Genomic DNA, 72,089 nt, shown 5'->3' on the forward strand with positions numbered 1-72,089 from the left:
AATAAAATTGAGTGATTGAACATGTTGAACGTATAATCAATCACATCCAGGTTCTCAATCGTCAAGTATCCATCATTTGGAATCTGCAATGCTCTTCCATTTGCATTCAGCTGAGTTTCTTGGTAAATTTTTCCATAAAATTTATCTCCTGCAAGTAAATTGGCGTCCAAGATAATTTTATTCCACCGAATTGGAGACACAATAGCTGCTCTAACAATATTTGCAAGTGCCATGGCAAAGCACTGAAAACCGGCAAAATTGTACACTCTTGCGTCACCTTGATTAAAGGAAGCATGTATAATTTTGGTATTTTTCTTTCCCTGAACTTCGTATGCACTTTGATTTAAATCTTGGGCAACTTCTGCTGGATGAGCAAGTTCTGCTGGCTGAACAACTGACGGTTGTGCAGTTGGAATCACGCGGATGATGTCTTGTGTTTCCAGTCTTGCACCATAGTTGATTATTACATCTTTGTACAAAGGGTTGTTAGCTTTAAGCCATTCGAGTGCAGCAAAAACACGCGCGCGAGATATTTCATAATCACGCGAAATATTCAAATTCTCGAGCGTCTCGGTAACTACCACAATGTCTGCGTCATCACTTGGTCTAGGCAGCATGTCTGCTAATTTTTTGCTAACTTGGAAAATATCGAGAGCGAAAGGAATTGCTTGGCCCTTAAATCCGTACTGACCGAAGCGACCGTCGAATTTAATCACCTTTAGGAATGCCTTTATGCGAGATAAAAGCTTTCTCTCAGGCTCTTTCAGATCCTTAATTACATCTGGAATAACGCCCGGATCCAAATTATTCCAGAAAGCTTTGGACGGAATCTTATTCTTCTTTAGATGTGCCTTGCATCTATTGCAAATCACCAGAACACTTTTGTCTTTGAACTCGTCTGGCCAAGATAATTTTGAATATTTTTGATAATTTCCTACCTGTTTAGGATAACATTGTTTCAAGCAAATCTCACAAGATTCGGTGCTATGTGTGTTAATTTCCTTGGAAAATTCTTCTTCTTGTGCTGAACGTTGATTGTAGGCTTCACGACGACGTCTTAACTCTTCTTCATGTTGCTCGGCAGATTGCGCGGCTCGAGCTTGAGACTGTCTATCTCGTTGTGTTACAAGGCGCGAATTCCGCTCTTCCGCGGACTCAACGGCCAGATTTCGTTGTTGTTTTTCTCGTTTTTTCTCAAGGCGCGAATTCCGCTCTTCCGCGGACTCAACGGCCAGATTTCGTTGTTGTTTTTCTCGTTTTTTCTCAAGGCGCGAATTCCGCTCTTCCGCGGACTCAACGGCCAGATTTTGTTGTTGTCTATCTCGTTGCTTCTCAAGGCGCGAATTCCGCTCTTCCGCGGACTCAACGGCCAGATTTCGTTGTTGTCTATCTTGTTGCTTCTCAAGGCGCGAATTCCGCTCTTCCGCGGACTCAAAAGCTCGAACTTTTTGTTGACGCTCTTTTTGTTTTGATAATCTCTCAAGACGATGTTCCTCCCTTTCAATACTGGCTAGCTTCTGTCGACGTATTCTTTTAGCTTCTCTTTCTTCCTCGGTCTCAAGCGAACGATCTCTTTGGCGCCTCAAGCGAGCTTTTTCTCGTTGACGTTCTTTTTGTTGACGCGTTTTCGACATAATTTATCTAATGACTTGATTAAGTATGACTTGACTAAGTGTTTTGCTAGACCTAGACGATGTTACAATACTAAAAACCTATCACTATTTTCAGAAGTCTACTATCGCATATCGGTATATCCAATCCTCATGACACAGGTGTGTAGCTACCGTTGCTGGCGTGGAGATCTACTCACGAATCACGTGATCAAATCTCCCGTAAACAAACAAATAAACGCGAAGCTGAGTTAAGAAAAACGTGTTTATGTGTATTTTAGCATGCCCAGCGTACCAACCGTGTCACCGTTAACAATGAGTTACCGTGTCCGTTCTCCTTTTTAGTCCGTTGCTACACATAAAAAACGTGGTTTTTTAAAAAGTTTTTTTTAAGTATTTTATTTTCTCCTTTTTAGTCCGTTGCTACACATGAAAAACGTGGTTTTTAAAAAAGTTTTTTATATAGTTTATTTTCTACTTTATCTAATGACTTGATTAAGTATGACTTGACTAAGTGTTTATAAATACACGGACTAAAAATCTTGAGCGACCAGGATTCGAACCTGGGTTGTCGCGGCCACAACGCGAAGTACTAACCACTATACGATCACGGCCAGCGCGCTCACATCGATGGGGGCCGAAGTAACTGTGTCAATAAACCTCCAGTCTTGTTGGTATCTTTAGAAATCATGTCCTCAATTTTATGGTCCTTGGGGCGTAATTAAATTAAGCTAATTACGGTCTCTAATTGCTAGTTTTTATGATTGCATCTGAAATTGTTAGGCGAAAGTAGCATGCATGCCAAATTTCAGATCTATAGAGCAATCAGAAGTGGGCTAATTTTCGATGTCAATTTTAACAACAAACAAACAAATCCACAAACGCGAAGCTGAGTTAAGAAAAACGTGTTAAAAAGCACACAATAAAACCCATACGTTGTAGTTTTACTTCATGTATCAAGTCACAGAGAGACAGACAGACGTAAAAAGCCAATTACAAAGTAATAACGATTATAGAAAACAACTTTGTTAGAACAAAACATGTATAAATTAGTGGCGGAACTAGAAAAAAGGGCCCCATATATATATATATATATATATATATATATATATATATATATATATATATATATATATATATATATATATATATATATATATATATATATATATATATATATATATCTAATATATAAAGCTAAATTCTGTAACGAATATGTTTGTCGCTGGTTATCGATGGATTTAAGTGTTAGAAAATTATCGTGCGCGTTGGTCTAAATTTATGAGTTAAAAAATTACTATTAAAAGTGTTGGGAAATAATTTTCATTTTTTAAATTAGAGTAATAATTGTCGGCATGTTCATTAAACACAAGTTTTAAAAAAATATCATCTTTTACAAAAATTCTAATTATGTCTTTATTTAGTCCTATTGCGCTTACTTCCCTTTGATAAATTAGGCAAAACACAATTACTTCCCTTTACAAAACCATTGCATTAGTTGAAAAGCATTTACTTTTTAATTACTTTGTTTTGGTGTTGGGAAAAAAAATAATTACATAATTAGCGGGGATTGATCAAGTGCAAATGTTGTAGGTATTTTACGGATAAGCTTGGAGTATTATAATTGTTCATTACATTGAAACAGGCGCGTTCGTTTAAGTGAGTGCAAAAACTATGAATAAGTTGGGGTACTATAGTCGTTTATTAAGCTAAAACAGGCGATTCTGCCCCGGGCGTTTATGTTCGCGTTAGTGTTTTCTTTGTGTTTAGGTGGGTTTGCGTTAGTGGTTGCGTTTTGATTTGGTTCGTTTTTGTTCTTTCTTTTTTTCGTTTTTGTTTGTGTTTTTTTCTATGGGTTTGTATTTGTGTTTTTGGTTGGTTTTACGTTTGGATTTGGTTTGTTTTCGTTGTTTTTTTTTTGTGTTGGTATTGGTGTTTGTGGTTGTGGTTGGGTTTGTTGTTAGGTTTTTGTTTTCGTTTGTATTTGTAATTGTGTTAGCGTTATGTTTGCGTTTTGTTGTTTTGGTTTTGGTTGGTTGTGGTTTGGGTGGGCAATGCCGGGTTTATGATGATTACTAAACACACAGGTAATGGTCTTTAACAGAAAGGTTTTTCACAGAAGCCAGAGCAGGGCCTGGCCGGGACGGCTAGTATATATATATATATATATATATATATATATATATATATATATATATATATATATATATATATATATATATATATATATATATATATATATTTATATATATATATATATATATATATATATATATATATATATATATATATTTAAACAAAATACGAGAATACGAACATAGAATACTCATTTCGGGTTTGTTCGAGTTTTAAAACAATATTAAAAACTCTTGGTTTAAAAAAAAAATAAAACAAGTACAACAACGCGTCATTTGTGTAAGTGCTATTGGTCTGTTTAGAAAATCTCTGTTTAATATAGTTCCGTCTTACAATTTGTAACGCCCCTAATGCAGCGAGAGTTATGATTTAAGTAGTACACCTATCCCCCTGTGCAGGACACCCAATAAGCTGACCCCTGGTGCTTAGATAGCCACTGGGGTCTCTCGGGGCGCGCAACTAACATTTTAAACAAATGTTAGGTCTATGAGTACTCAAAAGCTTACAAAATTTTACAGACGTGGGGATGGTTTCAACTACTTTTCCTAAAGCCGAAACACTCAAGGCAGAGAATTCAAATCATACACGTTTACTATCGTATTTGTTTTTAACACAAAAAGAAGTAAACGTACATAAAAACCGAAATAGTACAGTTCTACCAATATAACAAACGAACACTTTACATTATAAAATCACAATGGATTGTCGACCCTTAATCAATGCTATAAAGAAGCAAAAGTAGTCTTAATATCTAGCGGCCTCTCGCCAGATGGACTTTGATTTATTTTCAAAAGAATTTTGCCGACAACTGCGTGTGTTCGATTGTAGGAGAAAGAGGATTCGGGATAGTGTCTATAGAATAAATGTAATCCAACCGCAGCTACAGTATTCTTTAAAAAAAAAAATCAAGTCAAAAATGCAAGAAAATTATTTTTTTAACTATAAAAAAATTGATTATGGTCGGCTGTGGGCCCCTAAACGGCCTGCCCCCCCCCCCCCCCCACCCAGTGGCGGAACTAGAAAAAAGGGCTACCCCGCAAAAAAAAATTCTAGCCCCCCCCTATATAAATATATATATATATATATATATATATATATATATATATATATATATATATATATATATATATATATATATATATATATATATATATATATATATAAACACATAATACAAACATTCGATACTCATTTCGTTTTTCAATTTAAACAAATTACAAGATGTCATGTGTGTGAGTGCATTATGAATTTTTTTTTTTTTAAGATCTAGAATAAGTATTCAAAATGTTTGCTTTAATACTGTCTACCCGCTAGTTTTCAGCCGGTCAAAAGAATGTAAAATATGAAAGCTTTGTATGTGTAATGGTTTCTCGTGTTTTTTGTATTTATATTATTTGTTTCAAATATATTTCCTTTTTATGCTGTCATTCTTTAGTATGCATTTCTTTAAAAAAATAATAATTAAGAGAAGTTGTTGCTTTTTAATTTGTTTAATACAAATATATCAAAAGGAGTTAGGAGCGCCACTATTTATCTAATTTAAAAAAGGGAAATAAGTCATGGAAGTGTTTTGAACGTTTGCCTATCTTTCACACTACAGCTCAGGCATATATTTTTTTACGCAACAGCATGTGTTAGCTACTGTATAACATCACTACTGTAGTAGATCTGTTTATTTACAAAAGCTTTTACCGTAAAGTCAAAAGTGCAAGAAAATTATTTTTTTTTAACTATAAAAACTTTATTATGGTCGGCTATGGGCCCTAAATGGTGTCTGTCGGGTCTGGCGGTACTGTAGTTCCGCCCCTGGTATAAATCATCTCCAGTTCGCACCCCAGATACATGAGACATACGAAATAGCGTCCATTAATTTAAATTATCTCTGGATATATAGGAGGGGGAGGGGTAGTGTGTTCAGCACAATGCCCAGCCTCTGTTACTTTGCCTAACGCTAATCAGTGGAGTGGCGTGGTCTAGCGGCAGAACGCACTCTTGACGCCCTGGATGTCCGGGCTTCTTTACTTTTTATTATATTCATGCAAGAAAACGCTGGCTTGTACGAATATGTTGACCCGAAGATCGTCAGCACTCCAAATGCCAACTTCTTCACCTCACTGTAGCAACCTGCAAGACTATTCCATGCGTCACATTTTAGTGCCTCAACTCGCAGCATATCTTTTAGAGTCGTCCTTTTGTGCAGCGTAACGTGCATGTTTTACTGGACCTCCAATTCTCCTAACTTGCTCGTGATTTCCGTGAACTTACCACTCCACAAATGTTTGGTTGTCAAATCCAGGAACCTCTTCATAACGTTTGAGATCGTAGGGGACTCCGGAAGACCTTTAGAACTGGCCGGTCCGAATTTTCCCTACATCACATCAATCTCTCTGATAACGGGCTATAAACAACAAAAAACAACAACAACAACAACAATTTCTCTAAAATTAGCGTTACTGTTTAAACGTAAGCACTACACATAACAGCCAATTACTAATTAATTAAGAATTTAAAAATTCTCAATGTTTTTGAAAACTTAAGCGAAGCTAGGCAGCATGCCTAGTTCTAATAGAATGGCGAGTGTTTATTGTTTATATTTATTATTATATCGTTCATTACCGAGTATTGAAGAAAAACGTTTTAACAAGTTCTGAAAATAAGATAATTAATAATATGTGTGCATGGAGCCGATGGTTGTCGACCCTGATACATTACATTTTGCCAAAAAATATTTTTTTAAATACGCCTTTGTTTTTTTTTGTTTTTTTTTAATTATCACATAATTTTTAATATCTTTATTCCAGAATGTTTTAGCAACAAAGATAACTTAAATTGATTTATAATTAACATTTTTTGTCACATTTTACAAGTACACGCATTTTAATTTATGCAGCAATATTCAATATAAAACTGAATTGAGAAACTATTATCTGTTACACAGTGGTTATTCTGCTTAAAAGCTGATTATTTTTTTTTAAAATTCTGTTAAATCCAAACAGCCAATGTATACAAATATTCCATTAAATTTATCAACATATATGTATTATTATGATAATTTATAATTTTAACACCAGTAAATACAATGAAGGGTGATGTATTGTAAGAAAGTATTGATTAATCAATCTATCCAGACTGACAACTAGTGATTGTTAATACTATCTCTTAGTTGATTAAAAGCTGTAATAAATCAATCATAAGAGATACTGATAATTGATAAAATAAAAATAATTCTTCAAACATAATCATGGAGAATGTTATGATAAGCATTTAATAATGATGTATAGATTGGTTTATGTATACAAATGATGTCTGATTTTTACATATCCAGTCATTCAACAAAATTACACCCATGCTTTGTTCTTTTACACACACAAAAATGCATAAACTCTCCAGCAAAAAAATACTTAAAACAAAAAACCCAGTTAATCACTCTTCTTTTCGGACTCTGTTTTTTCTTCATCTTCTGTATCACTGTATTCTGTGGGTTGTTACTCTGTTTTTTCTTCATCTTCTGTATCACTGTATTCTGTGGGTTGTTACTCTGTTTTTTCTTCATCTTCTGTATCACTGTATTCTGTGGGTTGTTACTCTGTTTTTTCTTCATCTTCTGTATCACTGTATTCTGTGGGTTGTTACTCTGTTTTTTCTTTATCTTCTGTATCACTATATTCTGTGGGTTGTTACTCTGTTTTTTCTTTATCTTCTGTATCACTGTATTCTGTGGGTTGTTACTCTGTTTTTTCTTCATCTTCTGTATCACTGTATTCTGTGGGTTGTTACTCTGTTTTTTCTTCATCTTCTGTATCACTGTATTCTGTGGGTTGTTACTCTGTTTTTTCTTCATCTTCTGTATCACTGTATTCTGTGGGTTGTTACTCTGTTTTTTCTTCATCTTCTGTATCACTGTATTCTGTGGGTTGTTACACTGTTTTTTCTTCATCTTCTGTATCACTGTATTCTGTGGTTGTTCTCCTGGTTTTGAGAGCTTCCCCACATACACATATTTCTCTTAGAACTGCATTTCCCATTCTCTGATGCTTTCCATCTGTAATGTGTTCAGATCACTGAGATCATCATACTCATTCTTCAAGGCATCTTCTCCAAGGGAGAAAGTGGCTAAGGCTCTGGAGGCATCATGCCCAGCAAATAAACCATAAGGACCACCTGGGCCGTAGAATCTCTTTCCTCGAGTGACATCGAAAGCTTTCATATTTACGGCAATGAGTACTCTCCCATCACCACATTTTCCATCATATTCCCGCAGTTGTTCCAATGTGAAGTCTTGTTTTTTTTTAACGGGGGTAGTTCTGGTTCTGGTGTGGGTGTGGAGTCTGTGGAGCGCCGAATGGAAATAATTTTATAAATCAGAAACCCACAAATTCCTAACAATGCTAAATTTATTGGACTTCCAAACAGTTAGAAAACAATCCTAAGAATGAGTCCGCTTTCAGACTTTTCCTCGCCAGACACACTATCCGCCATTTTGAAATATTGTTCCAAAAAAAAAATACGCCGACCAAGGCCATAAGAAAACACTGTGTTTTCAAACTTCTTGGTATAAATATTACAGCTGGTTGAAACTAGTTACATTTGATTATTGGATTAACATTAAAAATTACTGGTAGTTGTAATTAACATTGTGTGATAAATCACCAAATGTTTTAAAGAACTTTTTTAAATTTATTTTTCTATAATTAAAACTAAAGTCAGTTTACTTGTATTTTGTTTAAAATAATATTAATACTTTTTTCACTTCTTTTTATCTTTTAATTTTATAATTACCTCCCTTGAAAAAAACGTTGTTTGTTATCTCCCCTGACAAAAAAGTCCCAAGAGCGAGTTACTTTCCAACAAACAAAAGACGACAGCAAACCGCTGTGAAATGTGTTACACCTTGGTGCACTCTCGGGACTAACACTAATATGTTTAGTATCATGTGGGAGGGGGGAAGCTGTTTAATGGAATCTAATATGAGGGAGTTGAATGTTTGGGTGATTTTGTGGGAGAATTTAGTAAGGGATAATTAATTGTGGGGGGATTTACTCTGGGAAAAATTAGTGTGGGAGAATTTAGTGTGGGAGAATTTAGTGTGAGAGACTTTAGTGTTCGAGAATTTAGTGTGGGAAAATTAAATGTGGGAGAATTTAGTGCGACGGAATTTAGTTTGGGAGAATTCATTCTGGGAGAATTTAGTGCGGGAGAATTTAGTGTGGACGAATTTATTTACTTACTTACTTAATCCTCATCACTCCCTGTGGGATATAGGCCAGCAACAAATCTCCGCCATTCCACTCTGTCACTTTAGTTCATGCCAGGTCTTGCCAGTAGCCTGCACTTCTTCTTCCATCTCTCTCCTCTTTATTCTTAGTGGTCTTCCTCTCTTTCGCTTTTCAAGCGGGTTCCATGTTGGGGAGTTTTCTTTTGCTCATACGTAGGACATGGCCCAGCCATCTCCTCATTCGAACTTCTGAAACAATGTCGTTTAATCCTGTCCTTCGCCATATTTCTTTGTTCGGGACTTTGTCGTCCCACTTTATTCTGAGGATACGTTGGAGGGATTTTCTTTCAAAGCCGATGAGTCGGCTCTCTCCTTTCTTGTTTAGTTTCCATGACTCTGCAGCATAGAGTGGGGGTGTTAGGTATCAGTAGGGGTGTGTTTGTTTTATGTGGTTTGAGGGGGGATTAGTAGACGCATGGTGTGTGTGTGGGTTGGATAAGGGGACGCATTTTGTGTGTTGTGGGATTAGTGGACGTAATTTGTGTGTGGTTGTTCGGGATTAATTCAGGTGTGGGGATCAGAGTTTCTTCTTAGGCCCCGCCCGCCCCCCCCCCCACCCCTCCCCCCCCCCCACCTTCGCCTGGCGAAGGAAATTCAGTGCGGGAGAATTTAGTGTGGGAGAGAATTTAGTGCGGGAGAATTTAGTGTGCGATAATTTAGTGTGAGATAATTTAGTGTGGAAGAATTAAGTGTAGGATAATTTAGTTTGGGATATTCATTGTGGGATAATTAAGTGCGGCGGAATTTAGTGTGGAAGAATTCATCGTGGGAGAATTTAGTGTGGAAGAGTTAAGTAAGCGATTATTTAGTGTCGAAGAATTTAATTTGGCAGAATTAATATGGGAAAATTTTGTGTGGGCAAAATTATTGTGTTGTAGTGTAAACAAGGCAAATGATTTGCATTGGTGTGTTTACAATTATATCAACTGTTGGTGTGAGGGGGTTTAATGTGGGTTAGTTAGTTGAGTAGGGGTGTTAGGTATCAGTAGGTGTGTGTTTGTTTGGGGGGGGGGGGGGAAGGGGGATTAGTGGACGCATGTTGTGTGTGGTGGGATCAGTGGACGCATGTTGTGTGTGGTAGGATTATTGGACGCATGTTGTGTGTGGTGGGATTAGTGGACGCATTTTGTGTGTGGTGGGATTAGTGGACGCATTTTGTGTGTGGTGGGATTAGTGGACGAATTTTGTGTGTAGGGTGTGATTAGTGGACGCATGTTGTGTGTGTGTGTTCCGGATTAATTAGGTGTGGGGATCAGAGAGGCTCCCCCCCCCACACCTTCGCCTACCATGAACGAAATAGAATTTTTTATAGAAAGTATATACTTTTACCAGTTACCCCCCCCCCCCCACCCCGGGGAAAATTTCTGAAATAAACACAGTGTGATGGACTCTGCTATAATACACAAGAGGAAAAAGACAGTGTTTCTCCCAGACTTTTTTCTCAGGGGGGGGGGGGGGGGCACTTGATATTTTCTGGGGGTGGGGGTCGGACTCTAGTAATAGTACATTTTTACAATATAAATTCCATCTCATTCGGGGGGTGGGAGGTGGGGCGGGGGAGAGGCGGTAGAGAAGCATGGAAGAAACTATGGGAAAAAAAGCGCATTTCTTCTGTCCAGACATCCAGTGTACATTTCTTCAATCTTTCTCGCGGGTCAGAGTTGTTGCCCTTCAGGGTGTGGTCTATAATCAACCTTCGGATCATGTGACTTATTACGTTACTTGTGTAACAGTGCTTTAGCTAGTCCTGTATTTAAGACTAAATAGTAAGGGAAAAAACATGTCTAAAACCCTTTATGTTAACGAGCTTTTACAAGCGCTAAAACGGGGTGGTGGGTGCAGGGGCGGCGCTACCTATAAGGCGAACTAGGCGGTCGCCTAGGGCGCTGTCCATAGGGGGGGGGGGGGCGCAAAAATGTTTCTTCCAGACTTTTTTCTCCGGGGGACTTTTAAAAGTTTTGGTAGTGGGTGGTGGTGGGACGGGACACTGTTAAAAGTATATATTTTCTATATAAGATCCATTTCGTCCGGGGGGAGGGGGGCGGCAGAGATGCCTGAAAGAAACTCTGTTTTTAATTCAGTTTATGTAGAAAAAAATTAAATAAGTCTGTAATTCCAAGTGGCAGTCAACATTCTTTGTTTCGACTGTATATAATTCAGTAATGAGCTCTTTATTAGAAGTCCACATTCTTTATTTCCACTGTACATATTTCAATAATGAGCTCTTTATATTATTACCTATCACGTTTGCTCCCTTTTTGGGTCGGCGCATAACGCAGGCCGTTTAGGTAGGAAGGGGGGGGGGGGGCGAAATCCGACAGAAAATTATATTTTTTGTTTGGACCTTGATAGAATAGTAGTTTTGTAAAAACAAAAAAAAAAAATTCGATTGCACTAGTGATTGTTCTACAGTAAGTAAAACACACTGTTGGGCAGAGAGAAAAAAAAAACTACATAAGGTGTAGTATGAAAAATAGCCAAATCTTTAAACCACTTCCATGACTTATTCTCTCCTTTTTATACAGTCGAATCGGGGTGCCGATAAAACTATTTAAAATAGTTTGTTTACCAAGCGAATTAAAACTAAAAATTCTTCTCTTAAGAATTACTAAAATTAAGCATCCTGACGAATGACTAAGCTATAAAAATGAATTAATTCCAAATTACTAGTATAAATAAAAAAAAAAAACGCGGGAATCCATTACACATATCAGGTTTCATGGATTCATGGTATTTGACCAATTTGCCAAATCTTCTTCTTCGTCCTTAATTCAGAATATGGTGGAGTTTAAGCGTTTACTGGCAATGGTTCGTCCAGTGTAGGGTGGAGGAACAGATTTGACACGCTTGTCTTCTCCCGGCGATAGAGATGAGGATAGTGAGTGATTTGTTTTTGTAGTTTATTTTGATGTAGTGTGGGATAGTTGAGGGTTTATCAGTGTAGATAGAAAGGCTGCGATTATTATTGTGTGGGATTGTGTTTATGGATGGCCCTTTATTCCTAAATAGGCGTAGAGCTTGTATGAATGTAGCGTTGTCGGGTTTAGGGAGTGCCCATCTAAAGGTTCCGTTAATTTTGTCGTCTTCATGAAGTGAGAACTGCAATGTATATGGACCGTGTGTTTTGCTTGTGTTATGCATTGTGATGACGTCAAGGGCTTGTGAGGAGAAGTACCAGGTGTCAGCTCTGCCATAGTTGAGTAGAAGAATTTGATGATTGCTGATGAACTGTCTTATTATATAGCCTCGCAGGTTTGGTTGACCTCTTGAAGTGATGAGTACTTGCATAGTTGGTGTTTCAGCTGGATTGGGGTCTGGGCATTCTTCCTGTGGTAGATCAGGGGTTGTTGTTGTTGACTTGGCTACAGGGGTGGGGCCCAGGATTTCATTGAGCCACCCAAGCCGTAATCAGGATTTGTCGTGGACTTAAATAGCAATTTTTTTTTATTTTTATTTGCCGGTTGGCGTTTAATATTGTTCCTTCCACATGTGGATAGGTTGCATGTTAAAAAATTACAATGTGATACATAGTATAACATTAAAAAGATTTACAATGTCTTAATATTCCTTCTGATTTCTTTGTTCCATGTTTCTTTGATTTCTTTGTTCCGATTTCTTGGTTCCGTTTGTTTCTTTTGATTTCTTGATTTTGTTTCCGGTTTGCTATGACATAAAGTACAGGACAATACAACATGATCGCTTCTCTGTTTTTGACCGTGCTTCTTGTGATTAATACATTCTTGGTTGGGTAGTGGTTGATTCTTAGTTGGTATTTGTAGTTTGAGAATGTCAATGAGAGATGTTCTGTTGTTGAAAGGGCGAGCTTGTGGCTTGTCGTTGATGGTAGAGTTGATCGAATGGTGTAGAACTTGGAGAGGGTGGTTGAGGTAGTGTCCTTGCGTTGAAGTATGGTTTTTCCTAGGTTGGTTGAGAGATCGTTCGAAGTGAGTTGCTTTGAAATATTGTTCATTGTGGTTTTGAAGAAGAGTGAAGTTGTGACGTAGTCGAGTGATTGAGTTGGGCGAAATGGCGTTGAAGAGTGAAGTTTTGCTGATGTTGCTGAGTCGAGGGTTTTGAGCTAGGTGAAGTAGTTGAGGTGGGCGAAGTGAAGCTGTTGACGATTGTTTATTTTAGGTAAGTTGAGTAGTTGGTCTTGAGAGATGGTTAGTTCACTGTATAGAAACACAACTTTAAACAGGATAAACACACTCATCAGAGAACAATGAGAATAGGTGCAGTAGAAAGTATACGGACAGCCGCTTGGCACCAGGCCCAGCCCCACAGCCGTGCTATTGACAGCCCCGTGGTAACAATTCCATGCTTGCTACTGCAAAGTGCCGACTTTTTCGAAATCTTTGAATGGGGCATGTTATTTTATTTAGAATGCATTTCCCTATCAGTCAGTAATCATTAATTTGACCTGCGTGACGTAGTTTTTTTTTACTTATTAGCTTCCTACGGTCGAGCTGGATACAGGACGGTGGGATACGAGTTTACCCTGTGTTGGGTGTGGTGGAAGATAAGCCTGGTGAGAACCAAAGGACAGAAGTGACCGATACACGGTAATCAAACCGATACCCAAGGACAGTTAGACAGAGTTTGCCGTGTTGAGGCCTGCCTAGCTTATGCAGACACCTCCTGAGCCGGTGATATCCCTAAAGACAGAAAAAAAAGTTAACAGCTTCTTATTAAGTGGATTTTGATAGTTCTATAATTATATTATTTGATTACTAATTTTATTTCTTTGGCGAAACACGTGTGTGTTTTAATATGAATAAATATAATTTCATATTTAAAGCTAATTATTTTAAATAACAAATCAAATTTATTTACTAATCCTAATCAATTACCATATATTGAAAAAAAATGTGGCTCTTTAAAAATTGGTAAATTTTGTAAATTGTAACTTTTGGCTCTTACGTCTCAAAAGGTTGACGACCCCTGGGTTAGTTGATTTGCGAGTGCTTGACGGAAGCCACCCACCTAAGATTTCTCCTAGGTGGGTGTCGTCAGAGTGGTAGTGAAGTTGTTGGGAGCGAGGTAGTTGTGTTTGACGTAGTAGATAAGTCGATTTGCTAGCGATTGTGACAGCCATCCCACCTAAGATTTCACTTAGGTGGGTGTCGTCAGGCTGAAAATTTAGAAGATTGAAATGTTAGCCACTCGTATATTTGAAGCCACCCAATACAAGTACTGGGTGACTCATCTCGAGGGCATGTGCACTTCGAGGGATGTGTGGGAGCAACCCCACAGCGGTCGTTGGCGAGATTTGCGTGAGTTAGAGTAGGACTATTTTGTCTGCATAATAAACAAAGCGGTAGAAAACACGGTCGAAACCATGCTTAATGAATTTTCTTGGTATTAATATAAAAGATGGTTGATATAAGTGATTTCAAAATATTTGATTAACAACTAACAATTACTAGGAGTTGTAATTAACACTTTGTTATTAATTACCAAAGATTTTGAATACATTTTTTGTAATTTAATTTTCTATAATTTATACCAGGGGTCTCCCAACATTTCAGTCCGAGGGCCGCATTAACTATCAAATTTCAGTTCAGGGGCCAGTTTCTTCCTGGCATGTCTTTAATTTCCTGGTCAAAGTTCCTCAGCCATCGCCAACAAACGTTTTTTTCCGTGGACAAAAATATCTCCGCGGGCCGGATGAGAGGACCTCGCGGGCCGCATACGGCCCGCGGGCCGTAGTTTGGAGACCCCTGATTTATACTAACGTTTGTTTACTTGTTTTTGCTTGAAAGTATATTATTATTTTTTTCCATTTCTTTATATTGTTTAATTTTATAATTAACTCCCTTTAAAAAATACAATGTATTCTCCCCTGTTGGTATGTTTGTGGGTGTGTTAGGTATTAGTGGGGGTGAGTTTGTTTTGTGCAAGTGGAGGTGGGATTAGTGGACGCATGTTGTGTGTGGTGGGATTAGTGGACGCATGTTGTGCGTGGGTGGGATTAGTGGACGCATGTTGTGTGTGGGTGGGATTAGTGGACGCATGTTGTGTGTGGGTGGGATTAGTGGACGCATGTTGTGTGTGGTGGGATTAGTGGACGCATGTTGTGTGTGTGGTGGGATTAGTGGACGCATGTTGTGCGTGGGTGGGATTAGTGGACGCATTTTGTGTGGGTACTCGGGATAAATTCTGGTGTGGTGATCAGAGTTTCTTCTAAGTCCCCCCCCCCCACCTTCACCTACCGCGAATGAAATAGATTTTTTTATAGAAAGTATATACTTGTACCATTTACCCCTCCCCCCCCACCCCGGGAGAAAAAGTCTGAAATAAACACAGTGTGATTGACACTGCTATAATACACAAAAGGAAAAAGAAAGCGCATTTATTCTGTCCAGACATCCAGTGTACATTTCTTCAATCTTTCTCGTGGGTCAGAGTTGTTGCCCTTCAGGGTGTGGCCTATAATCAACCTTCGGATCATCTATCTATATCTATAATTCTCTTCATGAGGACCATCCGAGACACCACCAGTGTTTCTTCCAAACTTTTTTTTTCTCCGAGGGGGTGGGGGCACTTGAAATATTCAGGGGGGGGGTGGTAGACTTTCTTCGGGGGGGGGGGGGCGGACATACTAGACCACACTGTCCAGTTGTGATAACATTTAACAAATCTTGGGTATACGGGATCTGTAAAAAAACGTCTGGCAACAATGAGGATAAGCTGTGGATGGGGGAGGGGAATGTGTGTAAAAAAGAGGGACTTTATTTGTGGACGATGAAGGGCAGATTCAATTCCGTACCACGTTTAGAAAAGCAAAACGTACCCTACGACTTTATAGCTAAATTATCTACCATACTTTATATACTTTCAACTTCATTTTTAGATGTAGTATTCGAAAAAATCAATCTCACTAACATGACAAAAGAAGCAACTTAATTCGCATCCGAGTCAAAGGTCTTTAACTCAGAAAGCCCCCCCCCCCCCCACCTTCTTATACAATCGTTATTTGAGTGTGTGGGGGTATCAAGCAAATCAGTATAGGCCTTTGTTTACAAGGGTTTATTTATTCTTTAGCAGGATAAACTAATGGGATATGAAATAAATGAAGACTATCAGTGTACACATTCAGCTTGTTACAATAGAATGAACACACTCGTAAAATATTGTGTTTTTAACTAATATTTCTTATATTAATAACATTTTGGATCCCGCACAGTCTACTTGGTGAATTTGATCAACCACTGTTCAATTAATAATATCCACCTTTGGCTTATAATGTTTAAGACAGCTTAGATACATCTTTATTTTATATTTTAAATAGACCTAATGGCCTAATAATATACTACAAATATAACGGAATACAAAAGCGGAGAAAGGTAGTATCGATATCACTAATACTTAGGCCTACGGGTTCTATTTTGTTAGTCGGGTTTTACAGCTTGTAAACAACTGAAGAAGAAAGTAAAATCATTTGTGAAATCACATTAAACACAACAATTTAGCGACCATACAGCAGTTCTGACAAACTTTAAACAACGAACAAACACAAAGCAAACAAAAACATAACAACACATACTGGGAACCCAATAATTCACTATTACTAGACGAGCGCTACACAAAAGCATACAAGATATAAAAGATATAATACAATTTTACACACAGTTATCATCCAAATTTAACAAAATCCAACATTGAGACGATTTTAAATAAGACTTTAAGCGGATATCAATTTAATATGCTTGTATCATTAATAGCATTAATAGGCTCGGAAAACCAAACACACCATACTCTTATACTAGAACAAAGCATACAAAGATCAAAACAAATCAAACAAATAATGGACGAAAACAACCAAGAAACGACTGATCCAAGAAAGATTTTAAAATCTACTCGCGTTTTTTATTTAACTTATCTTCATAATCATTTCCCCTTCGTGCCCAATACACAAATGGCAGATAAAGTAAATATCGTGTTTCAATCACCTCGACATACAGGGAGATAATGTGGTCAGTACTAAGCCTATCCGCCTTAGTTAACTATGGTGCGCCAGGTACCCATCAGAGCTGGGTGAACTCACGGAGCCCAACATAACTGAGCCCGGAACTCGAGACATTCGGACTAGCAGTAGAAAGCTTTGTGTTTAGTATTATAGCTTCAAAAGTGTACACTTACTTTTGTAATTTCGCGCTTGTGAAAGCTCGTTAATATATAGGGTAATTGACATGTTTTTCCCTACTATTTAGTCTTAGATAAAGAAATAAATAAAGCACCGTTATACATATGACGCAATCCGTCACATTGTCACATGATCCGGAGGTTGATTAAACCACACCAAGAAGGACCCCCCCCCCCCCACCTCTACCCTCACTAATCTAAACACCCTCACTCAACTTACCCACAGTAAACCCAATCACACGTAGATTTATTTATATACACACAAACACTCAAATAACTTCCTTTGTCTACACTACAACACAATATACTCATTTCTTCCACACCTAACTCTCCTACACAAAATTGTCCCGCACTAAATTCTCCCACTCTAAACTCCCCCACAAAAAAATTACCTACACTAAATTCTCCAACACTAAATTATCCCACACTAAAATCCCCCACACTACATTCCCACACACTAAATTCTCCCACATTAAATGCTCCCACACTTAATTCTCGCACACTAAATTCTCCCACACTAAAAATCTCCCAAAGCTAAACTCTACCAAAATCACCGAAACATTCAATTCCCCCTTATTAGATTCCATCAAACACTCCCCCCTCCCCCCCCCCCCCCCCCCCCCCCCGGAATATTAGTGTTTGTCCCGAGAGTGTAACACAGTTCACAGCGGTTTGCTCTCGTCTTTCGTTTGAGTCAAAATATCTCGCGCGTGAAACTTTTTTTGTTAAGGGAGAAAACAAATATTGAGTTCTTTTCAAGGGAGGTAATTATAAAATTAAATTATAAAAAGAAATGGAAAAAATAATAATATATTTTTAAGCAAAAAAAAGGAAACAAATATTAGTATAAATTATAGAAAATTAATATTCAATAAACGTATATAAAACCTTTGGTGATTACTAACAAAATTTTAATTACAACTCCTAGTAATTGTTAGCTGTTAGTCTAATAATTAGAAATTACTTATATCAATAAACTTTTATATTAGTACCGAGAAATCTATTTACTCATCGCTGTTGATTACTTTTAAGATATTTTTATTTGCGTGAAGCTTCTATATATTACTTTGTAATCCACGATTACAAACAAACATATATCTCAGCTTACTTTCACCGATGTCGTCCTCAAAGACGACATGAAAAAATTGTCACCGCCAGCAAAGGGGTTGCACCCTTGGATGATCCCCCTTGGTCTAGAGACCCGAGGAGGAGCCACCCGGACTACGGTTCGGGTGGCTTAATGAAACCACGGGCCCAATCCCTTTCAGATACAGCGAAGTCAACCGATCAATCAACAATCCTCATAATTGAACTGCCTGAGGAAGAAAGCCCTGATCTTTTCTCGACTCAACCAACACCAAAAACAGTCATGCAGGTGGTCATCCAAGCTAACGGCCGTGCCAATCTACGTGGACACATCATCCGCCAACTCACCAGCCCACACCAAATTTTGCTAATCAACTACGGACGGGGAGACACATGGTTCTAGACTAGATCTAAATCTACGCAAAAACTAGACGTAGACGCTAAGTCGCTAAGATAAAGATTTAGACTCTATCTTCTCTAGAATCTATTCCAAAAAATGAAATTATCTTTTAAACTATTTCAGGCCTTAATTGTGTTATAGAAATCTTTGTTTGTTTAGCTATGGAACTGGCTAATTTGGGTTACACAAATTAATTTAAAAGAATAGGCATATTCACGTAAGTTAAGTTTTTCATTCTCCGTTTTATATAAGGAGCATAAATAGCTGAGATGATAGTGTACTTAACACCACGCAGATAGTGCGCAATCGAGACACACCAAGTATAACTTTTTTTTTTTATAGTGAATCTTCCGATTTTAGACTATAAAGAAAGGAACTCTTTCATTCAAATTTGATTCAGATCTAGATCTATAGATCTACTCATCAAGACGTACGCTATGAAATACATACAGTTTTATCGGTCAAACTAATACAAATTACTTAAAAACAACATAATGACCATTGAATAGCCAGATTTTTAACGGGATCATTTAAGTCACTTAATCAGTGTGTGCCTGTGTTATGTCAAATGTGTCGGATTTTTAGCTAATTAGTTATTATTTTTGCTTTGTCGCTAATATCTTTCAGCGTGTAGTAAAGCACATTGCGTTTTGACCAATAACTATTTCATAAATTATTTTTCTGAAACAAGTACAACATTTTAAAATATAAATGCCTATAATTTACGTGAAACGGGTACCGATGGCTAGTATCATAATATTGAAATAAAAAATGTTTTGGCTCTTATAAAATTGAGAAATTTTGTAAGTTGTAACTTTTGGCTCTCTCGTCTCAAAAGGTTACCGACCTATTTAATAGATGTCTTTCAGTTTGCTACCCTTAATGGCAACACCCCACTGTTTATGCCTCAGAACCCAATTACACAGCAACCACACCAACCACAGCAACCACACCAACCACACCAACCACAGCAACCACAGCAACCACAGCAATCACAGCAACCACACCAACCACAGCAACCACACCAACCACAGCAACCACACCAACCACAGCAACCACATCAACCACAGGAACCACAGCAACCACAGCAACCACACCAACCAAAGCAACCAAAGCAACCACAGCAACCACAGGAACCACAGGAACCACCCACCACACACAAAATGCGTCCACTAATCCCACCACACTAATTTCTCACACACTAAATTCTAACACACTAAATTCTCCCAAACTAAATTCTCCCACATTAATTCTCCCACACTAAATTCTCCCACACTATATTCTCCCACACTAAATTCTCCCACACTAAATTCTCCCACACTATATTCTCGCACACTAAACTCTCCCACACCAACAATCTCCCAAATCTAAACTCGATACAAAAATAGTCTCCACCAAAATCATCAAAACATTCAACTCCCCCATATTAGATTCCATAACACACCTCCCCCCCCACACCACATGGAACTAAACGCTGACACAGAATATTAGTGTTAGTCCCGAGAGTGCACTAAGGTGTAACACAGTTCACAACGGTTTGATATCGTCTTTGGATGAGCAAAATATCTCGCGCGTGGAAATATTTTGTTAGGGGAGAAAACAAACATTGTTTTTGTTTAAAGGGAGGTAATTATAAACGTAAACGATAAAAAGACATAGAAATAATAATAATATATTGTGAAGCAAAAACAAGTAAACAAACGTTAGTATAAATTATAGAAAATTAAATAACATAAAATATATTTAAAACTTTTTATGACTAATAACAAAATGTTAAGCACAACACCCAGTAATTGGTAGTTGTTAATCTAATAATTTAAAGTCACTTATATCAACCAGCTTTAGTATGAGTACCAAGAAAATTCTGGACAAATTGGTGACTAATACGCTCTTGGTTTGACAGTGGTTGATTCTTAGTTGGTAGTTGTACTTCACCAAGCTCAAAACCATCGACTCAGCAAACTTCACTCTTCAACGTCACCTCGCCCAACTCAATTACTCGACTACGTCACAACGTTACTCCTCCTCAATCCACAATGAACAATACTTCAAAGCAACTCACCTCGAAAGATCTCTCAAACACTAGAACCCACCCAACTCATCTCCCCAAGCTTCAATTCATCGAACAACTCTACTACCATGCGCATCATGCCTCACCTCAACGCAAGTTCTACACCATTCGACCAACCTCACCATCAACGTCAAGATACCAAACTCACTCTCACCAAGTACAACTACCAACAAAGAATAAACCATTATCAAACCAAGAGCGTATCAAGCACAAGAAGAAAGGCCAAAAAACAGAGAAGCGATCATGTTTGTACTGTCCTGTACTTTATGTCACAGCAAACCAGAAACAAAATCAAGAAAGAAACAAATGGAACCAAGAAATCGGAACAAAGAAATCAAAGAAACATGGAACAAAGAAATCAGAAGGAATATTAAGACATTGTAAATCTTTTTAATGTTATACTATGTATCACATTGTAATTTTTTAACATGCAACCTATCCACTTGTGGAAGGAACAATATTAAACGCCAAACGGCACAAAAAAAAAAAAAAAATTAGTTGGTAGTTGTACTTTTGGCACGAACAAGTGATAACCTTTACGCATCCAACAATGTCACAGCCTAGCTCGACGACAAATGCAAATATAATCCACGCCAGCAGAGGGGCTGCGCCCTTGGATGTTCCCCCTGGGTCGAGATACTTGGGGAGGAGCCACCCGGACTACGGTGCCCAACCCCCTTCAGCAACTACAGCCATATTGGACCTACCTGAAGAAGACTGCCCGGAACTATTTCCTGCTGATTCACCCACCATCCAGGTCACAATCAACTCAAATGGTCAACCCAATCTGAGAGGCCATATCCTTCGTCAACTAATAAGCAAACAACAGATCTTCCTCCTTAACTATGGACGAGCAGACACCTGGTTCTTCACATCAACTGCCTTCGACGTCACTACCTTACATAACACACACAAAACACACGGCCCTTACACACTATACTTCACCTTACACGAAAAGGACAGGATCAACGGAACCCCTAGATGGGTCCCACCCACACTAAGCGATCGCACACTTATACAAGCACTACAACCCTACAGCAACAAAGAACCTTCCATATACACAATTCCTCTCACCACTAACCGTAGCTTCTCAATATACACTGACAACCCAGCAAACATACCTCACTATATCCAAATAAACTATAAAAACAAATCACTCAACATGTTAGTAGCCATAAACGGAAGAAAACAAGCATGCCAACACTGCTCATCAACAGCACACTGGACCAACCAATGTCAGGATATCAACACAGACCCAACACCCGAAGTACAACCATCATCAATCAAACAGTGCCAGGACATCAGCACAGCACCTAGTGCACAACCACCAGCAACGAAAGAAACAGCCACAGATGTACCACAGCTACCAAAACCAATGGAAGCGGAAACATCACTCACGGAACCAGCCAGCCCGCCCAAAATAGCAAGCAAGCCAACAACCTCAAATAAGAGTATAATAAAATCACCAAACGGCAAACCAAATGCATTAACAATCCACATACCAAACTTTGTGTCACCATCCAAGTTGAACAAAGGCACATTCACATTTGAAGCAAAACCAAACTCCACTATCAATATCTCCAGCCCAGACTTAGAATTGAGCGACAGCACAAAAAGGAAACACAGCCCAACGGATGTAAATCAGAAAAAAAAAACCTAAAATACTATAAACTGGATTACAGCAACAACAGATGCATGTTTTGCACCCAGAATTTTAAAATACCTGCAGACACTAGAGAACACGAGTCCTCGACACACAAGGAGCTCTTGGTGTGTCACCTGTGCGACAACAAGATCATACACACGAATATAACCCAGCACTACAGGAGATGTCATCCGTATGAACTCACGTATACCTGCCACATTTGCCTAACATGCCTCCCTCTCAAGGGATGAAAGTACACACGAGAGAGCATCATCCGGAAGTCAAAAGATCGCCCTTCATAAAACCTTAAAGGTAATTTTAGACGTTTTGTATTAGGAAACTTAAGCATATATGTTGTTATTAAGTAACTATTACTTTTAGACATTGTGTATTACAAACGTAACTTGTATTATATGTACAATAAAGGATCTTAAAAAAAAAAAAAAAAAAAAAAAAAAAAGTATCTGTTCTTATCAGCTTAATATCTGATACGTGGCTCATTGAGTCACTACGAAAAAAAAAAAAAAAAAAAAAAAAAAGTGAAGATTCTATATCAGGGGTCGGCAACCTGCGGCTCGCGAGCCGCATGAGGCTCTTTTGATGTCAAGATGCGGCTCTTCAGCTCCATGCACAAATATTAATAATTATTTTTAATTATTATTAAAACTCATAATCATATTAGTCTGCAATACTCGGTAATTAAAGATATAGATATAATAACCATGTAAAGTTTATAATTTCGAGCAGAGCTTGCTAAACTACTTTAATATGTTTTGTGCGAAACATGTGTATGTTTTTATATGAATAAATATTATTTCATATTTTAAGCTATTTATTTTAAATTTAATGTATATATATATATATATATATATATATATATATATATATATATATATATATATATATATATATATATATATATATATATATATATATATACATATATATATATATATATATATACCTATTCAAATATCACAATATTGAAATTAAAATGTTTGTGGCTCTTTAAAAACTGTAAAATGTGGTAAAATGTAACTTTTGGCTCTTCCGTCCCAAAAGGTTGCCGACCCCTGTTCTATATATATATTTTTTTCTTTGATTAGAAACATACTTCACGACAAGAAACATGGCGCCCACGGCTTATGAACACATGCATGATTGATGCTGGGAGACGGGTATCACGTGACAGATGCTAAGAGAAAAGTTATTTCGTTCCGTGGTCCGGATTACTAGTGGGCTAATTATGGTTCAAGATTCCGGTTAAATCAGTGGCGCGGTTAGCTTAGCGGTCTGGCTGAGTAAGCATTCCTGCTACCGCAGTGGTCCGGCAAAAATCAGTGATCCGGCTTACGGGTTCGGCTAATTCAGTGGTCCGAAAATCATTGTTCCGGTTAACTTATTGATCTGGCTAACTCAGTGGTCCGGCTAGCTCAGTGGTCCGGCTAGTTTAGTGATCCGGCTAATTCAGTATTCCGGCTATCTCAGTGGTCCAGCTTACGGGTTCGGCTAATTCAATATTCCGGCTACCTCTGTGGTCCGGCTAAATCATTAGTCCGGCTTACGGTTCCGGCTAACTCAGTATTCCGGCTAACCCAGTGATGCGGCTAACTCAGTGGTCCGGCTAGTTCCGTGATCCGGTTTACTAAGTGTTTCGACTAACTAAGTGTTCCGACTAAGTGTTCCGGCTACCGGGTCCGGATATCTTACCACGTGTCAAACAGATCCGGTTACCGACCTTGTTACCACCGCGCTGATTGTGTTTCTCATCCGGCTGGTCAATAATTGATGCACATACTACAGGGGTGTACTCACGCCGCGCTGATCCGTGTGACCGTGCGAATACCCTCTAGAGAGTGATTGGTGGTTTTTTTTTTTGTGGCGTTAAGACTTGCTGAAGAATTAGGGAGAGGCGGGGGTGGGGTGAAGAGGGGGTGAAATGCCCACAGATTATTAGTGTTAGTCCCGAGAGTGCACCAAGGTGTAACACTGTTCACAGCGGTTTGCTGTCGTCTTCTGTTTCTGTCAAAGTAACTCGCGCGTAGAACTTTTTTGTCAGGGGAAATAACAAACAAAAATTTAAATTAGGGGAGATAATTATATACTTAAACGATAAAAAGAAAAGAAAAAAAAATTAATACATATTGAAACAAAAGCAAGTAAACAAACGTTAGTAATAATTATAAAAAATTAAAGTACAAAGAAATGATTTAAGACTTTAGGAGATTAATATCAAAATGTTAATCAGAACTCCTAGTAATTGTTAGTTGCTTATCCAATAAACAGTAGTCATAGTATTAAGCAGCTTTACTATTAATTTCGAGAAAACTATTTATGCTGGATTTAATACTAAACAGTGATTCGAGCATTTATATCTTTCTCCCAGTACTTTAGATATAATTCCCCTTATAGTCTATATCTGCAAATCCCCCCCCCCCCCAATATTTCTAAAAAAAAACGCATGTCGATTCTTTCACTGTACACGATTTAGATCTGGCTATTTATAGATTCCATGTTGCTGTTTTTTTGACAGAACCACAATATCATGAATTATAGAAAGCTACAAGAGACAGCTGAAACAGATCATTCCCTCAGGCTCGGCCATAATCCCTATATAACATTACTGTAAGCCATCTCTACTCTCTTGTTCGGGTAGTTGTGGCGGGGGGGGGGAGGATTTTGATCAGAGGTTACCTCCATGATGTGTGACGTCACGACAAGAAACATGGCGCCCACAGCTTATGATCACATGCATGATTGATGCTGGGAGACGGGTATCATGTGACGGCTGCTAAGAGAAAAGTTATTTCATTCCGTGGCCCGGATTACTAGTGGGCTTATTATGGTCTAGTTTTCAAGGTTCCGGTTAAATCAGTGGCGCGGTTAGCTTAGCGATCCGGCTAAGTTAGTATTCCGGCTAACGCAGTGGTCCGGCAAAAATCAGTGATCTGGCTTACGGGTCCGGCTAACTAAGTGGTCCGGCTAGTTTGGTGATCCGGCTAACTCTGTGGTCCGGCTAAATCCTTAGTCCGGCTTACGGTTCCGGCTAACTTAGTATTCCGGCTAACTCAGTGGTTCTGTTCGGCTAGCTCTGTGATCCGATTCACTAAGTGTTCCGGCTAACAGGTCCGGCTAAGTGTTCCGGCTAACAGGACCGTCTTACTAAGTGTTCCGTCTACCGGGTCCGGCTATCTTACCACGTGTCAAACAGATCCGGTTACCGACCTTGTTACCACCGCGCTGATTGTGTTTCTCACCCGGCTGGTCAATGATTGATGCACGTGCTACTGGGGTGTGCTCATGCCGCGCTAATCCGTGTACCCGTGCGATACCCTCTAGAGAGCGATTGGTAATTTTTTTTGTGTTAAGACCTGCTGAAGAATTAGGGAGAGGCGGGGGTGGGGTGAAGTGGGGGTGAAATGCACACAGAATATTAGTGTGAGTACCGAGAGTGCACCAAGGTGTAACACAGTACACAGCGGTTTGCTGTCGTCTTCTGTTTCTGTCATAATATCTCGCGCGTAGAACGTTTTTGTCAGGAAAAATAACAAACAATAATTTAATTAAGGGGAGGTAATTATATAATTAAACGATAAAAAAAACGAAAAAACAATTAATATATATTGAAACAAAAACAAGTAAGGAAACGTTAGTATTAATTATAAAAAATTAAACTACAAAGAAATTATTTAAAACTTTAGGTGATTAATAAGAAAATGTTAATAACAACTCCTAGTAATTGTTAGTTGCTAATCCAATACTAAGTAGTCAATAGTATCAACCAGCTGTACTATTAATACCAAGAAAACTGTGTAAACTGGATTTAAAGTAATGCAATAATTCTAGCGTTTATATTTGTTTCCCAGTACTTGTATTGTATTTTCTGTTTTTCAGCCTTACGACACCCACCTTGGACATGCGGCTCTTTTTGATGTCAAGGTGCGGCTCTCGAGTCCATGAACAATGATTAATAATTATTTTATTTTATTTTCTAAACTAACAAAAATATATTTTAAAGTAAAACGACTTTAAATAGGATTAATAATAACTCATCAGAGAACAGCGAGAATAGGTGAGGTAGAAAGCAAACGGACAGCCGACAGCCGCTTGGGCACCAGGCCCAACCCCACAGCCGTGCTGTAGCCAGCCCCGCTTCGACCATTCCATCCTTGCCACTGCTGAAGTGCCGACATTTTCGAATATTGTTAAATGGGGAATGTTATTTTACTCAGAATGCATCCCTCTACCGAAGTATTTTAGTTATTAGTATCCTACTGTGGAGCCAGGTACTGGACTGTGGGGAACAAGTAGGGTGGAAGATAAGCACTGTGAGAACCGAAGGACAGAATCGACCGATTCGGTTATCAAACCTATATCCAAGCCAGTTAGTCAGAGTTGAGGGCTTCTTGGCTATGGGGAACATTTCCTGAGCCAGTGGTGTCCGTAAAAAAAAGAAAAACAAAGTTATTGGCTTCTAAAGTGGATTGGGATTGTCATATAGTTATATTATTTGATAACTAACTTAATCTTTTCAGATCTATCTTAAACACTTTTTTGTGCGAAACATGTTATTCTATGAATCAGTATTAGTTCATATTTAACGGTATTTATTTCAAATAAACAATTAAATGTATTTACTTAATTCTAATCAAATACCAGAATATTGGAAAAATAATGTTAGTGGCTCTTTAAAAACTGGGAAATTTTGTAAATTGTAATTTTTGGCTCTTTCGTCTCAAAAGGTTGCCGACCCCTGGTGTATGGCTGTGATCACACCTCTAATATTATGTGATTACGTACTATTGTGTGAACTCTTGCTCGACATAAATTCACTAGAAACTAAGTTCCTTTCTGCGATGTAGGCCACTACTAATACTGCTTTGCTTGCATACACACAATGGCGAACTTGTCCCCGCGATGACCGCTGTCGTTTAAATAAGGATATGTGACCGACTCATAACTATTGACTAGTTGCATTGTCCATGGAGGGCGGTTGCCTTTCCCTAAAGGCATGTCTCTGCAATTAAAGCGTGCGGCCACCTTGATACGAATGTGTGTCCTTATTGTTATTTCATTCTCTTTGATATAGTTTCATCAACCTGACAGGGTAGGATTAACTCATGTTTGGCAGGTTCACCTACGCTATCTATAGCACAATTTTTAAATCTTCGCATACTATGTTAGTAATCTTAATTTTTAAAAAGTTTAATAGAATATGACAAAATTATGCGACAAACAATTCTTACAATTATTATATAGGCCTATAAACAACATTAAATAAAATAAACAAAACATATGACAGTCAATAAAAAAAACACTAAAATCATCCCACACACTATTAAAATTTTGCTGTGAGATATTTTGTCTGAGATATTTTGTCTGAGATCAATTGTCCTGTCACCATAATATAGGCATTCAGCTCAACAAACTTACACAAATCAATAATACAACTCCACATTACATAAGAGGAAAACACAGTCCCTTTTACACAGAATGCTTACAAATATTACAAAATAACGAAAAACTAGTACACGAAAAATGCAAAAACTCTCAACCCCATTATACAACAGAATTCAATGGCGTAGGAAATACGCTCTAACAGACACAACAGACACCTTTAGGAACCTACACCTCAAAACCATCACACCCAAGGTGTCACACAGTTCACAGCGGTTTGCTGTCGTCTTCTGTTTCTGTCAAAACATCTCGCGCGTAGAACTTTTTTGTCAGGGGAAATAACAAATGATGTTTTTTTTTAAAGGGAGGAAATTATAAAATTAAACAATAAAAAGAAAAGTAAAAAGTTTTAATATATACTGAAACAAAAACAAGTAAACAAACGTTAACATTAATTATAGAAAATTAAACTACAAGAAAAATATCTAAAACATTTGGTGATTAATAACAAAATGTTAATTACAATTCCTAGTAATTGTTAATGATTAATCCAATAATTAGTTAACACTAGTATCAACTAGCTGTAATATAAATACCAAAAAGATTGATTAACATTACTTGACTAGGTCCTTTGCCAGTTCGTATTATTATTTCTGCGTATTTACTGAACAAGTCTCGCTGAAAAAAAAAAAAAAAAGAATTCGATGTCACCACCCTACACAATACGCACAAAATACATGGCCCCTACACATTACGCTTCACTCTACATGAAAAAGACAAACTAAGCGGAACCCTTAGATGGGTACCCCCCACACTCAACGACCTCACACTCATACAAGCACTACAGCCTTACAGCAACAAAGAACCAATCATAACCACAATTCCTCACACCAGTAATCGCAACTTCTCCATACACACTGACAACCCAAATAACATCACTCATTACATTCAAATTAATCACAAAAACAAATCCCTCAACATCCTAGTAGCAATCAACGGAAGGAAACAAGCCTGCCAGTTCTGCTCTTCAACCTCGCACTGGACCAATCAATGCCCAGCATCAAATACACACCTAACAACATCACAGGATCCAGCTACGCCTGCACAGCTGCCATCAACAGAACCTCCTACACCTGCACATCTGCCATCAACAGAACCTCCTACACCTGCACAGCTGCCATCAACAGAACCTCCTACACCTGCACAGCTGCCATCAACAGAATCTCCTACACCTGCACAGCTGCCATCAACAGAACCTCCTACACCTGCACAGCTGCCATCAACAGAACCTCCTACACCTGCACAGCTGCCATCAACAGAACCTCCTACTCCGGTAAACTCACAAGTCACCCCAATTGCGACTGCGCCGATCTCAACTCAGCACCCTTCAACAAATATCCCTGTACAGCAACAACCAACAGAACCTCCTAAATCTACGAACATGCAAGCCACCCCCACTACGACTGCACCGATCTCACCCAAAACTCAATTCAGGAAACCAACTAGTCCAGCCAAACCGTCAAGCAAGCCAATAACCCCTAGTACGAGCACAGCGAAAACACCAACCGTTAAACCATCTTCATCAACAACTCTCAAATCGATCTCTCCTCTACTATCCTCGCTCTACCCAGTCAATTTTACGTTTACAATGAAGCCAACTCTCGAACATAACAAGCCCAGCACAGATACAGATATGCCCGAATATACAAGTCCAAAAAGGAAAAAGGAATACAGCCCCACAGACACAAAACAAACAGCAAAAAAATAAAAAAACACTACAAAATCAGTATTCGACGACAAAAAGTGCAGATTTTGCACCCAGCGATGCAAATCAGTTGATGAAGCTAAAATACACGTGCGCCATGAACACGGGGACTTCTTACTTTGTAAAATGTGTATTGACAAGATTCCGCACATAGATTGGACTTGGTACCTAGACATATACGGGCACTATATAAAAAACCATCCTGAAGTAACGATGTACTCCTGTCACTCTTGTAACCTATGCCTCCCTTTAGAAAGTATAAAGGCTCACACGGAAAGCCACCATCCGCCACCCAAATAATACGCCTCGAAGGAACATTGTTTTAATTATAGCAGCTTAGACGTTTTGTATAAGAAAAACAAAAAATAGATGACATAAAAAGGAAGGTTCTACTCTTATAAATTGTCCGCCACATACATAATTGAACTTTATATATTAGATGATCACCGCGAAAAGGATCACGTCAGTTATATCAGGTTGAATGTAGTCTCACGCCGTACCTTGTATATACGCCACATTTACTTTAAAGTGAAGATGTAGTATTTAACATCAGATCACGTTAAAATAATGTCATATCAGTGTCACGTTAGGACCTAAAATAAGATAAAATTAACCTAAAGTAGGTTCACGTGGAAAACATGTTTAGGCAAGATCACGTTAAAGTGACGTAGTAAGTCGAACATCACACGAAGCGTGAGCACTCTAAAAGCCAATTAAATGTAAAGAGAACAGACACCCCAAGAAAAAATAAACCGGGAGTGATCTCCCCTAAACTTTCTCGAATATTCTTATATAAAATAACAGGGGATGGGAACTCGGGCTATAGACATGATTTTTAATCCATTTTAAATACTTAAAGTTTTAAAAATAGAATAAAATCTCGTAGACAAATTAATTGCACACTAAAAGAACGCCAAATAAAAAAGCGCATAATAGTGCGCAATATTATCAGTACTTTTAAAATTTACATTAGTTTTTTGAGAAATCGGAAGTAGCGTAAATTACTACTTCCGGTCAACGGAAATTACTCTAAATTTAACAGAAGGTAGAGAATTAGATCTTTTACTTACATGTGTAATTTCATTTATCTATCTGAAATAGTACTCAAGTTATAGGCTTTTGAAAAATTCAAAGTAGGAAAAGTACCACTTCCGGTTATCGGAATTCGCTTAAAACTTGATACGGATCTACGATTTTGATAAAATACTTATATTTGAAATTTCATCAACCTAGCTGTAACGGTACTCACGTTATCGTGTTTACACACGGACAGACAGACAGACAGACACACAGACATACGGACAAGATTGCAAAATTATGTTTTTCCGTATCAGTGAGGTGTAAAACGTCGAGATTTGTAAAAATCTCGATTTTTTTTTTTGCACGATTACAAGACTTTCTCTATACTTCGTATATACGAGAAAGTAAAAATTGTTTTTTCTAATTAAAGACATTTTCCTAGAAATTAGGTCAAGTGATGGGCGTCGATCCTACGAATAATGACGTGAAAAAGAAAAGGAGACAAACTCATTAACCGAAGGGAAATAACTCGATTTTAGCCTGTTATTTTATTATTTTTTTACAAAAATTAAACGCAAATTTCACGTTATTATACTTTAAATTAGCAATACAGGTTGAACTAGCACTACACTAAATTCTCTTACACTAAATTCTCCCACACTGAATTTTCGCACACTAAATTCTCCCACATTAGATTTTCTCACACTAAATTCTCACACACTAAATTCTCCCACACTAAATTCTCCCGCACTATATTCTCCACACTAAATTCTCCCGCACTAAATTCACCCACATTAAATTCTCCCACAATAAAAATTGTCCCACACTATATTCTCCCACACTATGTTCTCGCAAACTAAACTCTCCCACACCAACAATCTCCCAAATCTAAACTCGATACAAAAATTGTCTTCACCAAAATCACCAAACACATTCAACTCCCCCATACTAGATTCCATCACACAATCCCCCCCCCCCCCCCACATAATATTAGTGTTAGTCCCGAGAGTGCACCAATGTGTAACACAGTTCACAGCGGTTTGCTGTCGTCTTTTGTTTGTTGGAAAGTATCTCGCGTGTGAGAATTTTTTGTCAGGGGAGAAAACAAGGAATTTTTTATTTTCAAGGGAGGTAATTATAAAAGTAAAATATAAAAAGAAGTGAAAAAAGTAGTAATAAAGTTTGAAACAAAAACAAGAAAACTGACTACAGTATTAATTATAAAAAAATACATTATAAAATGTTTTATAAAACATTTGGTAATTTATAACACAATGTTAATTACAACTACCAGTAATTTTTAATGTTAATATAATAATTAAATGTAACTTGTTTCAACCAGCTGTAATATCAATTCCAATAATTTTATATAACTTTATTGGAAGAACGTTCTGCGTATTTGTTTTATTTTGTTAGCAAAATGTAATGGATCTGGGTCGACAACCAATGAACCCGCAAAATGCCCTTTTGCAATACTCGGTAATGAACGATATAATAATAAATATAAACAAAAAACACTCGCTATTCTATTAGAACTAGGCATGCAGCCTGGCTTCGCTTAGGTTTTCAAAAACATTGAGAATTTTAATGCTTAATTAATAAGTGATTGGCTGATATGTGTAGTGCTTACGTTTAAACAGTAACGCCAATTTTAGAGACATTTTTGTTGTTGTTGTTGAATGTTTGTTGTTTATAGCCCGTTTTCAGAGAGATTGATGTGATATAGGGAAAATTTGGACCGGTCATTTCTAAAGGTCTTCCGGAGTTTTCTACGATCTCAGAAGTTATGAAGAGGTTCCTGGATTTGACAACCAAACATTTGTGGAGTGGTAAGTTCACGGAAATCACGAGCAAGTTAGGAGAATTGGAGGTCCAGTAAAACATGCACGTTACGCTGCACAAAAGAACGACTCTAAAAGATATGCTGCGAGTTGAGGCACTAAAATGTGACGCATGGAATAGTCTTGCAGGTTGCTACAGTGAGGTGAAGAAGTTGGCATTTGGAGTGCTGACGATCTTCGGGTCAACATATTCGTACAAACCAGCGTTTTCTTGCATGAATATAATAAAAAGTAAAGAAGCCCGGACATCCAGGGCGTCTAGCGTGCGTTCTGCCGCTAGACCACGCCACTCCACTATTAAGCGTTAGGCAAAGTAACAGCGGCTGGGCATAATGCTGAACACACTACCCCTCCCCTCCTATATACCCCGAGATAATTTAAATTAATTGACTCTATTTCGTATATCTCATTTATATGGGGTGCGAACTGGAGATGATTTATACCAGGGGCGGAACTACAGTACCGCCAGACCCGCCAGACCCCATTTAGGGCCCATAGCCGACCATAATAAAGTTTTTACAGTTGAAAAAAATAATTTTCTTGCATTTTTGACTTTACGGTAAAAGCTTTTGTAAATAAACAGATCTACTACAGTAGTGATGTTATACAGTAGCTAACACATGCTGTTGCGTAAAAAAAATATATGCCTGAGCTGTAGTGTGAAAGATGGGCAAACGTTCAAAACACTTCCATGACTTATTTCCCTTTTTTAAATTAGATAAATAGTGGCGCTCCTAACTCCTTTTGATATATTTGTATTAAACAAATTAAAAGGCAACAACTTCTCTTAATTATTATTTTTTTTAAGAAATGCATACTAAAGAATGACAGCATAAAAAGGAAATATATTTGAAGCAAATAATATAAATACAAAAAAACACCAGAAACCATTACACATACAAAGCTTTCATATTTTATATTCTTTTGACCGGCTCAAAACTAGCGGGTAGACAGTATTAAAGCAAACATTTTCAATAGACTTATTCTAAATCTTAAAAAAAAAGAATTCAAAACATATTAATGCACTCACACACATGACATCTTGTAATTAGTTTAAATTTTTTTTGTAATTAGTTTAAATTGAAAAACGAAATGAGTATCCAATGTTTGTATTATGTGTTTATATATATAGGCCTATATATATATATATATATAGGGGGGGTCCAGAATTTTGTTTTTAGGGGTGGCCCTTTTTTCTAGTTCCGCCAATGGAGGGGGGGGGGGCAGGCCGTTTAGGGGCCCACAGCCGACCATAATCAATTTTTTTATAGTAAAAAAAAATAATTTTCTTGCATTTTTGACTTAATGGTTGTTTTTTTTTTAAAGAATACTGTAGCTGCGGTTGGATTATCTTTATTCTATAGACACCATCCCGAGTCCTCTTTCTCCTACAATCAAACACACGCTGTTGTCGGCAAAATTATTTTGAAAATAAATCAAAGTCCATCGCGCGAGAGGCCGATAGATATTAGGACGACTTTTGTTTCTTTATAGCATTGATTAAGGGCTGACAATCCATTGTGATTTTATAATGTAAGATGTTCGTTTGTTATATTGGTAGAACTACTATTCTGTACTATTTCGGTTTTTATGTACGTTTACTTCTTTTTGTTTTAAAAACAAATACGATAGTAAACGTGTATGATTTGAATTCTCTCCCTTGAGTGTTTCGGCTTTAGGAAAAGTTGTTGAGACCATCCGAACTTCGGTAAAATTTGGGGAGTTTCTGAGTACTCATAGACCTAACATTTGTTAAAAATGTGTAGTTGAGCGCCCCGAGATCCCCAGTGGCAATCTAAGCACCAGTGGTCCGCTTATTGGGTGTCCTGCACAGGGGGGTAGGTGTACTGCTTGAATCATCAGTCTCGCTGCGTTAGGGGGCGTTAAAAATTGTAAGACAGAACTATATTAAATAGAGATTTTCTAAACAGACCAATAGCACTTACACAAAAGACGCGTTGTTGTACTTGTTTTAATTTTTTTTTAAACCAAGAGTTTTTAATATTGTTTTAAAACTCGAACAAGCCCGAAATGAGTATTCTATGTTCGTATTCTCGTATTTTATATATATATATATATATATATATATATATATATATATATATATATATATATATATATATATATATATATATATATATATATATATATATATATATATATATATTAATATATATGGGGCCCTTTTTTCTAGTTCCGCCACTAATTTATACATGTTTTTGTTATAACAAAGCTGTTTTCTATAATCGATATTACTTTGTAATTGGCTTTTTACGTCTGTCCGTCTGTCTGTGACTTGATACATGAAGTAAAACTATAACGTATGGGTTTTATTGTGTGCTTTTTACATTTGAATATGTCATACATTTTTATAAATTTTATCTCTTACATCTTCTTGAAATAAATTTATTATTCTTACCGTTAAGTTAGTAGAGTTTTTTATATAAATATCTTATTTTTCAAATGCTAACGTGTTTCAGATGTGCTGCTAAATGATATTTAGCCTAACTTTAACTCTAAGATGGACTAAAAAAGAAACACCGAACACAGAACAGTGAATGTAATAAAATGATTTTGATACAAGGGTGTTGAAGCTGAAAGAAATCGCTTTATCTTACTTTGTTGTTTTCTAGAAATGTACCCTTCATAAATGGCTCTTAATAATACAAATGTCACAAAAAAATAATATATATATATATATATATATATATATATATATATATATATATATATATATATATATATATATATATATATATATATATATATATATATATATATATATTTCGTGGAATACAAACTAGAAATTGTAGAACCAAAAAAACATCATTCGAAACCGCTTAACTGCAGACAAACCACACGCCGACTAAATCAACAACATTAAAACATCCTTCAAACTAGTCTACACATGCATAGCACGATATCCACACACCTTACAAACCACTCACTGATGTAAAACATCTGGGAATAGATTCCGATAAGACAGAATTTACGCCACACTGAGCATGAAAATCAACAAAGTAGAACACCTATTCTCAACACTACAGTTTAGCGACCATACAGCAGTTCTGACAACTTTAAACAACGAACAAACACAAAACAAACAAAAACATAAACACATACTGGAAATTCAATAATACACTATTACTAGACGAGCGCTACATCAAAACTATAAAAGACATAATGCAATTTTACACGCAATCTTCATCTAAATTTAACAAAATCCAACATTGGGAAGATATTAAGCGGGTATCTATTCAATATGCTTGTAGCATTAATAGCGTTAGGGCCCACATAGAAACTAAACTAGAAAAAACAAAAACAAAAAAACAACTAAGTATGCTTAAGGGAAATAACAATAACAAAGAACAAATAGACTCATTAGAAACGGAAATTTCGAAAATACAAGAATATAAATATAGAGGGACACAAAACAGAATCAAAATAGAGCAGATAGGCTCGGAAAACCAAACACACCACACCCTCATACTAGAACAAAGCATACAAAGGTCAAAACAAATCAAACAAATAATGGACGAAAACAACCAAGAAACGACTGAACCAAGAAAGATTTTAAAATCGACCCGTGCTTTTTATTTAACTTATCTTCATAATCTTTTCCCCTTTGTGCCCAATACACAAATGGCAGATAAAGTAAAGATCGTGTTTCAATCACCTCGACATACAGGGAGATAATGTGGTCAGTACTAAGCCTATCCGCCTTAGTTACCTAAGGTGCGTCAGGTACTCATTTAGAGCTGGCTGAACTCACGGAGCCAGACAGAACTGAGCCCGGAACTCGAGGCATTTGGACTAGCAGTAGAAAGCTTTGTGTTTAGTATTATAGCTTAAAAAGTGTACTCTTACTTTTGTAATTTAGCGCTTGTGAAAGCTCGTTAATATATAGGGTATAAGACATGCTTTCCCACTACTATTTAGTCTTTGATGAAGAAATAAATAAAGCACCGGTATAAAAATGACGCAATCCGTCACATTGTCACATAATCCGGTGGTCGATTACACTACACCCAAAAGGACAACTCCCCCCCCCCTCACCCCCACTAATCTAAACACCCCCACTCAACTTACCCACAGTAATCCCAATCACACTTAGATTTATTTATATATACACAAACACTCAAATAATTTCCTTTGTCTACACTACAACAAAATATACTCATTTCTCCCACACATAATTCTCCCACACAAAAGTGTCCAGCACTAAATTCTCCCACTCTTAACTCCCCCACAAAAATATTTCACACACTAAATTCTCCCACACTAAATTCTCCCACACTAAATTCTCCCACACTAAATTCTCCCACACTTAATTCACCCACGCTAAATTCCCACACACTAAATTCTCGCACACTAAATTCTCCCACACTAAATTCTCCCACACTAAACTCTCCCACACTAAAAATCTCCCTAAGCTAAAAATAGTCTCTGCCAAACATTCATTTCCCCCTTACTAGATTACATCAAACACTCCCCCCCCTCCCCCAGAATATTAGTGTTAGTCCCGAGAGTGCACCAAGGTGTAACAGAGTTAACAGCTGTTTGCACTCGTCTTTTTTTTTTTTTTTTTGAGTCAAAATAGCTCGCGCGTAGACCTTTTTTGTTAGGGGAGAAAACAAATATTGAGTTCTTTTCAAGGGAGGTAATAATAAAATTAAATGATAAAAAGAAATGGGAAAATAATAATAAATTTTCAAGCAAAAACAAGTAAACAAATATAAGTATAAATTATAGAAAATTAAAATACAAAAAAGAATTTTAAAAGCTTTGGTGATTAATGAAAAAAATGGTAATTACAACTCCTAGTAATTGTTAAATGTTAATCGAATAATTAGAAGTTGCTTATATCAACCAACTTACAATTTACACTGAGAAAATTCTTCAAACATCATTCCGAGACACATTATTCCACGTAATTATTTTCATTTGCGTGAAGCTTCTATATATTTCTTTGTTTTACACGATTACAAACACACATACATACATCTCACCTCATTTTCACCAATGTCATCCTCCAAGACGACATTTGCAAAAATTGTCATCGCCAGCAAAGGGGTTGCGCCCCTGGATGTCCCCCCCCCCCCCCCCTACGTCGAGCGACCGGTGGAGGAGCCACCCGGACTACGGTTTGGGTGGCTTAATGAAACCACGGGCCCAATCCCCTTCAGATACAGCGAAGTCAACCGATCAATCAACTACCCTCACAATTGAACTGCCTGATGAAGAAAGCCCTAATCTTTTCTCGACTCAATCAACACCAAATACAGTCATGCAGGTAGTCATTCAAGCTAACGGCCGTGCCAATCTACGTGGACACATCATCTGCAAACTCATCAGTCCACACCAAATTTCGCTAATGAACTAGGGACGTGGAGACACATGGTTCTTTTCGTCCGAAAACTTCAACGTGGCTGAACTGGACAACACAACCAAACAGTACGGACCTTACTCACTACACTTTACGATCTACCATAAGGACAAAATCAATGGAACACTCAGATGGGCTCCCCCGGCACTCGGAGATGACACCCTGCTCAAAGCACTAGGAATAATCAGCAAAAAGGAACCAACAGTAAACAAAATCCCTCACACTAACAAGTGAAACTTCACAATATTCACAGACAACCCATCAACCATACCACACTATATCAGATTTAACGACGAAGGTGATCAGAGCGTGACGAATCTGAAAGTGGGAGAAACAAGTCGATGTAGTAAGGGTCAAGAATTTGTGTAGTGAGTTGAAGTAGGGCTAATACGAAAGATCTTAAATAATAAATATAACTAAATCTAGCATGAGTGTGTGCTATTGTTCAGAGTATATATATATATATATATATATATATATATATATATATATATATATATATATATATATATATATATATATATATATATATATAGATATATAGATATATAGATATATAGATATATAGATATATATATGACATATTCGTCATGTCCATTCAGCTCTATAAATAGCTATGTCTATAGACCGAAAGCTTTCACCGATGGTAAACCATTGACAAAAATAAAAAAACACAAGCTATTTTGTCCATAATTCCATTCATATCTTTCGCTAAAATCTATTTTACATAGATATATTTCCTACTGAAACCAGAGAAACGTTTTTTTTTTCTAAAAACATTTCTATCCTTCATTTGTTTTAAAAGAATTTGAAGTTAAAAGGTTTCAGGGAATTCCCAATTTGATCATGAATTAATAAAGAAAAAAAACTTCTCTTGATAAAAGACATAGATAGATCTAGATACACAAATAGATTGTAGTGTAAATTGGATCACACTACATTAAATTTGGACTTAAAATGTAACGTGGGAAATGGGCACTCAGACACTACATTCTCTCCCTAAGTTTATGTCATACGTTACTAGAATTTATTACACATCTAAATACTTGTATTTAAATATAATAAACACTAGCAATTAAGAACACGGTGGGACCAGTCTTTGATCTCAGACTGGTTTCTAGAGTATTCCATTTCCGGTTACTGGTACATCACAGGTTTGTCGGTATGTTGGTTACAGCATGGAGTCTAGGAGTTGTCGTTTTCCCTTGTCAGATTCTGGATTAGGGATGCTACTATTTGTCCGTTTCTGAGCAAGTGATATTTTAATTTCTTCTTTTCTGAGCAAGTGCTATTTTAATGTGTCCTTTTCTTAGCCGGCGATACTTATATTTGTTCATTTCTCTCAGTCAGTGAAACATCAACTTGTCCAATTTTTGGGCAGTGTCGTTTTTATCCAATCTTCGACCTCTTGAGCGCCCATTTACGACCTAATCTAATCAAACGACTAGTCTAAAAATAACAACCAATCAGCAACAATCTCAGACACTAATAACGCATAAATTCTGTTGTTAGCTCAGGAACTGGTCATTACCTCAGGGTAGACACAAGTCGTGAGAAAATGGGGAGTGGGGTGGGGGGGGGGGGGGCTGCTACCTACCGTTATACCAAATATCTTAGGGTCAGACGAACCTAGTTTGTTGTGAACGGATATCGATTAATCGATCTATACACGATGTAGATAAGTTGGATTTCATACACTTACATAGGTAAACAATATCAGTAAGGATATATTTTCTGATATGATACACTCACGCACACATTTTTTCGATTGCTCTTGTTGTTTCTTTCATGTATCTCATGGTAAGGTGCCTCCTTAGCACGTAAACCTTCCCCCCACCCCCACCCACTCACCCCCGATAAAACAGATAACACAATTTATACAGAAAATTAATACTGTAACGAGTGTACAGAAACGGAAACTTTAAGTGCACCCCTCCTTGAGAAAATAAACCGGGAGTGATCTCCTCTAAACTTTCTCGAATATTCTTATATAAAACAACAGGGGATGGGAACTCGGGCTATAGACATGATTTTTAATTCATTTTAAAGACTTAAAGTTTTAAAAATAGAATAAAATCTCGTAGACAAAATAATTGCACACCAATTGAACGCCAAATAAAAAAGTGCATAATAGTGCGCAATATTATTAGTACTTTAAAAATTTTCATTAGGTTTTTGAGAAATCGGAAGTAGCGTAAATTACTACTTCCGTTCAACGGAAATTACTCAAAATTTGAGAGAAGGTAGAGAATTAGATCTTTTACTTACGTGTGAAATTTCATTTATCTATCTGAAATAGTACTCAAGTTATAGGCTTTTGAAAAATTCAAAGTAGAAAAAGTACCACTTCCGGTTATCGGAAATCGCTCAAAAGTTGATACGGATCTACGAATTCGATAAAATACTTATATATGAAATTTCATCAACCTAGCTGTAACGGTACTCAAGTTATCGTGTTTACACACGGACACACACACACACAGACACACAGACATACGGACAGAATTGCAAAGCCCAGTTTTTCAGAATGGATTACGCATAAAACCTTTTAATTTTGATAAATCTAGATTGATAATTTTTGCCCGATTAAAATAAGTCCTCTGTACTTCGGATGTGATGAAGGACTGAGGTGTAATACGGTGAAAATTGTTAAAATTTCAAGTGATTTTTGTGCACGATTACAATACTTTCTCTATACTTCGTATATACGAGAAAGTAAAAAATATGAAAGAAACCCTCCTTTCTCCCAATCTGACGAATTTTACCATAATATTTGTTTTTTGCAAACAGGCAAATTTTTTAAAATGTCAAAGTTAAAAAAAAAAACCTACTCAAGTTTCTCTTGTAAAACTTTGCTGTACAAGTCCATTTATCCTGCTTAAATAAAACAAACCAATTGAATTTAAAACGGAAACGCCACCCATACGGTATAAAACATTGATTTGAGATTTGAACAAGCAAGGCATAAATAGAAATGCTATGATATGCAGGTATATTGATTGGGTGTGGTCGAAAACACACGCGCCGGTCATGAAGATTAAATATTAGTGAACATTGATTGGCTGCAGGAAATATTATTTTTTTTTTGTACGAGCGAAATTTCTTTCGGTACCTTATAAGTTCTGTTACGTGTTGTTTAACAAATAAACCGTGAGGTTATCACGTGATTCCGTGCACGCGAGACTCGTGTGAGAAACGTCATCATATTGTGTGACACGTCATCACTCAGGTTCCGGCTAACTCAGTATTCCGGCTAACCCAGTGATGCGGCTAACTCAGTGGTCCGGTTTACTAAGTGTTCCTGCTAATAGGTCCGGCTAAGTGTTCCACTACCGGGTCCGGCTATTCTGCCACGTGTCAAACAGATCCGGTTACCGACCTTGTTACCACCGCGCTGATTGTGTTTCTCACCCGGCTGGTCAATGATTGATGCACGTGCTACTGTGGTGTACTCACGCCGCGCTAATCCGTGTGCCCGTGCGAATGCCATCTAGAGAGCGATTGGTGTTTTTTTTGTGGGTGTTAAGACCTGCTGAAGAATTAGGGAGAGGTGGGGCGGGGGTGGGGTGGGGTGGGGGTCTGATGTCAAGACGTGCAGTGCTGTCAAGTTCTCTAAGGTCAACCTTCTATCACGACTCACACTTTGCACGTGCATGCTTGTGAGATATCTGTTTTTTAAGTTTCACATCCGTCTGTGTGGGTGTAGAATATAGAGTGCATATAGAGAAGTCGTCCAGTCCAGTTTTTATATCGCGATAATGTAGTCTATTTTATTGTGCACTAGATTTTAATTTAATCACAATATATATATATATATATATATATAGGTTAGTTAATCAGTTATTCAGTAATTTGATTTGTTGTCCAATATTATAACGTAGCTATTTTCCATGTATAGTTGAGCGGTTTCTTTCAAAACGTTAAGATAAATGCATCTAGAGAGATAAGGTATTGGTCGGATGAAAGAGCATGCGACTGCTAACCCAAAAGTCTCGAGTTCGAATCATGTGTTTGTGTACGTAGAACGTCTCTGAGTCCACCCAGCTATGATAGGTACCTGAATATTTTTGGGGAAAGTAAAGGCAGCTGGGTAGAGCGCCGACCACACTATCCTTTCTATGCTGAGGTTACTAAATTAAGTGAACTCTACTTCACCTCCAATAGATACCGTAAGGTTCCAAAGAATAGTTTACTACTTACTTGCAGTCACAAGTCAACTATATGACTTTTTATATAATTTCATATAAAATTAATCTTCCTGAGACGCAAGCTAATCCCTTAAAATAGATGAATAAATCACGATTTCATCAGAATATATATTTTTATAATTTTAAATCTTGTTAGATCTCCATTCAATGAAACTTTAAGGAAAGCACGGCCTCCGTATCTAGAATGTTCACACTTTTATATTTCAAAACAAATTTACTTTTGTTTGCTAAATTAGGAAAGTGATTTTTAGATTTATTTTTTTCCTAGCATGGCTCAACTTAGAAATTAATGCAGTAAATTTGTGTTGCTTATGTGTTGGTAGAGAAGCTAAGCGTTTATTTCCATTCATGTGTGAGTAGGCCGTACCTTGCTGCATTGTCCAAACCTTTCCTGCTCAAATAAATGAAGGCGAGTTCCGTTTGAATTTACGTAATATTCTAAAAATACATTTTGTTGTCAACCTTTTGGTTAACAAAAATCTAGAGCTAGAACTTTAATACAATCAATATCAGGCAGAAGGAAAGTTGGTAAATTAGGTTTCCCTGTATCTGATTGGTTGGTGTTCACGTAATTTTAAAAAAAAATCCATCCTGATTGGTTGGTTAAGTTTTGTTGTGAGTGAATATTGTCTCATTCAGCTCTCTGATTGGCTGATTTAAAAATTTAAAAATTATTCAAAAAAAAAAAAAAAAAATAACAATCGTGAAGGGTTGCCATCAAATTGTAATCGTAGGTCAAATTATTGTGTCTTCCACTTGGAGTTGGTAAATTTACTGTGTCTATATTTCATTAACGGTAAATAAATTAATTGTACGTTACGTACATTCATTTTACGGTAACTTCGTTGACGGTTAATTTATTCAATTTACGGTAACTACATTATGCCACCGTCGTCACGATCGAACTACCCGTCACCTATTCTACGCAACTTCCCTTCCCCCCCGCCCCCCCCCCCCCCCCCCCCCCACATCCTTAAACACCCCCGACCTCCAGTGTTAAAATCAGCACTTAGTAGCATGTATTAAAAGCGTTGAAAAATAAGTTAAATGATTAACTCATTCCGCCAACCCGTGAAATGACCAACTCTGTTCTTCAAACTTTGAAATATACCAACTCAGCTCTACAAACTGTGAAATGACCAACACAGTCAGACAAACTGTGAAATGACCAACTCAGTTCTACAAACTGAAATAACCAGCTCATTTCATGCTTCTTGTTCAGTCTTGTAAATTGAACCACCGACACATGGATTTAAAATTTAAACACATCCCACCACTCGCAAACTTTATGTATATCGTGACAATCATCTCTTGCTGTGTTGAGGTAATTATCTTTACCCGTTAATTACTTGCTAATGAAGAAGCATTAAGCTGGAAAAAAGTTATTGATGACATAACCAATTCTATTCCTACCCCACGGATTGCAATAATGCTAGGATTAATAAAATAAAAATGTGTATATCATAACGCTATTTAATATACTTTTTGATATATTATAAATCATATAGCGAGGGCTTGTTGATGTGTATATTTGTTTTTGTTTTAAATTTATCCCTGCAAAAAATATAGCTTTTAAATGGACAGGCAGAAATGTAATACATGAGCAAATAACTTAATAAATCGGCACCCAACATTTCGCCATGTACTTGTAGTGAGGTAAGCGGTGTTAAGGGATAAAGGAAAGTTTGGGGTAAGTGGAGTTTATTGGTAAAGTACTTTGGGATAAGCGAATTCTAGTCGTATACAGAATTTTGAAGCATCCGAATAATCATTGCTCTACTTGCTTAACTTGCCGTCTTTCGTGGTACGCCATTCTTAAACTTACTTCTTAAGTGATTTTTATTCAATATTCTAAAAGTGTTCAGGTTATAATTGTAAAGCCATACAGTCTCGTACTTATCTTTTTTAAAATCCCAAATTTCTTTGCTTTTTAAATAACGATACGTTTTTGCTTCGTAAAAAAAAAAAAAATTATAATTACCTTTTATAAAAAAATTTAATTTTTTTTAGTTCTGACGAATTTGTAATAAACAGTTATTGACACGTGACACTAAGACTTGAGAGAAAAAAGGTAACCAACGATTTCGACAAAATTTTCGTTATCTAACAATAACGGAAAAAATACATCCACGGATATTTTTAAAAAATAACCTTCCAAGAATGTCGCTTTTACAACTTTAATCCCAAAACTTTAAAAGTGAAGCTTTTTTTTTTTGAAAAACAAACGAAAAAAACAACAACTCAAAGTCAGCTTTCGCGGCTTATTCAAAAATAATAATCATTAAAAAAGTTTTAAAAAACCCACGTTTTCTGATTGAACTAAAAAGCAGAAAATAAATGCTATAGGCCCTACATCACAATAATGCAAGCTATCACTCTACTATAAGCGATCAAAAACGTGGGGCGCCGAAGTAAAAGTTATATTACTATTGATTAGATAATACTATTGACTTTTATTAGGGAGCTTGTAGAGAGTCAACAGTATTAGAAACTGTAAGAAAATCACGGCGCCCCACGTTTTTGCTCGCTTATAGTAGAGTGATCGCTTGCATTATTGTGATGTAGGGCCTATAGCATTTATTTTCTGCTTTTTAGTTCAATCAGAAAACGTGGGTTTTTTAAAACTTTTTTAATGATTATTATTTTCTACTTTTTAGTCTTTGTCTGTTTGTTTGCATTAAAATCTTGCTATCGATTTTATCTTTTCACTTTTTTTGGGTAAACGAAGACAACTCGTAAAAAGACAACTCGTAAAAAGACAACTCGTAAAAAGACAACTCGTAAAAAGACAACTCGTAAAAAGACAACTCGTAAAAAACACGTAGTTTGAATACGTTACTGACTAGAACACATAGATTTGAACCCGTGTCGAGTGGGATAGCAATCGTGTGCCCAACCACTCGACCATATCGTCTCCCCCAAACTGGCCTACCTCCTGTAAGTTTAAACTCGGTTCAAGCTAAATTCTCTTCCCCTAAGCCTGTGGCGACATGTGATCGTTCGCTTCACTGCGCGCGAGGTACGCGTCGCTGGTTTTTTTTGTAATGGCTAGCAGAGGAGAATTATATATATAGATTATATAGCGGTCTAAAATGCTCAATAAAATGTTTCCATTGATCAATTTAGTAATAATAACAATTGAATATTCAATGGTCATCCAAAAGAAAGCTTCCCTGAAAATTTCAGCGCGCTAGCTAACTGGGAAGTGCCAGAAATTTCGATCGCAAGATTTGATTGGAAAGACAAACACACAAACAGAGAAAGCAAGTTAAAGAAAACGTGGGAAAAAAAAAAAATGAGTTATACACAAAGAATGAAAACAGCTCTGCTATAAACCAGAAACAAGGGCGACAATTTTCTTACAATAAAGACTGACAACTCTAGCTCCACAAGGGACGACAACTCTCCTACATCAAAGGCCGACATCTCTACCCCCACAAGGGCAGACAACTTCCCCACAAATCGAGAACTCGTCCACGACATCGCGCCCTAATAAAGTCAAACCGAGGGCAAACTATTAAAACCGAATCCGACAAACGCCCCGTGGCTGTTTTCTACCTGATGGAGAAATTATGTCCAAAAGCCCCTTGTCATCACGCCACGGAATAGGCTAAGTGGGCTTTTCTAAATGGGAGAAAGTGACGTTGTAATTCCAGACATTGAAGACTTGATCTGGAAACATTAAACACAGAGGGACGAGGCTAGCGTCTTTACACGTCTTTAAAATCGACGTTTTAAAATTTGAGAGAGCTTAACTTTGCTTTTAGAACTCGGTAACTAGTTTATACCAAGAAGTAAATAATGAGGATGTTCCGTGGAGTGATGTTATAAATATTTACATGTCAATAATTTGTTGGATTTCTTCCCACGTAGTGTAGAAAAAAGTTGATATCAAGAAATCCAAACTTAGAAAAACTTTAAGAAATCCACTGTACACGACGTGATAAAAATCTAAGTTTGGTTGGGGTAGGGTTTTTAGTTTATGGGTGACGAATTTCGTGTATGGGACGGCGTGGCAGAGCGGTAGAGAGCTAGATTGTTAATCTGCTAATCCGAGAGTCTCGAGTTCGAAACCTGATCGAATTCGAATCCAGGTTCAAGAATGTCCCTTAGTCTACCTAACTCTGTTGGGTATCAACTTTAGGGAAACAAAGGCGGCTGGGCATAGTGCTGACCATAATATCCCTTCATATGCCAAGGTATATGAATGAGATGAACTCTACTTCTACTTCATGTATCTTGGCCACGAAGGAAAATGATGATGATGTTGTTATGATGTTGATGATGAAGTTGATGATGTTGATGATGTTGATGATGTTGATGATGATGCTGTTGATGTTGATGATGATGTTGATGATGATGATGATGTTGATGATGATGATGATGTTGATGATGATGTTGATGATGATGATGATGTTGATGATGATGTTGATGATGATGTTGATGATGATGATGATGTTGATGATGACGATGTAGATGATGATGATGATGATGATGTTGATGATGTTGATGATGGTGATGATGACGTTGATTATGATGGTGATGTTGACGTTGACTTTGATGATGATGATGTTGATGATGATGTTGATGATGATATTGATGATGATGATGAAGAATTTAGATTAGGTTAGGCCAGTTAAAAATTGTTAAGTCGGCTACTTATATTTTATTTATTTAAATTATCTAGACAAATAATTTTGAAACATAGTTTAAGAATTAAATGGTTATATTAAAGATAGTCAGTTTGAATTATTTTTTCTTGAAAAGAAAACAAAACTTCATTTTTTTAGATCGACCGATCCTAAGGGAGATGAAGTAGAGTTTATATGTTTCTATGACTTATAAATATTACAATTACAAATATTACAGGACTATGCCTCCTTGATAACCCTAACGCGAGTCAGGTACCCATTAGAGCTGGGTGGACTCAGGGACGTTCTACATTCACAAGACCAAAACGAGAAGCGCACTTGAGACTTTCTAGCTAACAGTCCATTGCCCTACCACTCGGCCATTACATCCCATAATTTCGTTTCTTGAGCAAACCACTTCCCAACAAGCGATGACGCCACATTTACTCACCCATTCCATACACAACGAGATGACGTCGTATTTACTCACCTAATCCAAACACAATGGATGACGTCATATAAATCTGCATTAATTAGATTTAAAAATCAACTACTGTCAGATAAATTTTTTTATAATTCTCGATATTATTCAGTCCAGTATATTATGTAGACAATACACGTAGATTTTTCTCTCACTTTGATCTCAACCCATCGTCAAACAAGTTCCAAATAAAATATAAGCCACCCGACCTAGCGGAATAATATTTTTCTTCATCCTATTGATTTAAAAGTATGTTTGAACGATAAGACACGTTTTTTATTCCATTGAAATTTAACACTGGAAAATGCGTCTAAGCTCCGAATTTTCTTTTTTTAAACGAAATCTTTCAACATGAAATATTAGAAAAAAAATTACTCAAAGTTTGATTCAATGATTTCTTAAATTATAGAAAAATTGTTTATATTGCAGTAGATAAAGCCATTGTTTAAGTTTACGTGTAGATAAATGTGATGTTAAGTTTCCTTCGGAAAGTTTATTCTTGTTTTACTTGATTGTATCATCTGAGGGAGGCCTTACGGACAGAAATTACAAGGGGTAGGATGACTTCATTAGAGACATGGAATTAAGGGGGTAGGATGACTTCATTAGATACATGAAATTAAGGGGGTAGGATGACTTCATTAGATACATGAAATTAAGGGGGTAGGATGACTTCATTAGATACATGAAATTAAGGGGGTAGGATGACTTCATTAGATACATGAAATTAAGGGGGTAGGATGACTTCATTAGATACATGAAATTAAGGGGGTAGGATGACTTCATTAGATACATGAAATTAAGGGGGTAGGATGACTTTATTAGATACATGAAATTAAGGGGGTAGGATGACTTCATTAGATACATGGAATTAAGGGGGTAGGATGACTTCATTAGATACATGAAATTAACGGTGTAGGATGACTTCATTAGATACATGGAATTAAGGGGGTAGGATGACTTCATTAGATACATGGAATTAAGGGGGTAGGATGACTTCATTAGATACATGAAATTAACGGGGTGGGATGACTTCATTAGATACATGGAATTAAGGGGGTAGGATGACTTCATTAGATACATGAAATTAACGGGGTAGGCTTCGGTAAAATTAACTTTCATATACTAGAGAGAAAACACATTTTTTTCTCTACAGCTTTTTAAAGGTACATTTTGTGTCCGTTAAAAACACTAAATTTAAGACCCCGAATTCCCCAAAAGTTTAGTGTTTTTACCAGAACCCAAAATTAGTTTTAAGATCTACACTTAAAATATGTAGCTGAGTACCCCAAAATATGTAGAAGATTAGTAATTTAATCTTCATTTGTCTTAAAATATAATACGTTATGAATGGTGGAAATCCTAAAAATAGGTTATTTTTTCAAGATGGCTGCTGTAGTCACAGTTACCAAGCTGTTCCCACAATTAAAAAAATAAAAGAAACAAATATTCGGATGTACCTTTAAAAAAGCTATAAAGAAATAAGGGTTTCCTAAAGAGTATTAAAAATGTGTTTTTTTACCGGCGCCTCCCCCTTAAAGCAACAACTATAAGGAACAGCAGTTACAATGATGGACAGCAGTTGAGGATAGCTGTTAGATGACAGGACATTATTTCAGGACATCAGTAGGACATAAACTTAGTTCAGCAGTCATATAGTGGGACATGATTTGAGGACATCAAAAAGGACATAAACTTAGTTCAGCAGTCATACAGTAGGGCACAAGTTGAGGACAGTTAGATAGAAGGACATGAATTATGGACAACAGCTATTTAGGACAAGAATTGAGGACAGCAGCTAGTTAGGACATGAATTGAGGACAGCAGCTAGTTAGGACATGAATTAAGGACAGCAGCTAGTTAGGACATGAATTAAGGACAGCAGCTATTTAGGACATGAATTGAGGACAGCAGCTAGTTAGGACATGAATTAAGGACAGCAGCTAGTTAGGACATGAATTCAGGACAGCAGCTATTTAGGACATGAATTGAGGACAGCAGCTAGTTAGGACATGAATTAAGGACAGCAGCTAGTTAGGACAAGAATTGAGGACAGCAGCTAGTTAGCATGAAGACAACATCTAGCCGACTTGCTGTTTTTTCTCGCGACCTATAAAGACAACACGTTGTCTGTGAACTGAATTCAACTTTTGTTCCTTTAAATTTAAACGATCCTGACTTTCCCATTTCACCAGCGGGCTGAAATGTTTAGTACTTGTATGTCAGTAGGTAATGTAGTATCGAATCATGGTGCAGTATCGTATCGTGATACAGTATCGCATCGTGGTGCAGTATCGTATCGTGATACAGTATCGTATCGTGATACAGTATCGTATCGTGATGCAGTATCGTATCGTGATGCAGTATCGTATCGTGGTACATTATCGTAACGCAGTGCGGTATCGTACCGCGGTGCAGAATAAGTATCATGGTACAGCATCGAATCGTGATACAGTATCGTATCATGACGCAGTATCGTATGACGCATAACCAGTTGACACGTATACTTAATTGTCCCGCACTATATACTCCCGTACTAAATTCCACCAAACTAAACTAAATTTTCTCACAATAAATTCTCCAAAACTAAAAATCTCCCAAATCTAAACTCGATACAAAAACAGTCTCCACGAAATTCACCCAAACATTCAACTCCCCCATACTAGATTCCATCACACACTCACCCATCCTACCCAATATTAGTGTTAGTCCCGAGAGTGCACCAAGGTGTAACACAGTTCACATCGGTTTGCTGTCGTCTTTTGTTTGAATTAAAATATCTCGCGCATAGAACTTTTTGTTAAGGGAGGAAACATATATTGAGTTTTTTTCAAGGGAGGTAATTTTAAAATTAAATGATAAAAAGAAATGGAAAAAATAATAATATATTTTTAAGCAAAAACAAGTAAACAAATATTAGTATAAATTATAGAAAATTAAAATTCAATAAACGTATTTAAAACCTTTGGTGAGTAATAACAAAATTTTAATTACAACTCCTACTAATTGTTAGCTTTTAGTCTAATAATTAGTAATCACTTATATCAATCAATTTTAATATTAGTACCGAGAAAACTATTCATTCTTTAATGTGTGTTAGAAGAAATTTCTTAAGATATTTTTTTTCCGTGACGCTTCTATATATTTCTTTGTAATCTACGATTACAAACAAACATACTTACATCTCACCTTAGTTTCATCGATGTCGTCCTCCAAAACGACATTTGAAAAAATTGTCACCGCCAGCAAAGGGGTTGCGCCCTTGGATGTTCCCAATCCTTTTCAGAAACAGCGAAGTCAACCGATCAATCAACAACCCTCATAATTGAACTGCCTGATGAAGAAAGCCCTGATCTTTTCGCGACTCAACCAACACCAAGTACAGTCATGCAGGTGGTCATTCAACCCATTGCAATCTTAAACGTTTTGTATAGTGAACATTTAAAATGACATGCTTCATTATAATATGGGAAAAATTGTATGCAATACTATGTATTACATGTAAAAAAAAGGATCTGTTCTTATTAAAAAAAAAAATTCTAAATGTAATCTATACCGATTACGCAGACTCAATCAACAACATTAAAACATACCTCAAACTAGTCGACTTATGCAGAGCGCAATATCCACACACAATACAAACCACCCACGGAAATAACACATCTGGAAATAGATTCCGTCTAGACAGAATTTACGCCCCAGTGAGCATGAAAAGCAACAAAGTAGAACACCTATTCTCAACACTACAGTTTAGCGACCATACAGCAGTTCTGACAACTTTAAACAACGAACAAACACAAAGCAAACAAAAACATAACACATACATGATGTTAAAAAATTCACAATTTCTAGTCGAGCGCTACACAAAAGCATAAAAGACATAATACAATTTTACACACAGTCATCACCAAAATGTAACAAAATCCAACATTGAGACGATTTTAAATAAGACTTTAAGCGGATATCAATTTAATATGCTTGTATCATTAATATCATTAATAGGCTCGGAAAACCAAACATACCACACTCTCATACTAGAACAAAGCATACAAAAATCAAAACAAATCAAACATATAACGGACGAAAACAACCAAGAAACGACTGACCCAAGAATGATTTTAAAATCAACCCGCGCTTTTTATTTAACTTATCTTCATAATCTTTTCCCCTTCGTGCCCAATACACAAATGGCAGATAAATTAAAGATCGTGTTTCAATCACCTCGACATACAGGGAGATAATGTGGTCAGTACTAAGCCTATCCGCCTTAGTTACCTAAGGTGAGCCAGGTACCCATCAGAGCTGGGTGAACTCACGGAGCCCAACAGAACTGAGCCCGGAACTCGAGACATTCGGACTAGCAGTAGAAAGCTTTGTGTTTAGTATTATAGCTTAAAAAGTGCACTCTTACTTTTGTAATTTAACGCTTGTGAAAGCTCGTTAATATATAGGTTATAACACATGTTTTTTCCCTACTATTTAGTCTTAGATGAAGAAATAAACAAAGCACCGCTATACAAATCACTCAAATGACTCAAATAACTTCCTTTGTCGACACTACAACACAATACTCATTTCTCCCACACCTAATTCTCCCACACAAAATTGTCCGGCACTAAGTTCTCCCACTCTAAACTCCCCCACAAAAAAATTTCCCACACTAAATTCTCCCACACTAAATTCTCCCACACTAAATTTTACAACACTAAACAATCCCACACTAAAAATCTCCCAAAGCTAAACTCGATACAAAATTAGTCTCTACCAAAATCACCCAAACATTCGATTCCCCCTCACTAGATTCCATCACCCCCCCCCCCCCCCCCCCACCCCACATGGAACTAAACGCTGGCACAGAATATTAGTGTTAGTCCCGAGAGTGCACCAAGGTGTAACACAGTTTACAGCGGTTTGCTCTCGTCTTTTGTTTGAGTCAAAATATCTCGCGCGTGGAACTTTTTTGTTAGGGGAGAAAACAAAAATTGTTTATAAAATTAAACGATAAAAAGAAATAGAAAAAATAATAATATATTTTGAAGAAAAAGCAAGTAAACAAACGTTAGTATAAATTATAGAAAATTAAATTACAAAAAATGTATTTAAAACCTTTGATGATTAATAACAAAATGTTAATTACAACACATAGTAATTGGTAGTTGTTAATCGAATAATTATTAGTCACTTATATCAACCAGCTTTAATATTAATACCAAGAAAATTCCTTACACGACATTAGGTTTGAAAATGTGATCGTTAGCTTTATTTATTTGCTTAGGCCCATGTACCGAAAGCCACGACAAACATACACCTTAGGGCAGGGGTCGGCAACCCCTAGAGACGGATCAGCCAAAAGTTACAATTTACAAATTTTCCAGTTTTTAAAGAGCCACTAACATATTTATTTCAATTTTTTATTTTATTAGGATTAGGAGTATATTCTGGAAGACCATACCGTATGTCACATAATAATGCCTCAACTCGAGGTATTTCCTTTAGAGCTGTCCAGTTGTGCAGCGAATACGTGCATATTTTACAGGACCTCCAACCATTTTAACTTGCCCTTGAGCTCTGTCAAGTTATTACTCCACAGTGACAAATGTTTGGTTTTCAAATCCAGCGATTTCATTTGAAACGAAACAGCATCAATTCTAAAAGCTCAATGTTGATCTAATTTGTTTTTTTCTGTTTAGATGATCTACTATAAACGTCAGAGTACTTGCATTTTTTTAATTGCTCTAATCTCCCAGGAATTCATCATTCATGTTGTTTATAGTAATGCTGAAGCAATTCATGTCAATAGTAGCGTTGGTTTCATCATATTTTTTTCAGACTTTTCGAAATTAAGTATATTACTCTCAGTGTCTTCAACGAAAGTAAGTAATTTTTTTCGAAACAGTCCACTTCTTGAAGCAATGCATAGGCTGGGTTTTCCTTTCCTTGCAGTTTTACATTTAGCTCGTTTAGTTTTTATGTAATATCCACCATGAAGTTGAATGCTTCAATTCGGGATGGACAATTTAATAGGAAGTACATAGAAATAGGGGGTAACTAAATATTCTAATACAATAACGAGTGTTTACTGTTTATATTCATTATCATATCGTTCTTTACCGAGTGTTGCAGACTAATATTTTTATGTGTTATAAAAATAAAAATAATTATTAATATGTGTGCATGGAGCTGAAGAGCCGCATCTTTACATCAAAAGAGCCGCATGCGTCTCGCGAGCCGCAGTTTGCCGACCCCTGCCTTAGGGATCATTTCTGAAGCTGTTCATTCAATCCAATGGTCATGCCAATCTGCGTGGACTCATCATCCGCAAACTCATCAGCCCACACCAGGGGTCGGCAACCTTTTGAGCCGAAAGGGCAAAAAGTTACAATTTACAAAATAACCGGTTTTTAAAGAGCCACTAACATTTTTATGTCAAATAGTATATTTGTTTAGGATTATATATATATATATATATATATATATATATATATATATATATATATATATATATATATATATATATATATATATATATATATATATGTATATATATATATATATATATATATAAAATCTCATTTGAATTTGGGTTGAGAGGATCTACTATGTAAGTCAGAGTACTTGCATTTGTTTTGAAGAGCTCAAATATCTCAGTGAAAACATCCTTCATTTTGTTTATATTAATGCTGAAGTGATTAAACAGTAGCATTGGTTTTATAACGATATTTTTTCAGATGTTTTCGTAATTAAGTAATTTACCGCTCACCACGTATTCAACAAAAAAGTATTTTATTTTCGAAACAAATCACTTCTTCAAGCAAGACATAGGCTTGGTTTTCCTTTCAATTTTACACTTAGCTGGTTTAACTTCTTTGTGATATCCACTATGAAGTTGAATGTTTCAATTCGGAATGGACAATGTAATAGGAAGTACATTGAGATTGGGACTAACTAAATATTCTAATATAATAGTGAATGTTTATTGTTTATATCTTATGTTATATCGTTTATTACCGAGTGTTGCAGATTAATATTTTTATGAATTTTGAAAATAAAATAATTATTGATATTGGTGCATGGAGCTGAAGAGCCGCAACTTGACACCAAAAGAGCCGCATGCGGCTTGCGAGCCGCAGGTTGCCGACCCCTGGCCCACACCGATCTGCCATAAGGACAAAATCAACGGTACACTAAGAAGCCCCCCCCCCCCCCCCCGGCACTCTGAAACGACACCCTGCTCAAAGCTCTAAGAATAATTAGCAAAACAGAACCGCCAGTCAATAAAATTCCACACACCAACAATCGAAGCCCCACCATCTTCACAGATAACCCGGCAACCATCCCTCACTACATCAAGTTCAACTACAAAAACAAATCTATTAACATTCTCATAGACATCCCAGGAAGAAAACAAGCATGCCAAACATGCGCATCCACACAACACTGGACAAATCAGTGTTACCTAACAAAACAAGACTCGCCACGACAGGAAACTACGTATATATATATATATATATATATATATATATATATATATATATATATATATATATATATATATATATATATATATAAGTATATTGATTTTAAGAACATTGTGGCTTTACAAATTGCAAATACGGATACAAAGCCATTAAGCGGCACAGTTTTCGAAGAAATCGGGCCTTTACTTTCAGCAAACAAATATTTAGCCCTGTTCATCCGAAGTTGTTTCTGAAGGATATAGACAAGCAAAGAAGCTGGGGAAATGGCTACCGTGGTGATGGAGTGGGAAGGGGCGATTGTACTGCGGGATGGGAGGGAGGGGTAATAACAGGTGGGTAATGTCTACGACCTGTGCTATTATACACAGCATTATATTTATAAATTATAGGTTTATGTTAGGTTCATAGGTTTATGTAAGGCTTATGTCAGGTAGATAGGTTTGTTAGGTTCATGATAGGTTTATGATAAGTTTATGTCAGGTTCATGTTAGGTTCATAGGTTTATGTTATGTTTATAGGTTTATGTTAGGCTTATGTCAGGTTGATAGGCTTATGTTAGGTTGATAGGTTTATGTTAGGTTCATGATAGGTTTATGATACGTTTATGTCAGGTTCATGTTAGGTTAATAGGTTTATGTTATGTTTATGTTAGGTTGATAGGTTTATGTTAGGTTCATGATAGGTTTATGATAAGTTTATGTCAGGTTCATGTTAGGTTCATAGGTTTATGTTATGTTCATAGGTTTATGTTATGTTTATGTCTGGTTGATAGGTTTATGTTAGGTTGATAGGTTTTTGTTAGGTTCATGATAGTTTATGATAAGTTTATTTCAGGTTCATCATAGGTTCATAGGTTTATGTTATGTTCATAGGTTTATGTTAGGCTTATGTCAGGTTGATAGGTTTATGTTAGGTTGATAGGTTTATGTTAGGTTCAAAGGTATATGTTAGTTTCATGATAGGTTTAAAGGCTTATGTTAAGTTCAAACGTATATGTTAGGATCATGATAGGTTCAAAGGTTTATGTTAGGTTCAAAGGTATATGTTAGGTTCCAGTTAGGCTCATAGTAGGTTTATGTAAGGTTTATAGGTTTATGTTAGGTTTATAGTTTTATGTTAGGTTTATGTTTGGTTTATGTTATGTTCATAGGTTTACATTAGGTTTATAGGTTTATGTTAGGTGCATATGTTTATGTAAGGTTTCTAGATTTATGTTAGGTTCATAAGTTTATGTAGGGTTCACGTTAGGTTCATGCTAGGTGTACGATTAATTCAAGTTAGGTTCTTGTCACTTTAATATCGAGTGCAATTTAGTAATTCGTGTTATGTTCTATTAAGCTGTAAAATTAAGCAACTTGCTAGCATTTATGTTAGGTTCATGTTAACTCCGCTTTTAAGCCATTGGTAGTTTCATTAAAGGTTCAAATTAGGTTCAAATTAGGTTCATGTTATGTATGACTTGGATTATAATTTAATATTAGCCACGTGCTAGCTTTAAGTTAGGTTTATGTTAGTTTTTAGTAGGTTCATGTTAGTTTTATGTTTGGTTGAAGTTTTGTTAGGTTTATTTTAGTATTATGTTAGGTTGAAGTTTTGTTAGGTTTATTTTAGTATGAAAAAAGGTTCATGTGGTGATCAGTTGATCGTGTGTATCTTCTTTTCTTCTTCGTTCTTAATTTTAGTGTGGGAAGGGATCCCCTCCAGCATAATTAAGTATACGTGTCAACTGGTTATACGCCAGATAGGCTGTTGACTCCAATTTCAGCTTGCTTTAGCTTTTTTGGATTTGCTTCCATTTCCTTTGTCTAACCAAAAACAAACTACAAGACAGCATTTGTTTGATTTTGGAGTTGTCTCTCCTAGAAGAGTGGCTGTCCCCTCGCTAACGAACCTCATCTGCCCGAGGGCTCGAACTGGAGACTTCGACCACGCAGACCTCTATCGTGTGTATGACTAACTAATATTCTATTTGAGAAATATATTTAATTTGTGTGCCTCAAATTATTTATCACATAATCACCGCGAAAAGGATCACGTCAGTTATATCAGGTTAAATGTAGTCTCACGCCGTACCTTGTATATACGCCACATTTACTTTAAAGTGACGTAGTAGTATTTAACATCGGATCACGTTAAAATAATGTCATGTCAGTGTCACGTTACGACCTAAAATAAGATAAACTTAACCTAAAGTAGGATCACGTGGAAAAAATGTTTAGGCAAGATCACGTTAAAGTGATGTAGTAAGTCGAAATCACACGAAGCGTGAGCACTCTAAAAGCCAATTAAATGTAAAGAGAACAGACACCGCAAAAAATATTATTTTTTTCCTAATTAAAGACATTTTCCTAGAAATTAGGTCAAGTGATGGGCGTCGTTCCTACGAATAATGACGTGAAAAGGGAGACAAGCTGATAAATTAAAGGGAATAACTAGATTTTAGCCTTTTATTTTATTTATTTTTTTACAAACATTAAACGCAAATTTCAGGTTATTATACTTTGAATTAGTAATACACGTTGAATTAGCACTACACTAAATTCTCCCACACTAAATTCTCCCAAACTAAATTTTCGCACACTAAATTCTCCCACATTAGATTTTCTCATACTAAATTCTCACACACTAAATTCTCGCATACTAAATTCTCCCGCACTATATTCTCCCACACTAAATTCTCCCACAATAAATTCTCCCACAATAAATTCTCCCACAATAAATTCTCCTACACTAAATTCTCCCACACTATGTTCTAAACTCTCCCACACCAACAATCTCCCAAATCTAAACTCGATACAAAAATTGTCTTCACCAAAATCTCCCAAGCATTCAACTCCCCCATACTAGATTCCATCACACAATTCCCCCCCCCCCCCCCCCCCAGATAATATTAGTGTTAGTCCCGAGAGTGCACCAATGTGTAACACAGTTCACAGCGGTTTGCTGTCGTCTTTTGTTTGTTGGAAAGTATCTCGCGTGTGAGACTTTTTTTGTCAGGGTAGAAAACAATGTTTTTTTCAAGGGAGGTAATTTTAAAAGTAAAATATAAAAAGAAGTGAAAAAAGTAGTAATAATTTTTGAAACAAAAACAAGAAAACTGACTTCAGAATTAATTTTAAAAAAATAGATTTAATTTTTGTTTTTTTAAACATTTGGTAATTTATAACACAATGTTAATTACAACTACCAGTAATTTTTAATGTTAATATAATAATTAAATGTAACTTGTTTCAACCAGCTGTTATATTAATACCAAAAAAGTTTTATAAATAATTGCTAGGAGTGAATGTTTTCTTCCATTAATCTCATTTCGGCGTATTTGTTTTATTTTGTCAGCAAAATGTAATGGATCTGGGTCGACAACCAATGGCTCTATCCACACATACTATTAATTATCTTATTTTCAGAACTCATAAAAATGCTTCACTGCAATACTCGGCAATGAACGATATGATAATAAATATAAACAATAAACACTCGCTTTTCTATTAGTGAAGGGTGTTCAGACTGAAATCGCTTTATCGTACTTTATCGAAACTCGTATGTAACGGAGCGAGACAATATAGCGATAGATAATGGTGGCAACTGTTTCTACAATGATTAACTTGTAGATGACAGAAAATATGTCAGACGACACCACTCAAAATTTTTCTCATCTACAATCCTCGACACAACAATATCACGAAAACTAAACGTTCTTCAACATCATTTCGCCCATTTCAACTATTCGACTATGCAAGAATACCCTACGACACAATTTTACTCTCTTTCAAACTACAATGACCAATAATTCAAAGCAACCTACTATAAACGATATCTCAACACAAGGACACCACATCAACTATTCTCTCCAAGCTTCACTCCATTCGAACAACTCTACCATCAACGACAAGACACGAGACTCGCCCTTTTACCAACACATCATCCCTCATAGATACTCTCAAACTACAACTACCAACTAAGAATCAATCACTGCCCAACCAAGATTGTAATACGCGCAAGAAACAAGGCCAAAACTTACGAGAAGCTATCATGTATTGTCCTGTACTCTATGTTATATCAAAGGAACCAAGAAAACGGAAATAAAAACAAGAAATCAGAAGAATACGAAAAATGAAAACAAGAAAACGGAAGGAAAGTCAAGAAAAAAATATTGTAAAAATTGTAAGCAATACTATGTATTACATGTATATTTTAACATGCAACCTATCCATACAGCTAGCTCCTGGCCCGAAGGGAGTGAACTGTGTGGAAGGAAATCTATTAAATCTAAAAAAAATAAAATAAAAAATATCTACGTATTTATTGAAGTATCGCTCCGATGGCATTCCTTATTGCTACGATTTTGTATTTGCTATTTAAGTCCACGACAAACCCGGACCACGGCTTGGGTGGCTCAATGAAATCCTGGGCCCCACCCCCTGCAGCCAAGTCAACAACAGCAACCCCTGATCTACCACAGGAAGAATGTCCAGACCCTTATCCAGCCGAAACACTCACTATGCAAGTACTCATCACTTCAAGAGGCCAACCAAACCTGCGAGGTCATATAATAAGACATCCTATCAGCAATCATCAAATTCTTCTACTCAACTATGGCAGAGCTAACACCTGGTACTTCTCCTCACAGACGACAATGAAAAGATCAAGCAGAACTTGTTATTACCTCCTCTTAGTTTCTAAACTAAAATATCCCGGCTCAACGATTGTAAACATTTAGAGTGAACCACAGCTCACCAGACTGGTGGGGGTGGAGATGGTAGCTATATGCTATAGAGATGGGGGGAGTAACGGTGTGCGTTTACGTGGTGTCTCGCATGGTCCCCATGAAGAGAATTATATAAATAGAGAGATGATCCGAAGGTTGATTATAGGCCACACCCTGAAGGACAACAACTCTGACCCGCGAGAAAGATTGAAGAAATGTACACTGGATGTCTGGACAGAAGAAATGTACACTGGATGTCTGAACAGAATAAATGCGCTTTCTTTTTCCTCTTGTGTATTATAGCAGAGTCAATCATACTGTGTTTATTTCAGACTTTTTCTCCCGGGGTGGGGGGGGGGGGAAGGAGTAACTTGTAAAAATATATACACACAACATGCGTCCACTAATCCCACCACACACAACATACGTCCACTAATCCCACCACACACAAAATGCGTTCACTTATCCCACCTACACACAAGAAGCGTCCATTAATCCCCCTTCCCCCTCAAAACAAACACACACCTACTGATACCTAACACCCCCACTCAACAAACTAACCCACAGTAAACCCCCTCATACCAACACTAGCTATTATTGTAAACACACCAATGCAAATACAACACAACATAATCATTTCGCCCACACTAAATTTCCTCACACTAAATTCTCCCACACTAAATTCTCCAGCACTAAATTCACCCACACTAAATTTTCCCGCACTAAATTATCCCACAAGGAATCCTTCCACACTAAATTCTGCCGCACTGAATTTCGTTCGCCGTAGGCGAAGGTGGTAGGTGGGTGGGGGGCGGAGCCTAAGAAGAAACTCTGATTCCCATTCCTGAATTAATCACGAACACCCACACACAACATGCGTCCACTAATCCCACCCACAAACCAACATGCGTCCACTAATCCCACAACACACAACATGCGTCTACTAATCCCACATACAGAAAATGCGTCTACTAATCCCACTAATTCCACCACACACAACATGCGTCCACTAATCCCACACACACAAAATGCGTCCACTAATCCCACCACACACAACATGCGTCCCCTTATCCCACCCACACACACAACATGCGTCCACTAATCCCACCACACACAAAATGCGTCTACTAATCCCCCCTCCACCCAACAAAACAAACACACCCCTACTGATACCTAATATCCCCACTCTATGCTGATTAGTCATGGAAACTAAACAAGAATGGAGAGAGTCGTGTGATGACGCAAGATTACGTCAGACATGTTTAGCAGATATAGGTTAGCAGAAACAGACTATAGGCCTAGTTGGTTGGTTAGAGAGGCCAATGGGCGCACAGGACTGACCGGTCACGCGGGACGGTCAGCTGACCACTGAAGCGTGGGTCAGTAGAGCGATGGGCCAGGAGTTGTTAGGTAGCGGCAGAGACGGCCGAGGAATGTAGACAGTTAGGAGTTCATGATTAGCTAGCGAGGTAGAAGGTGTGAGATTGTAGAATGTAGAGGACAGTTAGTGTTAGGATTGGTCATGGGAGTGCGTAGTAGTAGGTAGCATGTGGTATGAACAGTCAGTAGTAGAAGTAAATAGTAGAGTGTAGATCAGTTAGGTAGAAACTTGAACATATATATCATTTTTAATAAAGAACAATTATAGTTGAACTTGAACTGCGTGTTGTTGGATTCATTCGTGACGCTTTCATAAAAATCCCCACCCTCACAATTGGTGGAGCGCGGGTCGAGGACAGGAAAGAAAGTATATCAGCTACTCATGACGGAGTACATCTGGTGTACAGCTTTCTTCAACTCAACACAACAGCGGGTTTCTTCAACCGGAACGAGTGGATTACCAATACAAGGGAACAGTCACCATGTTCAAAAAGATAAGTACCTTCCATCATTTTTTTTAAACGTTTGGGTTTAGACTTGTGCTGGATATTTGGTGCCAGCGGTTTTTCTGCCTCCTTCTTGTCTGTTTCTTCAACCACACTACCCTTAAAAATGCCTCCATTGTACGAAGTGGGCACTAAAACTGAGCTTAAGTCAGGCCTAGAAGAGTCAGGTAGAATTGATAACTCGTTACTAAATATAAATGTTCAGAATACAGTCAAAGTGAAAAGCAATTCAAGAACTATTGAGGATCCAGATATTCTGGATGAATTGATTATTAGGCTTGGACAATACACGACAACAGAAAATCGAGACTGGTTATTAACTGTTAAAGAATTTGACGTAAAAACTCTAGATGATCCAGATGCTATGGAAGATTTGATCAATAGAATTGTAGATTACAAGGTATTCGGAGATCCAGATTCCTTGTTGACTGAAGAAGAATATGATGCAAAGATAGATGCCGAGTTAGCAGAGAAACAAAGAGAAGCAGAAACATATATTGCCGGACTTAAAGAAGAAACAGAAAGAATTCGTAAAGAAAGAGAAAAATTGAGAGAACTTTGCCAAGCCAAACAAGAAACGGTGCAAAGTTTAGATACTAATAATAACAACCAGACAGCTGAAACAACATTTTACTATTCCTACGATTCAGATTCAGATGACACGTTCAGTGAAGCAAGCGAAGACCCACCAGCGCTATTCAGAATGAGACGAGATGAAGCAGACACTTCAAAGAATGCCGCCACCTGAAGCCCTGATTACGTTGAATTACCTGGACAGCGAACAGCCTTGCTTAACAGAGAATTGCCCTGGTCAAGACAACGGACGCATCGCCACCGCTTCGCCCCAACCTGTGGTTGAATAACAGACCGCCAGCTACGTACACCTACGTCGGCACATACAAAAGGGTAGACGACCCATCGTCCAAGTTCCCAGCGTCGGAATGTTGCGTCATTGTTCGCCACCGCATCGGACAGCTCCAGTTCATCATATAACCACTCTACGTGGACGTCTCAACCAGCGTTGAGATGAGATTGTTGCGTCATCACATTGACCAACGAAAGTTACGCCTACACCCGCCTCACGGGAATTTACGTCGACCAACGCCACAACCCACCCACCACAGAGGAACGCCAGTAATTACATAACACTTACACATACACTTACACTGCTCGCAGAGCCCGTTCAACCAGTTACACATTCTACTAAGATTGGCTCAAGGCCAGTACACGACAACCTAGCCAGAACTGAGTTTCACATGATTGAATTCACACATACCATAACATAGACATACATTAGCAAGCAGAGACACCAGTCACACCACAAGATTCAGGAACTAGAACAATGACATTTCTTCAAGAACACAGACACAAGAGTTTATGTTTTTGTAAACTGTGCTGTCCCATTTTGTATTTGATTTACATGATTGAAGTTAGGGATAGAATAGAGTAGTAAGATAGATAGTAGTTGATGTATTAGATTAGTAGCAGACGCTGAAAAATATAATTTGTCAGCTACAGAAAGGGAGGGAGATATGTGATGACGCAAGATTACGTCAGACATGTTTAGCAGATATAGGTTAGCAGAAACAGACTATAGGCCTAGTTGGTTGGTTAGAGAGGCCAATGGGCGCACAGGACTGACCGGTCACGCGGGACGGTCAGCTGACCACTGAAGCGTGGGTCAGTAGAGCGATGGGCCAGGAGTTGTTAGGTAGCGGCAGAGACGGCCGAGGAATGTAGACAGTTAGGAGTTCATGATTAGCTAGCGAGGTAGAAGGTGTGAGATTGTAGAATGTAGAGGACAGTTAGTGTTAGGATTGGTCATGGGAGTGCGTAGTAGTAGGTAGCATGTGGTATGAACAGTCAGTAGTAGAAGTAAATAGTAGAGTGTAGATCAGTTAGGTAGAAACTTGAACATATATATCATTTTTAATAAAGAACAATTATAGTTGAACTTGAACTGCGTGTTGTTGGATTCATTCGTGACGCTTTCATAAAAATCCCCACCCTCACAAGTCGACTCAGCGGCTTTGAAAGAAAATCCCTCCAACGTATCCTCAGAATAAAGTGGGACGACAAAGTCCCGAACAAGGAAATATGGCAAATGACAGGTTTAAACGACATTGTTTCAGAAGTTCGAATGAGGAGATGGCTGGGCCATGTCCTACGCATGAGCAAAAGAAGACTCCCCAACATGGCGCTGAAGTGGAACCCACCCGGAAAGAGAAAGAGAGGAAGACCAGTGGGAACATGGAGGAGTGAGATGGAAGAAGTGCAGGCTACTGGCAAGACCTGGCATGAATTAAAGTGGCTCGCCCAAGACAGAGTGGAATGTTGCTACCCTATACTCCACAGGGATTAAGTAAGTAAGTAAATTATACCACACCAAATTCTCCCGCACAAAATTCTCCAGAATGAATTCTCCCACATTAAATTCCTCCGCAATAAATTCTCCACTAAATTCTCCCACATTTAATTTTCCCACACTAAATTATCTTACACTAAATTCCTTCAAACTAAATCCTCTCACATTAAATTCTCCCGCACTAAATTTTCTCACACTAAATTCTCGCACACTAAATTCTCCGATAATAAATTCTCCCGCATTAAATTCTCCCACACTTAATTCTCGCACACTAAATTCTCCCACATTAAATTTTCTCACACTGAATTCTCGCATGCTAAATGCTCCTACACAAAATTTTCCCACACAAAATTATCCCACACTAATTATCCACCAAAATCACACAAACATTCAACTCCCCTATATTAGTTTCCATCACAGACCTCCACCCCCCCCCCCCACCCCACCCCACATTGGAACTAAAGACTGACACAGAATATTAATGTTAGTCTCGAGAGTGCACCAAGGTGTAACACAGTTCACAGCGGTTTGCTTTCGTCTTTTGTTTTAGTCTAAACATCTCGCTCGTGGAACTATTTTTTTAGGGGAGAAAACAAACATTGGTTTTTATTAAAGGGCGGTAATTATAAATTTAAACAATAAAAAGAAGAGGAAAAAAATAATAATATATTTTAAAGCAAAAACATGTAAACAAACTTTAGTATAAATTATATAAAATTAAATTACAACAAAAATATTTAAACCTTTGATGAATATTAACAAAAAGCTAATTACAACACCTAGTAATTGGTAGTTGTTAATCGAATAACTAGAAGTCACTTATATAAACCAGCTTTAATATTAATACCCAGAAAATCTTTAAATCTCAACTCAAATTTGACAGCTTATTGTTGATTATTAATCCTATCTAAATAAATCATACTGTTGTCCTTCTCGCTGTTTAAGTTCTGTCGTCTGCATATATGTAAGAAATGAATCTGTCTGGGTTGATGATGTAGAATATTTGATTGTGGCAGGGGTCGTTGTCGTTGTCGGAAGTAACAATTTCTGATTGACCTTTACTTTGCCTGTAAACGGCAGCTTTCACTGGGCAGGAGAGGTAGTCACTGTGTATATGATTGTGTAACAAAGCTAGAATTTCGATTAACTTATCAATTTAATTAGTAAAAAAGTCAAGTTAAACTTTAAAACACGACTTGTCAGTTGGGTAGATGGAGTAGAGCACTTGTTTATGTGACAATGAAATAAACGACTTAGTTATGTTGATTTTACTTTTCCAAAACTTCAGTAAAGTACCCGACATTTAAATTTAAAAAAAAATCAATGTGAATATTAGTGTGTATATTTAAATTTTAATATTTAATCGTTGTTCTATAGTTAAATGGGAGAGCTTGGCCTGAATGGGTTAATGGGTTTGTGAAAAAAAAGTACATTATATTGGCGCTATTATTTTCATTTGACGGTTATACAGGGTGTCTGGTTATATTTAAATCCTCTTTCTTTCTTTAAAAAAAAAATCAAGGCTATAAATGCAGCCGCCAATTTAAAGATATTAAATTTTAACTCAATTTGTTCAGACTTGATTTTTTATTTTTATGTTATTGCAAATCTCGCTTATTCTCGTGATTTAATCGAGAGGTCTGCTAACATCTCGTGGCATATGGGGGGGGGGGGGGTTAAATGAGATTTAATGATTTTTGTAAAGCGCATTTCGTTCTCTTAGAGTGTATAGACCAGTTTTGTCACTTGAATTTGTTGACAAGTGAGTTTTTGAGTTTGGTTTCATTTGATGACCTATATTTTTTTATATCTTATGATTTTAGGTGAGGTGACTTAAACTTAACTATCCTGACTTATGATATTCAGGTGACTTAAACTTAACTATCCTGACTTATGATATTCAGGTGACTTAAACTTAACTATCCTGACTTATGATATTCAGGTGACATCATTTTAAATTTGGTGACTTGTTATTTAAGTTCTGCTGAATTCATGTCGACAATATTCACGTTTTGCTGAAACAAATATTTAAATATTACGCTGTATTAAGTGTGTAGGTGTGGCCTATGTTAAGAGTGTAGGCGTGGCCTAAGCGGTAGATCGCTAAAGTTCTAACCCGAAAGTCTCGAGTTCGAAACCGGGTCCAAGTCGGTAGAATGTCAGTGAGTTCATCCAGCTCTGATGGGTACCCGACTCATGTTAGGGGAAAATAAAGGGGCTGAGCAAGAAAACAATGTCAAGATACATAAACTCTACTTCATATACCCAATGGATATCTGGGTCTAAAGAGGATTCTTTACTTTTTTCAAGCGTATAAAAGTGGTGTCCTCTTTTCTATAACCTGCATCATAAAAAAGCTAGAATTTAATGTATTGATATCAAACCAATTGAGACATCATAACCAATCTATAACTTAATGTATTGATATCAAACAAATTGAGACATTATAATCAAGCTATAATTTAATGTATTGATATCAAACCAATTTAGACACCTTGATAGTTGTGGTCCCTGGTTGTTTGCTCGTGTGCTGGTTCCCCATCAGTGGAGTCACTACACCTGGTTACACCTTGTTCTGTAACTCTGTGTGTCACCCCCCCCCCTTACACACACATGCCTTTCTTGGAATGAGAGTATTTAAAATAAGCAAACAAAGTCATTTTGTGACAATCCCATCCCGGATATTGTCACAGGATTCTTAAAGGTGTTATGTAAGTTTTAAGAAATCGTTGAAAATTGTCTGGTCAAGGAAGACTTTTTTTTCCTTTCTAATTATGTAAAGTGAAATCTTTCGTATGGTGTCATTCTATTGGATTGTATCTACTCCCCCACTACATCTCCTCCCCCCTCCCCTTTGAATGGGTACGCAACCACCCGCCCCGATATAACTCTACTTATTTCCTTATTGATTCCAACTACCATTGACAATCAAGTCGCTGAATAAACTGTAAAAAAAAAACAACTGTCGATAGCAATATAGCTTATTCGTAGAACAAAAAACACCAGCAGGATATTTTTTTATTAGCCTGCATTGCTGATAGGGCTTATTGCGTCTTTTTGTGAGGAAATAAGCAACATGTTCTTTTACCTTAAGTCAGTAAGATGGAAACAAGGAATGTTGCTTATTTCATCTACTGATAGACGAAATGAGCACTATCTGCTTAACTAAACCGGAACTGTATTCGTTAAGGCGAAGTTGCTTATTTCCTCTACAGCAGTGGTTCTTAACCTTTAAGGAGGTACCGAACCCCACTAGTTTTATATAGACATTCACTGAACCCTTCTAAATAGTTCTATCGTACGCACTGACAAAATCTGACCATGAATATGAAGTGAGGTGTTTGTTTTGACTTCCACTGAACCCCTGAGACTCACTCACCGAAACCCTGGGGTTCGATCGAACATCAATTAAGAACCACCACTCTACAGTAAAATGCTTTAAATACCATTAGCGTAATAAAACAGGAACTGTACTAGTGATTTAATATTGACACAGATTATTAGTGTTTAGTCCCGAGAGTACACCAAGGTGTAACACAGTTCACAGAGGTTTGCTGTCGGCTTTTGTTTGTTTGAAAGTATCTCGCGTGGAACTTTATTGTCAGGGGAGAAAACAATGTTTTTTTTGTCAAGGGAGGTTATTATAAAATTAAACGATAAAGAGAAGAGAAAAAAAAATAGTAATACAATTTGAACAAAAACAAGTAAATAGTACTTGATCGTGTGAACGGTGTCACGGCAATTCACTTTTATTATTTTTATATACCGTATATAGAGAAAAATCGCACCCTCCCGTGTCGCCGCCCTAGCGAAATTAAAAATGATTTTTGTACAGAACCCTTCCCTAGAGTGTTCTAATCAACTCCCCAAAGTTTCATGCCTATCGAATAAACAGTGTGAAATCAAAATAGACTTTTATTTTTATATACCGTATATAGAGAAAAACAAACCGCGCCCTGCCGGGGCGCCACCCCTGTGAATTTGAAATTTTTTTTTTCGCAGAAACCTCCCCATGAACATTCTCAACAACTTCCCAAAGTTTCACGGCGATGTGATAAGAGGTGTGGTAATGCATAAAAGACACACAGACACACACACACACAGACACACACACATACATTGTTTTTTATATATATAGATATAATATATACTTTTAACAGTGTCCGCCCTACCCGAAGAAAGTCTACCCCCCCCCCCCCCCCGGAGAAAAGAGTCTGGAAGAAACACTGTAGAATACTCCGGAAGACCTTTAGAACTGACCGGTCCGATTTTTCCTTATATCACATCAATCTATCTAAAAACGGGCTATAAACAACAAAAAACAACAACAACAAATTCTCTAAAATTAGCGTTACTATTTAAACGTAAGCACTACACATATCAGCCAATCCCTAATTAATTAAGAATTAAATTCTCAATGTTTTTGAGAACCGAACCGAAGCTAGGCAGCATGCCTAGTTCTAATAGAAAAGCAAGTGTTTATTGTTTATATTTATTATCATATCGTTCATTACCGAGTGTTCTGAAAATAAGATAATTAATAGTATGTGTGCATAGAGCCATTGGTTGTCGACCCTAATCCATTACATTTTGCTAACAAAATAAAACTACCGAAATGAGATTACTGAAACAAGTCTTGGTCTTCAAACAATGTTTAATAAACTTCTTGGTATTAATATTACAGTTGGTTGAAACAAGTTACATTTGATTATTGGATTAACATTAAAAATTATTGGTAGTCGAAATTAACAATGTTGAATAAATTACCAAATGTTTTAAAAAACTTTTTTATAACTTATTTTCTTATAATTAATACTTAAGTCACTTTACTTGTTTTTTTTTTTTCAAAATTTATTACTACTTTTTTCACTTTTTTTATATTTTAATTTTATAATAACCTCCCTTGAAAAAAAAACATTGCTTTTTTTTCTCCCCTGACAAAAAAGTACCACACGCGAGATACTTTCCAACAAACAAAAGACGACAGCTAACCGCTGTGAACTGTGTTACACATTGGTGCACTCTCGGGACTAACACTAATATTATGTGAGGGGGGGGGGGTGTTGTGTGATGGAATCTAATATGGGGGAGTTGAATGTTCTTGTGATTTTGGTGGAGACTATTTTTTTATCGAGTTTAGATTTGGGAGATTGTTGGTGTGGGAGAGTTTAGTTTGCGAGAATATAGTGTGGGAGAATATAGTGTGGGAGAATTAAGTGTGGGAGAATATAGTGTGTGAGAATTTAGTGTGGGAGAATTTAGTGTGGGAGAATTTAGTGTGAGAAAATCTAATGTGGGAGAATTTAGTGTGCGTAAATTTAGTGTGGGAGAATTTAGTGTGGGAGAATATAGTGCGGGAGAATTTAGTGTGTGAGAATTTAGTGTTTGAGAATTTAGTGTGCGAAAATCTAATGTGGGAGACTTTAGTGTGGGAGAATTTAGTGTAGTGCTAATACAAAGTGTATTGCTAATTCAAAGTATAATAACGTGAAATTTGCGTTTAATTTTTGTAAAAAAATAAAAATAAAATAACAGGCTTAAAATCTTGTTTCTTTTTCCGGAATTGTTGTCCCATTCTCTTTCTGTGGTTGGGGCTATTACTGTGGCTGGTTCTTGGACTGGTTCTTGGGCTAGCTCGATTTCTGTGGCGTCGTCTGACACATATTCTCTGTCATCTAAGAGTTGATCATTGTCGAAATAGTTTACAATCATTATCTATCGATATATTGTATCGTTCCCTCAGTAGCGTAGCGAGAGGGTGGGGGGGCGGGGGGGGGGGGGACAGTTGTATTAAGAGGGTGTAAATTTCCCCACCGATTTCAAGATCGATGTACTGTAGCAAGTCTTAAATGAGGGCGTTTGTTCACAAGTCGACTGCCCACTTATCACTTTTCCAATCTTAAGGGTTGAGATTATTGAATCTGGTTCAGATTTTGGGTCATACTTTTATTGATCATGTTCTGTATAATGGTGGTAGGATAATTTATAAATAAATATTATATATATATATATATATATATATATATATATATATATATATTAATATATATATATATATATTGTATAATATAATAATAATATGTATAATATATGTATATATATATATATATATATATATAATATATATATATATATAATATATATATATATATATATATATATATATATATATATATATATATATATATATATATATATATATATACATATATAATATATATATATATATATATATATATATATATATATATATATATTATATATATAGTATATATATATAAATACATACACACATATATAGGCCTATATATTTATATGGGGGGGGGGGGGCTAAACAAATTTTTGCGGGTGGCCCCTTTTTTCTAGTTCCGCCACTGATCGACCCGCGCTTTTTATTTAACTTATCTTCATAATCTTTTCCCCTTCGTGCCCAATACACAAATGGCAGATAAAGTAAAGATCGTGTTTCAATCACCTTGACATACAGTGAGATAATGTGGTCAGTACTAAGCCTATCCGCCTTAGTTTACCTAAGGTGTGCCAGGTACCCATTAGAGCTGGGTGAACTCACGGAGCCCAACAGAACTGAGCCTGGAACTCGAGACATTCGGACTAGCAGTAGAAAGCTTTGTGTTTAGTATTATAGCTTAAAAAGTGTAGTCTGACTCAGTGGCGTAGCGAGGTCGGGTGTCACCCAGTGCGGCACTTAATGGTGTCAACTCCCCAGAGGCGTTGCGACCCTTCCGGGGACAAACTTTCAAGTTTTCGATTTGCACCCCCCCGTCAAAGTTTCGATTTGCACCACCCCCCCTCACCCCAAGTTTTTCAAGTTTTTTTTATTTGCACCCCCCCCCCTCAAACTTTCAATTTGCACCCCCCCTCAAGTTTTTCTCTATATAATTTGCTATTTTTTGCCTTGGTGTCCACCACCCTAAATGGTGTCACCCGGTGCAGTCCGCAATCCCCCCCCCCCCCCTCGCTACGCCCCCTGCTCTAACTTTTGTAATTTAACGCTTGTGAAAGCTGGTTACTATATAGAGTATTTGAAATGTTTTTCCCATACTATTTAGTCTTAGATGAAGAAATAAACAAAGCACCGTTATACAAATGACGCAATCCGTCACATTGTCACACGATCCGCAGGTCGATTAAACCACACCCAGAAGGACAACTCCCCCACCCCCCTCCACCCTCACTAATCTAAACAACCCCACTCAACTTACCAACAGTAAACCCAATCACACGTAGATTTATTTATATACACACAAACACTCAAATAATTTCCTTTGCTACACTACAAACATCACAAAATCATTTCTCCCACAATAAATTCTCCCACACTAAATTCTCCCAAACAAAATTCTCCCACACTAAATTCTCACAAAGTAAATTCTCACTAACTAAATTCTCCCATACTAAATTCTCCCACACTAAACTCTCCCACACAAAAAAATCACCCCAAATCTAATCTCGATACAAAAATAGTCTCCACCAAAATTGCCCAAACATTCAACTCCCCCTTACTAGATTCCAGAACACCACCAACCCCCCCTCTCCCCCACCCCCCCCCCCCCCCCCAGCGGTTTGTTCTCGTCTTCTGTTTCTGACAAAATATCTCGCGCGTAGAAATTTTTTCTCAGGGTAAATAACAAACAATAATTTTGTTAATGGGAGGTAATTATAAAATTAAACGAACAAAAAAGAAAAGAAAAAAATATATTATATATAATAAAAAAAAACAAAAAAACATACACTGGTATTAATGATATAAAATTAAATTACAACAAAAGTAATTAAAACTTTAGGTGATTAAGAACAAAATTTTAATTACAACTCCTAGTAATTGTTAGTTGTTAATACAAAAATTAGTAGTCTCTAGTCTCAACCAGCTGTAAGATTAATACAAAGATTTATTAAATTCATTATTGATAACAAGTCAAAAAACTGTGTTCTTATAACTATATTTACTGAAAAATCTGTAAAATTCAGACCACGTATGTCTTGTGACAGATTGGTATAAAAACAAGATGGCCGAAACCAGACGAAACCAGAACAGACAAGACTTTCAACAAACTTCAGCTCGCCCTGTCCTGTGGATAATACGGACACCACGCAAACAACCAACTGACCTGTGTCAACACCCGTAACGGATACATATTCAAATGAAACTGTAAATGCTCTCTCAAAGTGGGAGAAAAACCGGAGATGTGTCACAAAAGGAGGACACCCAAACCTGTACCTGTAAGTACACTCTTCAAAAAAAATTACGCTTTCGGGGACCGCACCAGGGCGGCATCCCAAAAACACGCTACTTGTGTTGATAAAAGGAAAAACAAGAACGTCGAATCCACGAATTCATATTAGAGGACCTAGTTACGTGTAAACTGAACGTAAATCGTTCTCAAATTCTTAATGTCTACAACTTGGGAAACCAAGCGAATGGTTTATCTCTCTCAAATCAGATGAAATTTACAACTCGCTACAATTGGCAGTGATATGCGAACATTCGGATTATTGTAGCAGCATTTTGCTGCTGCATGTGTACAAAAACGGAC

At 37.0% G+C, this 72,089-nt stretch overlaps 2 pseudogenes; one reads left to right on the forward strand and one right to left on the reverse strand.

The window, feature by feature from the left end:
- Window positions 1-7,663: 7,663 nt before the first annotated feature.
- On the reverse strand, window positions 7,664-8,227 carry LOC131954500 (membrane-associated progesterone receptor component 1-like; annotated as a pseudogene).
- Window positions 8,228-22,827: 14,600 nt separating this feature from the next.
- LOC131954505 (uncharacterized) lies at window positions 22,828-22,877 on the forward strand (annotated as a pseudogene).
- Window positions 22,878-72,089: the final 49,212 nt, after the last annotated feature.

Source organism: Physella acuta, unplaced genomic scaffold (assembly GCF_028476545.2).
Source record: "Physella acuta isolate Inbredline_101_S28 unplaced genomic scaffold, ASM2847654v3 ptg001006l, whole genome shotgun sequence".
NCBI lineage: Eukaryota > Metazoa > Mollusca > Gastropoda > Physidae > Physella > Physella acuta.